The 59,982-nt window shown below is 41.1% G+C and overlaps 6 protein-coding genes across 6 annotated transcripts; 1 reads left to right on the forward strand and 5 right to left on the reverse strand.

Moving 5' to 3' along the window:
• Window positions 1–3,635: 3,635 nt before the first annotated feature.
• Window positions 3,636–16,519, reverse strand: rragca (Ras-related GTP binding Ca). Its single transcript, XM_079343847.1, has 7 exons — window positions 16,076–16,519; window positions 13,160–13,363; window positions 12,078–12,277; window positions 8,287–8,401; window positions 6,627–6,769; window positions 6,085–6,233; window positions 3,636–5,461 (listed from the first exon to the last, which is right to left on the reverse strand). Exons 1-7 carry the CDS (start codon window positions 16,256–16,258, stop codon window positions 5,307–5,309), a joined length of 1,149 nt encoding a protein of 382 aa, XP_079199973.1. The 5' UTR covers window positions 16,259–16,519; the 3' UTR covers window positions 3,636–5,306.
• A 1,200-nt stretch (window positions 16,520–17,719) lies between these two features.
• On the forward strand, window positions 17,720–20,023 carry LOC306824656 (c-Myc-binding protein-like). Its single transcript, XM_079344862.1, has 5 exons — window positions 17,720–17,911; window positions 18,296–18,368; window positions 18,922–18,970; window positions 19,140–19,269; window positions 19,640–20,023. Exons 1-5 carry the CDS (start codon window positions 17,897–17,899, stop codon window positions 19,685–19,687), a joined length of 315 nt encoding a protein of 104 aa, XP_079200988.1. The 5' UTR covers window positions 17,720–17,896; the 3' UTR covers window positions 19,688–20,023.
• Window positions 20,024–21,432: 1,409 nt separating this feature from the next.
• gja9a (gap junction protein alpha 9a) lies at window positions 21,433–23,638 on the reverse strand. The gene is made up of 2 exons (XM_079343943.1): window positions 23,555–23,638; window positions 21,433–23,120 (listed from the first exon to the last, which is right to left on the reverse strand). Exons 1-2 carry the CDS (start codon window positions 23,605–23,607, stop codon window positions 21,599–21,601), a joined length of 1,575 nt encoding a protein of 524 aa, XP_079200069.1. The 5' UTR covers window positions 23,608–23,638; the 3' UTR covers window positions 21,433–21,598.
• A 3,830-nt stretch (window positions 23,639–27,468) lies between these two features.
• On the reverse strand, window positions 27,469–35,147 carry rhbdl2 (rhomboid, veinlet-like 2). The gene is made up of 8 exons (XM_079342998.1): window positions 35,035–35,147; window positions 33,363–33,606; window positions 31,456–31,604; window positions 29,866–29,978; window positions 29,563–29,663; window positions 28,796–28,856; window positions 28,650–28,711; window positions 27,469–28,111 (listed from the first exon to the last, which is right to left on the reverse strand). The coding sequence occupies exons 2-8, from the start codon at window positions 33,591–33,593 to the stop codon at window positions 27,932–27,934; spliced, it is 897 nt and encodes a 298-aa protein (XP_079199124.1). The 5' UTR covers window positions 33,594–33,606; window positions 35,035–35,147; the 3' UTR covers window positions 27,469–27,931.
• Window positions 35,148–36,954: 1,807 nt separating this feature from the next.
• akirin1 (akirin 1) lies at window positions 36,955–47,464 on the reverse strand. The gene is made up of 5 exons (XM_079344860.1): window positions 47,094–47,464; window positions 40,787–40,933; window positions 39,194–39,322; window positions 37,592–37,663; window positions 36,955–37,442 (listed from the first exon to the last, which is right to left on the reverse strand). Exons 1-5 carry the CDS (start codon window positions 47,296–47,298, stop codon window positions 37,432–37,434), a joined length of 564 nt encoding a protein of 187 aa, XP_079200986.1. The 5' UTR covers window positions 47,299–47,464; the 3' UTR covers window positions 36,955–37,431.
• Window positions 47,465–48,906: 1,442 nt separating this feature from the next.
• cnr2 (cannabinoid receptor 2) lies at window positions 48,907–50,818 on the reverse strand. Its single transcript, XM_079344848.1, has 2 exons — window positions 50,312–50,818; window positions 48,907–50,185 (listed from the first exon to the last, which is right to left on the reverse strand). The coding sequence occupies exons 1-2, from the start codon at window positions 50,439–50,441 to the stop codon at window positions 49,104–49,106; spliced, it is 1,212 nt and encodes a 403-aa protein (XP_079200974.1). The 5' UTR covers window positions 50,442–50,818; the 3' UTR covers window positions 48,907–49,103.
• Window positions 50,819–59,982: the final 9,164 nt, after the last annotated feature.

A 59,982-nucleotide genomic window follows, 5' to 3' on the forward strand; every position in this document is an offset into this window, starting at 1 on the left:
ATGATGTTAGTTTACACAAATTGTCCTAAAATATTTGGTTCACTTGTGTAAAGTGTAGAAAATATGACAGCAGCAGATGTTCAATCTTTTTACAATCATGCTTTCCACAGTGTTTTGCACCTTGTCACTTCGTGAACAACCTGAAACATTAGGTGATTTGAACAGAAGCAAAGCAGCACCTTCTAATCAACTAGCTTTTAAGAGGTTTTCTCAATCAGACGATCTCCAAAGCGTCCATCTCAGCACCAATGTCCCTTGTCTGTTCTGTGTAATTACACTCATCGGAGCTACATTTCTTTACAGTTTAACAAATGAGGTCTGTATTACATCTGTCACCCATCTGAGACGTCTCACTTAGCCACATCATTTTGCCCTCGTCCCTCATAAGCACGGCTAATAAAACGTAAAGATGGGAGATAACGCGGCTCTGACAGAGTTTTTATTAACAACCTGGTGGCAATATCATTGTTGTAATGATACTAAGACGTCTGAGATGAAAGGCGGGCTGGCGTACGGAAGTGAGCGTGACATCACAGGGGAAAGTATGTTCAGCATGCTTTATTTCATTATTGGTTAAGCTTCCTTATTAGAGACAGGGGGCAGACGCAGCATTGCCTTTGATAAAGCAAGCCAATTTCAGCAGCTGCTACGTTCCTAAATTACAGCTGTACATCACGCGGCTCCCTCTCGTTCTCTCTTCCTCTAATGTTTCCTAAACTTCTGCTCAGTCTTCTCGTTGCTCTAGCTCAGTCTATCTGCAGGGATTCTGAGTGTGTGATGTTGATCTTCATGTTGCACTGTGGAGCAGAAACAGCAGAAGGGGAGTGAGGGAGCAAAGCAAAAAGTGCAGACAACAGCCCCATCTACAGGTCAGATCAGGCCACTGTAATGCTGAGTGGAGATCAGTGCAATTATAGAAATAATTGCACTACTTTCTTGATCAGAATCAGAATTGTTTTTTCTAATGACTTTGTGATCAAAGATATTCCATGTGTCAATGATTTTCTGTCAAATATTGTAATTAATTAGTTAACTTAATGATCAACAAAATGTCAGAAATGTTCCACTAAAGGATCTCAAAGTCGAAGGTTAAATCTGTAAATATCTTATTTCATCATTCCAAATCCTAAATACAGTGTGTTTAATAGCTTATATAACATTTAGAAACAGAAGATCTCCACATTTCAGGATGTTCTCTTATTTTCCCAGTAAATAATAACTGTAACAAAAAATTAAACTATCATATAATAGTTTTTTCTAATTGATTTTTCTGTGGGCTCGTTAACCAATTAATACAAATGGAAACCTAAGCCTGTTTTTTTTTTATTTTGAAGGATTGTAATTTAATCATGCCTACCAATATATAACATGTTATTGTGTTTTTGTGTATAGTGTCCTCCGATAGGCCCTTTGTAAGACATAGTTGTGTACTCCTGTAAGTAAATCACATTTAATCACAGCACTGTTTTCTCCTTTAAGTCAAGACATTTTTCTCCGTCTGTGATTTACTTACCTTAACAAAGACCTTTTTAAACTCAAATGAAGCAGGTTTAAAGATCGGCTTCTATAATTACACTGAGAAGTTGATTTGTACGGTTTTAACTAGCATTGTTCTGATTGTTGTGTTGTTGTTTTTAAAGTTTGGACATGTGCGTATTTCCTTTGTGAGTGTTTGTTTAAGACTGTCTCCTTCATGTTTCTGTATTAAAGTGTTTTATATTTATATTTAGAAAGAAAAAAACACCAGACAACATGTACTGTAAAAAAGTAGCTTGACACAGGGAAAGGAAAGGTGTTGCAAATTTACATTGGTTTGCAGCATTAATTCACATGTAATATATTTGTCCCCTTACAAATGAATTGGGCTATTTGATTAAGCTTAACTTCTGCTGCTGTGGCACTTTCATTTTTGTCTTTCTTTATTATAGATTATCAAGTTGAAGGGACAATAAAATAACAGTTGAATATGTTTGGAGTCACGCGATGAAAGGTCCAGTGATAAAAGGCTTTGTCCATCCATCCAAATGACCTTCAAAACGAAGTAAACACGACCTCTCCCCTTCTCTGAATATGAAGTGACTTGTGCATCAACAAACCATCAGGCTGACAGGCCTAACCTATCTGCCATTAGTCCGAGGAGATATCACACTTTGCTTTAATTCACCATCTTCCAGGGTGTCACACTTTATATTCTTTGGCATGGGTTGGCTACATGCGGATGCATAATTTATCTCAAATTAGCGCCTATTTGAGTGGGCATCAAAGCAAGGCGGCTAAGGTTGGAGGAGAGCTTAAGGAACCGCGGGGAAACCATGGCCAGGATTAATGCGGGAGATTTTTATAAGAAATTACTGGCTTAATGAAGTGGATAAAAAAGCTGTCAGTGTTTTATTGCGTCTAAATTGTGTGGAAGTGGTGTTTAGCTGTCTCGCCTTCTACACACATAATGGCCTGTGACAGTAGCTGTGAGGCTTATTTAACTTAACTGGTGAATAACTTGCATGGCACAGCTTTCCTGCCAGTTGTTTTTGTGTTCTTTGAACAAGTAAGGGGATGGGTTTTTTTTCACCCACCCACTCATATTAATGCCTGAAGGACAAAAACCAACTCAAATCTGACAGACAACAGTGGATCTATTTTCAAATCAGAGAACCACTGATGATATGTGGAGCAATTTGGCAAAGGTTGAAAAAAAAAATCCAGTTGTGAATAATCCATTATGTTCTTTAGTTCCTCTCATTCTGCAGGACAAATAGATACAACAGGGTTTTCTCCACACTAGTAACTGTCGTCATGGAAACTGCTCTTGTCATAGTGTCACTCACCATATACGTTTAGTTCTGATGATGTATGCTCACTGTAAATGTAGAAAGTAAAGAAAACAGTTATCAGGCTTTGAGTAGCATCCTAAAAGAGAAACAATACTCAGTAGACTAGAGGAATACTAGAACGATCTTAGAGCGCCATCTTGTGTTTGTTTGCAGATTTGCACTGGATTGAAAGTAGGCTAAAGGGCCGTTAACAAAACAATTCCTTATGCCTCTTAACTCACAATTCGAAGCAATGTTTTGTATACCTTCTGTATTTTTCATAGTTATGTTTGAAATACACAAACATGCTGGGCAGAGTTACACCTCAGCAATCTCCTGGGATCCAACACAACAGTGAATAATACTCACGTTTGGTTGTGTTGTTCTGAAATCGATTTAATGCTTAAGTGTTGGTAATTTGTTCCCCTTTTTTTGGGGGGGGGGCACTTTCTTTTTCGCCTCAAAGATAGGACAGTGGATACAGTCATAAATCTGGGTGAGAGAAAAAACATGAGTGAAAGGAGCCATGGGTGAAATCAGCCGTCTCTCAACCAGCTCCTGCAGGAACATGTTCGATGTGTCGTACGGCAAGAAATGCCCCACAAAATTACTCCCGCTGCTACCTCAGTGGCGTATTCGTGTCAAGGCTATGAATGGATTAATGACTTGATGGTGACTATAGCAGCCTCTGCTATCAGTGGGTGAATGTGTTGCTGTGACCCGCGGTGTAAAACGGCTTACAGTCAGAATACTAGAAAAGCTCAATACAAGCTGAAGTCTATTTTAAAAATGACGTCTGAATCAATTATTGCACTGACAAAAACAAAATGTAAATTTTCTTTTATTTCACATGAGATAGCATCACATTACACAACTCAATCATCCATTTCCTTTTTAATGTGCACGTGTTTATTTTAAGTGACTGGTTATGATGACCGAGTCGAGAAGAACCTGGGCCTGTTTCACGAGTTTCATGAATAACTTTACGAAAGCAAAAACAAATCAAAATCTGAAGTTCAGACTCTTTACTCAGCAAAGTTAAGAAGCAAACTTGTTTATCATGCTTCACGATTCAGGTCCCTGGACTGCAGACACACACAGAGGTCCATCCCTCATCCCTGATATGAACAGAACATGCAGGCATGAACGTCTCAGGTGTCACCGTTATGAAAAAAAGTGATTTAATTTGGTCTTCGTCTCCCTCTTGATCAGTTTAATTGTCTTGGTTTTTTTTCCACCTCTGAACACAGTAAGCGGTGTTATGAGAACAGCACAAGTTGACAACACATTGATGTATGCATGCTTGGAATGGTTACATTTAGATTTTTGTGAATCCTGCTGAAAAGACCCAAACAACAAAATTGGATCATTAGAATTTGGGCAGGACTGACACTATTGGTGGACAAACATGCAAGTTTTACGAAGTTCACGTCATCGTGACTTAACCTTCCGTCAGTCCTGCCACTCAAACCAGATCGGAAGGCTTTCTTTCTGTAACAAATGAGATTTAGCTCAGTTATTTTACCATTTCTGACTCAATCATCTTGGCAGTGCTTTTGCAAAAACTATATTGCCAAATTTCCATCCAAGCTTAGTCCTTTCACCTATTATGCAGCTGATCACATGTGGTTTTCAGTGGAGCACACACAGAAAAGTCAATTTCACTGATTGAGAAGAGTTGAATTATGCTAAGCTGTTGTTAATTAAGAATCTTTCTGTAAATGTCATTCAAAACCTTCATTTTCACACACGCTCATACATACTATACATGTGTGCACGCGCACACACGCACACATATACAAAGACGGACAGCATGATCCCTTTTCAGTCTGTTTTCCCTTCACAAGTGAAACCAAAAAGCGAGTTTCGGGCAGCATCCAGGTAGGGTGAGGTGAGTGGTGGTGAGAGAAAGCTTGCACTGCGGACAAGCTTCATCTACATAAGGCCATCTCTGAACATGTGGGGGTTAGGACCAGCAGCTCACGTCCGCCATCTTTTCATCAGCACAGAAGTGGTCGGGGTGGGTTTCATCACTAGACAGGTTCCTGAAGACTGACATCACAGTTTGTCCGTAGCGAGAGGTCACAACACAGGGGTGTGTGTGTGTGTTTGTTTTTTTTTTCCTCCTCACATTGTTTATTCAGAGGGACCAGCAGCCAATCATCACAGCCTTTGACCGCTTTGGGAAATCCAAAGAAAGGTCCTGAACCTTTCCCTGTCCGGGTGCAGTTTCACTCTTTAGACGTCCTCGCAGCTTACACAGTGCTTTGCGTTTCCCTGAAACGATTCTTGAATTTCCCTTCCATCCCCCCCCCTCCCCCCGCCCGTGTGCTCCAGTGCCGTCCGTCTCTGAGTCCTTTAGGTGCTGGGAGCAGGGGGTTGTAGTTGGCCAGCCGGTGAGCTCCGGTTTAGTTGTCTCTCCTCTACAGGCTCCCCCGGCTCTTTCTTTCTTCTTCCCTCTTTTTATTTTATTTTTTTTTTAATTTGCATCAGTGTCTAGACGGTGTTGCGCGGCGTGCCGTTCAGTGCAACTGCCTTGTTGCAGGGTGAGCCCACCGCCAGGGTGCCCACTGGACGCTGGGTGGACACACCCACCTCGAATACTTCATGAATGGCCTTCCGGAAACAGTGGAAGTTGTAGTCTATCAATCCTGAGGAGGAAACAGGGATACAGAAAGATTAGTTTGGACATATTCGTGTGCTTGAATTTACGATACAGCTGCGTTCAAACAGCAACGATCTACCAAGGCTGACTTCTTTTTTTAACGATCTGGTTTTTTTTTTTTCTTTGTTTCTTTCATTTGGCGGTTCACTTTTTTTTTAAAGGTGAAGTCAGTGCTGGTGGTTCATTTCTACCTATTGAGTTTCAGATTGTCTAACGCAGACGTTTAGAAAAAGAGGGGAGGAACACATGGTGATCTGAAATCGTCTCATCGAGTCTGAAAGAAAGGCTCAAACTAAATGTTTCGCTGATTTTGAAGAAATGAAGGATCCAGTAGGTTTTATTAACTCGGCCCTTACTCGGGACAAGAATTGGCGGGATGTCTCGGCTTCTGCTGCGTCAGTTTGATCCCCTTCAGGATTTCATTTACTTCAGGATCAGTACGCTCTGAAAGATGGTGAACACACAGGACAGTAAAGCTGTGTCTTCACTGCACTGACCCGTGGAGGAATAAACGGAAACACTCGGACGAAAGGCCACGCCACCTTTAGCCACTTGGAGCCAAGCGCGCCGCGGGGGGGGGGGAAATCGCTGGCTCGCTGACAGTTTTACCTTTGCGCTCGAAGCTCTCTTCTCGCAGGATGCAGACGAGGGCCAGGAACTTGGTGACCTCTTTCAGGTACAGCACGGTGGTGTTGTTGAGCTTGATGATGGCCATGGACTCCTTGTCGTAGGCGCTGCCGCTGCCGTCCTCCCTCAGACTGTTGAGGCACAGCAAAGCGCCAATATGTTCAGAGAGAGCGAGCAAGAGAGAGAGAGAGAGAGAGAGAGAGAGAGGGAAAAAAAAGCCTAGCATGAGGAGGGTGGATTAATTAAGCAAAGAACTGATTAATGAGGTTACGCTTCAATGAAAGCCTCCTCACACAACACATGAGCAAACTCTTCATCTGGCAGCATTTAGAAAATACAGAAAGTTCAAGTGAGAATGGTTGTTTTCCCCTTTAATGAATGTTAATTTATACAGAAAATTCATTCAAAATGTACTCGGTAAAGAGTCTTCCTCATGCTTGTCATGTATTCAACACAAGAACTCAAAAGGGAGAAGAAAAAAAACATCTCTACTTCTTCAGAAGTGGAGAGCTGAAGGCGCTCACCCGTAGATGCAGGAGACGTCGATGACCACGTCGATCATGTCACAGCACAGCTCGTACGACTGCATGTCCACAGGAGAGCTGTCCGTGGCGATGTAGATCTTACTGACCACGTCGAACAGGAAGGCCTTCTCGATGCCTGAATTCTGCCGGTGACAAACGCGCGACGAAAGGCGACGGAGAGGAGTGGGTGTTATTGCACGTTAAAGACACACAGGGAGTACCATCAGTGACAGAACAGATTGGAGCACGAGTGGGCGATATGATGACAGACTCAGTGAGATGAGACTTTTTTTTTTGCCAACCGTCAGCGATTTCCCCCTCAGGCAACGACTAATGTTTTCTTTCATTATTAACTACTGTGACATGTTTTTTTTCTTGCCTAATTGTTCGCTCTATTAAAATGTCAGACAACAGAGAAGCCTCATTTTCTTGAAGTGAAGTCGACACATAGAAAGAACGTCATCTTATCCAACCGACAGTCCAAAACTAAAATCGATTCATTTTCCAATCACAACGAGAAGCGACCGGAGCGAACGCTTCAGCTGGTGCATGCTCACAAAACCTCCTCCTGTATCAGTGTAACAGTACACTATGAATTGATTTTCTTAAAGCTTGGGTGATATCATCCCAACTCCTGTCTAATTCAGGAGCACAGAGTATCGCTTCACGCTCAGCTAGCTCGAGTTCAGTCTGCCTCGGAGGGTTACGAACATAAAGAAGAAGAAGAAGAAGATGTACTTTATTAAACCCTCGAGGGGATTCAAATTTCAAATCGTCCACTCTGTTATCGAGTCATGCTGCACAATTAGTCGTCGAATTATCTAATCCATAATGGAGAATGATAATAGATTCCACAACCACACTGCTGAGATTCATACGACAGGAAGAAATGCAAAAAGGAAACAAAACTAAATCTTTTCACAAAGTATGGAAGCCCGTTTCCACCAGTTGAAAAAATAAAAAGTATGTCGTAATTATTAGAAAGAAATGGAGAAAAAAAAAAGTTTGTAATTTTTTTTTATTATTTTTTTTCTTCAACTGGAACGGGCTTCCATAATAAAGCCTCCACAAACCTGCAGTGTTTCTTTAAAAAGCTGGATCAATCGTCCAGCTGTGTGCAGACACTCTTTTAAAGCCCACTATGAAGTGACAAACCATGACATGAGCTCAACAAGTCCAAAGTCAGAGTCACATTTTAAACAGCTCTTTAAAGTCCTTTTAGTGACATTCATCATCTCGTACATTTACTTTGAAGCCTTCGGAGCACCTTGAAAATGACTCGTGTGATCTCTGGCAGGTCTGAAGCTGCAGAGTCAAAAGACAGAGTGGAGCTTTGATCTCTGCCCAACATTTATGGACGTTTCTTCACCATTAAAAAGGAAGAAGAACCCCTTCAAATACTCAAACCAGTTTGGAAATATCTTGGAATAAATTGCTCGAAAGCAGTCTTTGAGGTGCTTTAGAGCAATTTAATCCAAATGTATCACCAGGAGTGTGTGAGTGTTACAAATTCTCTTTAACTCCGCGCAGACTGGTGATGAACTCAAGGACTGTCGTGTGATTGGAGGAAGCGCTGACCGTTACAGTGACATCAGGGTTGGCAAGTGACTGGCTGTCACGGCTAACTCAAACTTAGCGTCGTTGGTCGCTCTTTACTCACAGAGATGAAGATGTTCAGGAGGTTTTCCAGAGTGGGGAGCTGAGGGATCAGCTTCTGTACCACTTTGCTGAAGGCCTCGAAGATGGAGTGGTCGTAAATACTCGTCAAGTAGAAGCTGAATGGCGGGAAGAAGAATATGTAAAAAAAAAAAAAGAGGAAGTGAGTAAACTGTTAGGAATAGGAAACACTTCTCACTTCCTGAAAATGGATATGAGAGCAGGTAAAAATACAGAAAGTCACAAGACCTCATGACAGATTGGCACTGAACTGGAGAGACGATCATTACAGCGATACGGCCTGACTGACATAAAAACCAAGTGTAAGCAAAAAAAAATAAAAAAAACTTTTCTCCACATGACTGCAGTAAACCTCTACACACACGTGACTTAATTTATAAAAAATAAAAAAAAAAGGTCAGACTGGGGAGGAAGTCTGTGGCGGCTGAGCCAAACAACCGTCTACAAAACACTTGGCAGGAGCTCAACTTGACAACGCATCGCAGTGAAGACGGAGAGAGAGAGAGAGAAAAGAGCCGTCTCAGCGCCTCTAAATATCCCGAGCTGCTCCGCCTGTCTGACAGGAATAAACAACAATCTCACCTCACATAAAACACGGAGCCGTGTGTGCCAACAGACGAGGACAGTGACGCTGCTGTGGAGCCGCTTCACGTCGGACACAAGTCGTTCACTGTTCCTGGGGATTCTTTCAGTGCAGAGGCTGCGATTCAGGATTACTTTTTCTTCTATTCACGGCCTGTTTGTCATCGATACGATTTAGTGTTGTTGTTGTTCTACTCTCCAACATGTCAAATTCAATTCTTCCGACATAAATACTTCACTTGATGTTGCTTCGATCATAAACAGTCGTTTGGTTTTAGTCGTTTTGAAATAAAAGTGAAGTGTGAATTTTCCCCGTCGTACGTTCCTTCTGTTAGGCACGAGATTGATCATCAGATTTAAGAGGCCGAGTCACTGTGTGTTATCTTACTTTTTTACTCATCTGTTCATATTTAAGGCAGCTTAATGTTGTATTCATTTATTGGGGACTTAATAAGAGGTGTAAAAAAAGAAAAAAAGAAAGACCATTAAGTTTCCAAAACGCTCGACTTCCCACGAATCATGGCAAACATGAAAGATACTGAATAACACAGTGCAACACTTTCTTGTCGTCCGGGGGGAAGTTGGAGGTCTTAGCCTTGCACAGTGGGTACACGGGTAGAAACTCATAACACAGGAAGGAGCACGCAAACAGGAGAGCTGTAATCAAAGCAGCGGTCACAGAGGAAGCGTATGAAGAGCTTCAGTGGAGGGAACAAAGCTCTTTTTTAAAAAACGTGTCCTTAAGCAGCTCAGAGACTCAGCTCAGCAAATTCTCACATTAAAGGCTTAACACGTACAATTTTATGGAAGTGTTTACGTTTACAAAATTGACTAAAGCGATGTTATTTTATATCTGCCAGAGAATTCCTTAATGTTTATAGGTGTAACGGGACGCGTCTTGTCGCTGCAAAACACCGGCTGCTACATCAAAGGCTGCTGCATAAGGAAGCGGGAGCTGCCATTCTGTTGCTGTATGTGCTGCTGTGATAAAAAACACATCATGTTAAATATGCTCAGACACATTGTCAGTTTCGGCCGTTCATCTTGATGATAGGAGTACGTTTTCACCATGGGGTGAGGGAGAGGAATCACTCCCATGATTCCCCGTCAGCCTCCACATCTTTTTTTGGGCTAACCAGTCCGAAAGCCGATCGGTCAGACGACTGGAGTAGATCCTGAAGTACGGACTCATTCAAAAACAGACTTTGAATCCAGAAGGGTTTTGAATCTAAAAACGTAATCGTTACTCTGAGGATGGAAATCGAATCAAGTCGTGACACGGCCAAAGATTCCCAGCACTAACCGACACTCGCGTGATCTTTCGTCTAAACCTCGAGTCCTAACATCTGTGCTATCTGAAGCATGCGGGTCGTTGTTTCTTCATTAAGACGTCCAAGAGGAATCTCACACTCCAATGTTTGTTCAAAACTCCCGATACACACAGAACTAAACACGCACGCCAGTCTTTACTAACAGCCACCGAGCCCGTCTAATAGACGGGTTTTCTATGCCGTCATGTTTGTTTCTCATCTTACTGTTGATGCACAACAAGCGGTAACAATGAACCTGACATGGAACAAACCTCTGTTTCACGTCATGTTCGAGCCATCCTGACAGAACGACTACTCAGGGATTCAATCACAGGACATGTTGTTGTTGTGCACGTACAGACTTTCTACTGAGCGGCGGAACAGGCTGCAATGAATGCTGACACGTTCACACAAACAAAAAAAGAGTTTCTATAGCAAAAACCACAAGTTCCACAACAGAGAGGGAAATACAGTTGTCTTTATGTCGGCAACTACAGTTAACAACATCATGAATACTTTGTTGTTTGCGGATCATTTATTTTATAGAAATAGTAAGAGCATCTATATTATTGATTGACTTACATGACATGTTTAACTACTGCCTTATCATGGTCATAAAACACAGGCTACACACACACACACACACACACACACACACACACACACACACACACACACACACACACACACACACACACACACACACACACACACACACACACACACACACACACACACACACACACACACACACACACACACACACACACACACACACACACACACACACACACACACACACACACACACACACACGCATCTTCTTAGATTTATTCTTGAGCTCTCAAAAACTAATGTATGTAAAAAGTCATAATTTAAAGTTACACGACTCCTTTCAAACTGTCCTGAGCTGTCAAACTAGAACATTTCAAATCGATTGCATTTAAGTCGACAACAGTTGAGTCCGTGTGGGCGAGATTTTGAAACGTTTATAGAAAGAGTTTTTTTTAACATGAGCCTTTAGAGAACAGAATATTTGATTTGTACATCAATCGTTCTTCTGACTCGTTTATTGAAATAACTAATCACAGATTTGGATTTTGGGGTGGCACCTCAGATTTTAAGGGGGGGGGGGGGTCGAATGCATATATACTGTATATATTGATTTATCAGAGTTTATGGCGCCATGTTAAACGGACCGTTTTTATGAGGATCCTTTTTAAAAGTGTCGCTCATGATGTGCCCACATTTAACCGATTAAAGACTCATCCTATGTCCACCAAGCAGGACTGGTGGTCTTTTGTGGTTCTTCTTTTTTTATTTTGAATTGAGAAAAAGTGGCTCCTCTTTTTAATTCTGATTCTGGATAACGAGTCGGGTCATTTAGTGGCATGCGTGCTCTGCTCGCCCATGTTTTGGCATCACCTCTGTCAGACTGAGAGGAAGCTTAAAGCCCCGTCCTGGTGGTTGTTTTTCCACAGTGCTCTTTACACGTTAAAGGGAATCAATCAAAGTCTAAGAATAAAAGTTCATTAACAGGGAAACGGTCTGAGCCGGAGTATCGACAAAGACACATCTAAAGAGCTATTAGACTTCTGTTTTTAAGTTTTGATGGGGTAAGAGAACAAACAGACTGAGAGTGGAGATTCTTTACAAAGGGGTCGAAGTGTTTCTGATTGGCCGTTTTGCCAAGCTGTCAAATCTCCCTTCTTAGCAGCGGCTGAATTTACGATTAACTCTGTATAAATCTGCATCCATCGTGCTGTCAGAGTGACTGTGAGCTCTTCGCAGCTGTACGAGTAATGTGTTGTTCTTTGATGTAGGTTGTTGGCGTCAGTAAGTGTCAGTCAGCGTTCTAAGTGGACTCCTGAGAAAAGCGTACCTGAGGTGCAGCTTCTCTAAGCTGGCGTCTGCCAGGTCGTCGTTGGCTCTCTGATGGATGTCCCTCTGGGTCTCGATCTTGTGATCGTCCGAGAGGCCGTCCACTTTGTGTATGAACACCTCGAAGTTGATCTCGGGGTTGACTCTGTAGGCCCGCGACACGGTGAGGTGAAGCCTGCCCAGGGCCTCCACGTAATCGTCCTGAAAGTGAGCAAATCAAAGTCAAAATCATGACCTCCTTTACGTCCTCACTGCTGCCACAACAGGTCAGGATACAGTATCAGACTGAAGCTGCTGCTTGGTGAAACCTTTTGAGATCGGACAGAAAAGAAAAAAAATATTTCTTGAAACAGTGAAAGACCGACTGTAAAGAGAACAGGAACATCTTTAAATGCTGCCAATGAAAGGCGTTATAGCCTCAGCAGGTATGAGGAAACGCGCCGTTACATTGTCTTCTGAAACCTCCGACGTCGCTGTGGGACGAGCCGCTGAAGCTAATTGAATCTGACGCGCCTCCCGGAGCACAAAACACACAGTGCGATCGGATCAGCTGTGGATAACGTCATCACTGAGATAAGTTCAAGAAAGCACTTAAGATCATGTGGGGAGTGCTGACATTTGAGCCAAGGCGAGGAGTGATCCTTTATCATGGCCCGCTCGTCACTGAAATCCTCCTGTAATGTGCCGACTGTACGGAGCTGGTGCGTCACCGCTCGTAGGACGTTTAGTGAATTTGACTAAATGTTACCTGCTGCTTTCGTCACACATCAGTAACTATTTACAACTTTCACGATTCTCGAGCAGGCTGGCAGGAGGGAGTCTCAAGTTCTCAGGGGGATTTTCGTGAAAGCGTTAAAGCGCTCCTTTCATTTCTGTCCTACGTCTGCAGTTTCAGCTGGATGAAGCAGTAAACATGAAACTGAGTCTGAACGTGTCCAATTATTTTTTAACCGTATACCGAAGTGTCCAATCAGTACCCACAAAGGACGTCAACATATTAGTAACACTTCATCCTTTCTGTCTGCAGCAGGCGAAAGGTCACACTCGTTAGAATCACGTCACACGCTCCTCCTTGTTCTTCACCTGGGCGTCGATGACAAATATCAAAGCCCCCGTTCCTCTGAAGATCATCTCGTAGTCGAACGTGGGGTCGAGGAAGTCGACCTGACCCGGGAAGTCCCAAATCTGGAAGTTGACGAAGGAGCTGCTGGAGATGTCGTCCTTGTAGATCTTGTTGGTGCTCTCCAGGAACAAGGTCTCATTCGGGGACATTTTGTGGAAGACCACCTGAAATCACAAGCGAGTCCATGTTTAGGTGTCCATCCAAACAAACGAGATATTTGCAATCATTCAACGAATACTTTGTTCTGAAGTGGATTTTCGACGTCTGCTTTATGAACGTCAGGTGGAGATTGAGCTCTGTTAGGAACACAGTTGGTTTTAATCGGATCTTTGCTCTTCCTCTGCGGTGCTATTATTCAGAGTACAGATGACATTTCTTTAAAGTACAAACGCTGTGACCAGGCGAGACATCAAAATGCTACATCACAGAGGAAACGTCTGCAGAAACAAGAGTCACACGAGTACGGGACAGAACTTTTTGTCCTTCGATTCGTTTTCTGTTAAATCATTTTCTGATCTGTTCTTTTATCGTCTCTGAACAAACAGGGTTTTATTTGACTTGATTTCACGAGACCTTAGGATGAAACTCATTGTAATGTCTTTTTTTTTTTAACGCTGACTGCACATTCAGCCTGTAGTAAAGCCATATTCTTCTTCTGAAGTTGTGTAATATGACAGATGATTGGAGCACACAGACATCATTCAGACATCACATGGACAGAAAGAGGGAAAAGGGCAAACATCGTCTGATGTAACTTCTGTCACTGGCTGCCTGCTGCATGCTCGTGAGCAGCAAACACAAAGACTGATACGCTGTATTTTATCAAAGTCCTGCTCAGATGAATACAGGAAGAGGAGAAGTCACAGCACCTGATGCTGGAGGACCTGGGAGGGTTTTCCCCCCCCCCCCCAATCTCTCCTCTTTGTGTCTTTTGAACCAGTTTGCTGGGCCACTTGAGGTCACAGACCAATGAACCAATGCGAAGCAAGATCTCCTATTTTTTAAGGCCACCCAGGAGGCTTCCAAGCGAGTTAAAGACAAGTTCTTCAGGCTCTATCTGTGGGACACACTCACGGCGAATCACGCTATAGCCAGCCTAATCCCCCCCCCCCCCCCGCATCTAACATCAATAATAAACTGTTATAGAAAGCACAACTTCATCTCATCTATAATTCAAACAGAGCCGGTCTTAAAGTGGAAGATGTGAAGAATGTGATCACGCAAATGTAGAGGCCTTTAAATCCAAGAGGGAAGACCACCGGCCCCTCGGCCTAAAAGGCTCTAAGGCCACCAAAGAGTTCGACTAAGTAATGTCAACGACGACTGTTAGAGGTCTCTTCTGTATTTCAGGAGATTTGAATGTTATTCTATTAAATTTGCCTCAAATGAATCATATTCTTAAATAAATTAAAGTTTACTAAACAAGTCAAACAATTGCACTCAGTCCGCTCTTGACTCCAGCTTAGCGCTGCGTAACACTTTTAAAAACTGACATTTAAAGACGATTAATGATAAACTGCCCTCAGATTAAATGGCGCAACATTTTTGGTGATAAAAAAAAAACTTTGTTTAAGTTGAAACAAGTCGTAAAAATGTCAATTACAGGGGCTAAACAATAAAACAGTGAATCACAGCTTAAATTCACTACGAGGTATGTATTGATTTATCCCACTTCATATCGTTTTTCGCAAAAAAATGTCATTGTGGACCGTATATTTTTCTCGTAACGTTCAGGGCTACCTGTCACCTGGATCAACTACAGATAAAGCCAAATTTGAAAAAAACAAACAGTCATGTCAACTCATGCTGGTTGGAAACATGCAGTTTTAAACTACAACCTCTGTTGATGCTGTACTAGTTTAAAGGTGTTCAATGTTGTGCTGAATGTCTTTTTACATATTATAATGGGGGTGGCAGTAGTTCAGTCTGTAGTGACTTGGGTTGGGAACCGGAGGGTCGCTGGCTCAAGTCCTGATGCGGAACAAACTATGGAAGTTGGTCTGGTAGCTGGAGAGGTGCCAGACCACCTCTCTAAGCACTGCCAAGGAGCCAGTGAGCAAGGCACCGAACCCCCACCAGCTCAGGGGACACTTAGAGTGGGTGCAGCCGCCACACTGACATCTCTCCATGAATGCATGTCCACAGGTCCTGCTTGTGTGTGATTCAGGCCTGTGTGTGTGTGTGTGTGTGTGTGTGTGTGTGTGTGTGTGTGTGTGTGTGTGTGAGAGAGAGAGAAACATGTCTCTACAATAGGGTATTAATAAAGTATATAAAACTGAAAAATATAATTATAACAATTAAATAGCACTCACATTTTTAGCTATGAGGCCCCCTACAAATGTCTTTCACGACAGGGGCCCCTCCACTGATCAATCATGTTCCTGCAGGACGCGTTCATGTGCAGACCGTCTCGTGCACTGATTTCACTCAAGGTGTTGTGACTTGCACTAATAAAAAGGTGTGGTCGCTTCCCTGTCATCAGACCCTACCCTGCTCCTCCTTCCTCACAGCTGGGTGTGACAGAGACATATTTGACATATTGTTATAACCACATAGTCACGTGCTGCTGCATGTCCACACACACACACACACACACACACACACACACACACACACACACACACACACACACACACACACACACACACACACACACACAGAGAGAGAGATGCACCTGCACCTGGTTGATAATTAACTACTAGACCTACTCTAACGTCACCTCACACTTTAGGCCGGCTGTGCGAGGGCTTTTAAATGCATTTATGTGAAAGTGAGATACAACCTTTTTCACAGCTATTATCACTCAAGACATGCTAAAGGTACCTCGCTAGCCGTGTTGGCTAACGTCCTCAACATGCTAACACTTCCCTCCTTACCTTCTGTATCGAGGATTTGCCACTTCTTCTCAAACCCATCAGCAGGATCCTCGGTTTGCTATCGGACGGTGACGGGCTGTCCTCGATGTCGGCCTCCTCCTCTCCATACCCGAAATCTTTGGGGAACGAGTCCGCCACCCCGTAGCTGTCAGCCAGCTGTTCCACCTCGTACTGAATCGACATTTTGACCCTAAACTACGCTCTTTTTTTCTCCCCCCTCCCCTCCTTTTTACTTCTCTTTCACCACACCCGTGTTTGTATCGTAAGATCGGTATGTTCCAAAATCAATGAAGAAGAGTTAGTCAATAAAGCCTGAGGTCTTTGGAAACACAGAGGAGCGTGATCCCACACATTTCCTTAGGATTTCCTCTCTGTTGAAAAAAAAAATATATCACCCTCCCCCCTCCAATCCACCTCTCGCTTCTGATTGGTTGTCTAGATTAAACACGGAATGTAATAGGTCGGACCGCCTGTCACTCTAATGAGGTCCGCCGTTGTCACCTGACTAGTCCTCAGACTTGTTTTGTGACCCATAACCCGAATAAGAACCAAACGCACCCTGTAAACAAAACTTTGTTGCAGTAGTACAGCTTTTATATTTGTGAATTTGCTGTTTTTAAGTGAGTATTAAATGAAGTTTGTCAAAAAATATCGAACAAAATTAAATAAGTTGTCGTCGATGTTGTTTTTAATGAACCAGCAGGTGGCAGCATAGATCAACTACAGACAATATGATGCATTCAATGACTGTCTAAAATGTCGGAATTAAACTAGAATAAAATATATATTTTGCAGTATGGTAAAGATAGACACAGGGGGTCTTACATGTATTATCATACATTGTAAGTTTATCTATAAATGTTTGCTGAAAATCTAACTACATATTTATGTGTTTTGATCCCATGTCCAGTCTGTTTTGGGTTTATGACCTTTACACTGTAACCAGTCAGAGCGCAGGGGGCGCTCTAACTCTTTGTCTTTCTTCACTCCCAGGCAGCTGTCTCTCCATCCATCTTAATGCACCTAACACACACGCACGCACGCACACACACACACACGCACACACACGCACACACACACACACAACAAGTGTGTGCGAAGCAGGACTTAAATCTGCTTCAAGTCGCTCAATATTCTTAAAACGAGCTTTCTTTCTTTCTTTCTTGAGATTTATATTTGTTTATTTATATTTACAACATGTGTCCTTTGTATCTTTAGTTTCACGTGCTCTCAATATCAACAAAAGTAGTAGACCACTTGGTTAGTACACCGACAGCAGGTGGCCGGAAATTGAATCCAACCTGTGGCGCCCTTCCCATGTCATTCCCCATTCTTTCTCTTTAAACTGTCCTCTCTCTAAATAAAAAAGGAATAAAAGCCCCCCAAATAAAAACCTTAAAAACCTGAAAATAATGACCTTGAAATGACATGTCAGTTTTGTTTTACCATTATAATATTTTTATTTGTATTATATCATTATGTGTGTTGTTATGTTGTTTGGAGCTCTGTTTTCCTGGATCAACTGATGCATCTGAGATGTATATTCTTGTACATTTTCTATTTAAAAAACAATTTTAAAGTTAGTTTTGTTTCCCCTCGGCCTTTGTTGCGGTTCAGAACACATGTCCCGCCCCTTCTTGATCCTGATTGGTCAGTGACGGAGACGTGACATTGACGAGCGGCTTTTCACAGCGGTAGTTCTAAAACGAAACTTATTTTTTCGGCCTCTTCAGTTTCTCATCTCTTCAAAAGAGGGCGTTTGTTACGAAAGACTATTTTAATAAGAAGAAAGTCAACTTTTTTGTCTTGGATTATTTCGCCATGGCACATTACAGAGTAAGTGTGCTCGTTGCTACTTAACGTTTCTCCTTAGATACGGCTCATTTTATCAGCTAGGTAAACTGATAGAAGCAGACTGAGTTGTTCATCAGTGAATATTTTACACACCTGTGACTGTCGAAGAGGTTCAAAATTGTAAACGTAAACGAGAATGTTTATAAATCGACTATATATAACTGTTCGACAACATTTTAGTGCATTATTGATAATTTACTAACTTTATGTCAAGTGGCAGTTTATTTAAGCGTTGTAAATAACGACTTCATTCACTTTGAATCATGTTGATTTAAAATTTTTAAAAACAACTTCATATACTCTACTTACACACAACAGAAAGGTTGAGAGGTTTATAAATAATTAGTTCATGTTTTCCTCCCACAGGGTCCAGACCCCAAAAGGGAACAGTTTCGGAGATACCTGGAGAAAGCTGGGGTCGTCGACAGTCTCACCAGTGGTTTGTCTCTTTTCTTTCCACTTTACTTTTGCATTATTTGAAAGCTCAACGTTGCTGTTGAACAGCAAATAAAGCAACACAGGAGAGGTTTTTATAGATGTTCAGCTCAAACTTTCCTCAGACAGGAATGAACCGGTTAGGCTTATATCAAAAGATACAAATAAATAATAATGATCAAATCCTGATCTAATGACGTCAATGGAACCAAATTAACTCTTACAGTAAGACTGGATTTGTTCACATAATTTAAAACAAACGACACAAGAATAATAATAAAATGTTATATTAAACTGTTTTTGTGACTACATTATGTATGCCTAACTTCTTTAAAGTGCCCGCAATTCATCAGTAGAATAATATAGCTGATTTTACATGAATATTTAGAATTTTTAAGTCAGGTTAGTACACTCAAACTAAAAGGGAACCCCAAAAAAAAACGTTTATCATATGTCCAAAATGTATATGTATATATGTTTAACTATGTTATACCAGCAGGTTTCCTTCAATTCTTGTGTCGATAACGTAACCCTCTTTTTTTCTTCATTGATTTCAGTTTTGGTGGCTTTGTATGAAACCCAAGAAAGGCCCAACAATGCTCTGGAGTATCCTTCCACAATATGTACAAACAACCAAACTCCTCAAACGATGAGGTGTTAGCAGACAGTATTTTAGTTTATCTGCCACTCCAAGGAAAAATAATTCAAAAGAGAAATTATCCACTGATTGGAGGAGGCTTTTTGCTTGTTGTAGTCTTTAACCGGCTCCTTCTAGATTTGTAAAGCAGCATCTTGGGGCTGCCAGAATGAACTCAGAAGACACGGAGGCTCTGCAGCAGGAAGTACTCGAGCTGAGGCAGAGGTGTACAAATCTGTCTGAGGAAAACAAAGACCTCAAAGCAAAGGTATGCTTTTTCCTGTTCATAAAATGTATCGTTAAATTTGAGACAGCACATCAGTTGTGCTCATGTTCTCTGTTTTATTTATAAATTAAAGTTATTATTCTGACATCGGTAATATTGTCTTGCACATCTTAATGTCTGAAGTTGTGAGATACAAATCCTGTTGAAGTTTAAATGTCTAGTTAACCCTATTAAAATCAAATCCCTGCACTTTGCTGCATGATTATCGATAGTTGTTACAAGGCTTTATTTTGTCTGACTCTATATTAAACATGCATGCTGATGTCTCTTTAGTTTTACTGTTCTGTTAAGTGTCCAGATGATTGTCAAAGACTAAAGAAAGGATTCTAAACTTGACTGTATTTCTCTCCAGCTGCAGCTGCATGAGCCTGTACCAGAAGATGGAGCCACAGCTGACTAAACCTCTGCACAGTGCTGTTCTCATTAGTGCACTTTTTTTGTTTTGTTTACACCTCTGTCACTTTAAATTTCAATTTAAAGACAAGACGGCACTGTTAAGTGAACGCAAACAATTTCTATGTAACTGTGCTGTTTTCTTGTGAACCTTAGTTTCTAATATGTTTCTTAGAATGTAACTTATTTTGTACATGTTTGTAAATATGTTTTTCCCTGTTCATTTAGTCATTAGTATAGTTTAAGAAAAAAGAAAGTGTCCTCCCTGTGACAGTACAGTTCGTCAAAATGGGAGATGTTTTGAATGCTCTAATGTTGGAATAAAGAGAATGAACATACTGCATCTAATGTTATTTTCCTGTCATTAAAAATGCCTTAGCAAGACCCTCACAGCAATGTAAGACAATACAGATTTTTATTTTGAAAGGTCTGGTAAAGTAAAGGTCCTGGTCAAATAAAGAATAGCCTTGTAGTAATGTTGTTTCACTAAACTAATTCCATAAAGACAATCCATGCTTTTTATGTTGATATTTCTGTGGTCCAAAACAGATATTTACAACAATATCACACTGAAGTCATAACTTTATACCTAAATAAAATGGACATAGTCCTCTGTAGAAACAAACCCGATGTAACATTAGTACAGAGACAAATGAATTCCTCGTATCTAGTTTACGCTCATATTCAAAAAGATTTGATGATAGTTTTCACAGGTCTCACGGAGGACAGTCAAGGGTTGCTCGTTGATATGTTCATTATTGTTTTGCACCAGAGACTTTATAGTGATGCTGAGAAAGAACACGGTCATTTTATGTGACCACACAGTCTGCAGTTTAACACACCAAACAAACAGAATAAACAACACCCCACGATCTAAAAAAAACCCAGATGAAATAAGACGGCAACATTCAACGACAAATCTTTTACTCCAAAAAATGTCTTGATGTGGTTTTGGTTTTTTTTGTCTTTGAACAGCAGACAATTACAAACGCCAATGAGACAGTCCGTTTGCAAAGGCTACGTGTTTTTAAAAAAGACATACAGTATCTCGATTGTGTGACTGTCAGTGCAACACAGGCTGTTTCAAAAGCCATTCTCTCATTCATAAGTCCTATACTCTGACTTCTATTTAGATAAATACTGTATGGTGAGTCAATACCCGAAAGAGAAAAATAACAGCTGTGGCACTGTAATTTTATATCTGTGGCCTAATTACATCAATGCTGTGTTTTTTCTTTCAGTACAATGCTGGTAATATGTGATGTTTAGTTTGTGACCAGTAGTTTGTACACATGTCACAATGCACTGTTGCATGCACACAGAAAGCGAGTCCACTACATGTGGTCTAATAATTGTCACTCCACATTTGAACAGCTTTCTAAAATAAGGATTTTCCCACCAGGGGACCGTGCTGTTAGGAATGAGAGATTTCAAACACAACCATGGTTATCAGAAGCCAGCCTGAGTGTTGAAATAGAGTGGTCAGGAGCTACCAAAATGTCTCTTTTTAGTAATATGTTGGATTTTAAATTGTATGAGTCAGTCTACATTTGTACTCATTTTTTTTAGCTACACAGAGAATAACAGTAGAGAGAAAAGGTACAGCCCAAAAATAGTTCGAAAATTATAGAAAACATTCTTTATGAAATACTGAGTTGTTAGGTGCTGGTACAATTCACAAGTTGTTATGAATAAGAAATGTATTTATTGAATTGCAATGTATTTCAAAATGGCATAGTGCGTAGAATGCCGTTCAGATGTTGGTTAGGAGAACACAAAGCAAAGAAAAATATGAACCAAGTGTCACTATTTCAATCCAGAGCTGTTGAATCCATTACTAAAATTGAGAAAATACTCCTGGAGCCTGGATTTCTCAGCTCTGATACTGAAAATAAGGAAACAGTTTTGGATTTGAAGTTTAGATTTGTAGGTCTGTCGCTCGCCTGCTGCTCGTGTTACTTGCCATCGATGTTTTGCAGTTGGACGAAGGTGGCCGGGAGTTATTCCTCGATTCTGAGCTGGAATCGTCCACAGACTCTGGAGTGGAAGGCCGACTTTGACGTTTGCCATCTGACTTTGACGACTGCACTGGAGCAGAGGGAGTTCCATTGCTGGCTTTTGCTCCTCCTCCATACGAGTCTGTGTCAGAGCTTTTTCCCTCCAACACTGTGGAGCATTTTAAAGACCCCTGAGCCCTGAACGGCTTTCTCGCTGTGCTTACTGGCATCATGGGGAAGGAGGAAGAGTGAGTGGCTTTCTGTTGGTATTTAGGAGAGTCTGGGCTTCCTCTTCTGCTGCTCTCCTCCTTCTCCTGTGTGTTTGGAGGACAATGCAAGAAGTCCTCAGCCTCCTGCTTTGGATTAATCAGGGAGTCGCAGCACGGCGAGCAGAGCTCGTTGGCAGTTAGGTTGCAGTTACAATCCTGAGGGCTTTGAGCTGAACATCTAGAATCCTCCAAATCGTGCTGATTGGCCTGCTCGCCCTGCAGAGGTAGAAAAGTTGAAGGCTTGATAAGGCTTGGGTACATAATGTTCCCCTGCATCCTCTCCATCAGGAAGTTGTAATCACTGGGTGCCGACGCAATCGTTGCCTTTCTGGCTTCACAAATTTGCACGACAGATTCTTTTTTATACTTGTTGACGTAGTACTCTTCAGGTTCATCTCTCTCATCTCTCAAGTGACGGTAGAAGTCCAGGATGCCCTTTTTAATTTTCTTATAACCCAGGTGCGTGATCTCCAAAATGTTTAGAAAGAGGGAAATCCCAGCAATGGACTGCATGAAAACCATGAAGACGCTTTTCTCCGTCGGTCTAGAAACGTAGCAGTCGACAGCATTAGGACAAGGGTCCCGCTGACACTTGAAGAGTGGGTGGAGGTGGAAGCCATAAAGGAGATACTGGCCTGTCATGAAGGCCACTTCAACGACCGAGCGGGTGACAACGTGAGCCACGTATGTTCGTAGCAGAGAGCCCCTCAGAGGGGCTTTGTTGAGCTTCCCCTGATCGAGCTGCTTCATTTCACGTTCTATCCTCTTCCTGGCTTCTGCCAACTCCACGTCCACCAGCTCCAGCTCCTTCCTCAGCAGAGCCTTCTTCTTCTGCCGAGCTTTCTCCAGCGCCCGCAGCCTGTACAAAGCGTGGCCCATGTAAACTAGCGAGGGAGAGGACACGAAAATGACCTGCAGCACCCAGTATCTGATGAGGGAGATTGGAAACGCAAGATCATAGCAGACGTTTCTGCACCCGGGCTGCTCGGTGTTGCATATGAAGTCGGCCTGCTCATCGTTCCACACGTCCTCGGCTGCTACACCGAGGACCAGCATGCGGAAAATGAACAGTATGGTGAGCCAGATCTTGCCGACCATAGTGGAGTGAATATGCACCTCCTCCAAAATCCCCCCGAGGAAGTTCCAGTCCCCCATCTTCACTCTGCCATTATGACTGGTAGAAAATCAGAAGCAGAAAAAAATGAAATAATCAGGAAGAATGTCTGAAAATATCGATAAAGGTAGAAGTTTGAGTAAAGTAATAAGTACAGAACAGTAAAAGCATGCTGAAAATAAAAGCAGCATTTCAAACTAAATCAGTTTAAGAGAACAATTTTTAAACTTTAGAAAATTAAAGAAAATGATTATATTCCCCCAATTAAATTAGTTTGACCTGTTAATTAAAAGAAGTGTAACATAAACAAGTAGGAAAATTGTAAATAAATCATATTTTGAAAATTATTGAAAGCAGTCGGAAAAGTCGTACATCCAAGAATATAATCCATCAGCGTGCTAGCTATCCACTTTAGTCTCCTCACAACCGCTCTCCTCATCTGTGACATTATAAAAGCACGCCACAGATCCTGTGCACTCGCTGTCTCCATTTACCTTGCAGCAGCATGGATGGACTGCCGGTGGTGACTTAAATCTCCTCGGGTCATACGGCCCGACGCGGTCACCCAAAAAGTTTTTAAAAATCGTTGGCGCCCTCCACATGAGTCCCTGCACATCAGCCAAACCTCCGTGACCCGCTTCTGCTCCTGTGTCCGTCAGAGAACGACTGAGCTGCTGAGGGACGGCTGCCAACTGTGACTAAAGAAAGTCAATACCAACAGCTTCAGCAATGCATTTAGATCACTGACTCATAGTGATAGGTTGTAACACGGAAATTGACCTTAATTGTTTCAGGTCAATACTGTTGTTTTATCATATTTATGTGGATTGAACAAGATTTAGAATGATTTTTACCTTTGTAAAGTGTAACAAGCGTACAGCTGCATGTGTTATTACCCTGTGAAAGTATTTCTTGCTCTTTTGGGTGTGTGCTACAGCTGTGAGTGTAAATAACCATGCTGTTCCCAAATATATGCTTTGTAGTCCAGACTGCATGCCAAAGGATTTGTCAGCTCTAAAATATCCCAGTCTATTTTCTCTTCATATGTACAAAGAAGGAATCAGTCCAGCACTGAAAACCCTATTCAATACCAATCAGTTATCCACACAGGCCTTGTGCAATCAATAGTTTTCTACTATAGTGCAGCAAAAGTCAACATGTCACCATGTCCCATTTCAAACCCTGCTGGTCATCGCTGGCTGTGTGTGATGTAATGGTGCTAAAAGAGGTGAGTTTTTGGCCCATTCAGTGGAGCAGCCTCTGTCAGAAACAGTGACACGTAAGACTACACTTTGAGTGTTTCTTAGCCAATTAGAGACAGAATAGGGAGAATAAACTGCAGCACACTACTGAATATTGTCAATCAAGAAGTGGGTATACTCAAGGCTGAAAAATAAGTATACCCCTGCACTACATCACTGCTGGTTGTGATTAAGTTCTTCTGATTTCATAAGAAATGATTCTATCCCAGTAAATCCATCACAGTGGATTAGTGGGCTCACCATGCCCTGTTTCCAACTTCAAACGGTACATTTTAAAATACTTTTAATCACCTTTGTGTGGTGAAAAGGCCTTTTATTAGAGGTCAGCCATGCCTAAAAAAACCCCTTAAGAATAGCTTATCATTGCTCTTTAGTTAAACAGTGTATAACAAGCATCAACTAAAGGACGATTATTTGTTAGCATAACAAAAGTAGCTAACTTCATCCCAGAAGTGTGATGTGCGTAAACTCGATTCAACCCCAGTCCACCAGCAAAGTTTGTTATTTACTCCACTGTTTTTATTTTGGTCCCATTCGGCCCACAACAGCATTGATTCAAACCAGTCTGGTTACAAAAGACATAATGGGTAAAGGGTCACAAAGAGGTAACATATTGGGAAAATCCTAGTGCTATTTCCTCTTGTGTTTTCTTCTAGTCCTGAAATCAATTTTCACTTAGAATTTAGCCCCAGGACATCCCAACGATTACTGTCTCTGTTTCTAGTTTCAAAATGAGAATTATCTTTGGTGGAATTTCCATGTCTGTGGTCTGAAACCACTCTTTAATGTATTTAACCATAGAGACAAAATAAACCAAATAAATCACATGCACAATAGATACCTAATATACAACATTTTAGCTGATCTGTGTTAACTACATAAACCACATTGGTGAGTTTGAAGTATACACCTACAAGCATGAATTTATGACATAAGCTCATCATGGTTCAGTGTGTAACTTAGCTACTTACAGACTCGACTGTGATGGAGAGAAGTCTTAAATCAAGATGTTAGACTCATTAAACGTAATACATTTGTTTATTGAATTCATAGATTTAACCTGTCCCCCAAAGTAGTAATCGAGTTGAACCATTTGTAAGTAGTTCAGAAATTGCGTCTGAAAACTTTATTTGTAAAAACATCACTGGAGAGGATCTTTAGAATTACCTTCAGCTCTTTCTTTCAGGTAGGTTAATGTACGTAATTAAAGGTCTAAAAACAATTTGACAAAAGTATGTAAAAAATATAATTTTGACAGAGCCACGACCAATATGGGATCTTAGGGTGACAGATATCGGCCAACATATCGGTATCACATTTTTCTCACCATAATATCCAATCAGTATTGGACTGTTTGTTCTGTAAAAATAGTTAACCATAGACATTTTTTGTGTTGATCCCTCAAACGCAGATCCTACGCTTGTTTAAAAGATACAGTATATAACATCTACGTGCATCACCACTTGACACTTAGGCGGGTGATAAAGCCAAATCCATTTAGCACACTGCTGGTGAAAGAGAATTGCTAGTACAGTACAATACCATGAAACTCTAATGAAATGGTTTTTGTCTGACGAATGAATCGAGTAATATCAGTGCATATCCGGGACAATATTAGCCGATACTGTTAGTGACTCGATACACTAATATCAGCTGATATTATCGGTCAGGCTCTGATTTTGACTCTACTGTATAGGTAGATAGTCTTCACAGTTCATGCTGCTGTCAGCTTTTTTTTTTTTAATACTGAAACCTGAGCAAACCAAACTAAGAAGTCAGTGTTAATTTCAGTATTTAAAAAGATCCTTAAACTCTTTTACAGCAAAATACCTAAAAATCAGTGCAAAAAACAAAACCTCAGCAATACATTTTCATGATGTGAAATTATTTAGTGTTAAATCCTATTCCCATCAGGCTTTATGGCTCTTGAACCACGAGGCAACATACCATCTACTAATGGGTACAGGCAAACAGGTTCATTGTAATTGAATATTGATTCTCTAAGTCATATTGATGAGCCCAGTTTGGAAACTATGGAACTTTCCACATATAGCAGAAGCAGTGGTAACCACATGGGTACATGTTACCGTGATCCTGCCGCATCAGAGTGCAGAGCGCCGTACATGCACCATCTGTTCTCCTACGTATTTGGAATAACATGGAGTATTATGTGTAATTTCAATTAGACAATAATCAATACTTTATTTTAAACGTGACATTTTATTGAAAAACTTTGTATTCAGTTATGAATTCAGCACCGAGTGTTCTTTGGGCACACTACTTGTAACTGAGAACATAAATGTACATTTTCTTAACTACAGGTATGTTTCTTTACAGGTATGCTGTGTAATTTGATTGACATGTCACACTTGACACATCAAGTTTTACAAAAGTCGGATATTTTGTTTATTTGTATTTTGTAAAAATGATTTGTTTAGAGCCAGAAGTTGTGAAAGGAAACAATAAGGTACGACCAGGAATTAAATCAGAATTTAAACATTTTAACATGTAATAAGCTGCTTCCTGTCAACAGGATGTAAAACAATGAAGTGGCTCTAAGCCAAGGCCTGATGATAAACCTTACACATTAACCCTTCCTGATGACTTCTTTGTAAAATCGGTGTTCTAGTTAGTACTGTCACAAAGCCAAACACGATGATGTGTTCTGTTATTACTGAATTCAGAGATTTTTGCATGTTTGAGGCACGTTTTAGTTTATTTACTTTTTGTTCATGTTTCATAAGTTTTTACAACAAAATCAGTAATTTTTTTAAATCAGAGGCATCAGTGACCAAGTACTTAGAGCGCGCCCCCATGTGCAGAGACTAATCCTGGAAGCAAGTGGACCAGCTTCAAATCCGACCCACGACTGACTCCCACATATCATTCCCATACACTCTATATTTTAATGGACGGGGCCTGAGTGATGTCACTTCTCATTAAAGGCGGGGGGCTCCTGATGCTGATCAGCAGTAGCTACCACGCTGGAGAAATCCTGTCTCAGCCTAACGACAAGCCAGAAGCCGGAGCTGAGGACTAAAACTCTGGATAACACTGATAGTTCATCAAAACAGAACAGTTTAACTCCATCCACTGTCCTTTCCATACAATGAGGCATAAAAAGCCCACAAATGTAGCTTTACATGTTACTTTTTCCAATCAGTCTGTTTTATTGTCCTTATAAAAAAAATTAATGTGAAATTCAAACACTGACCATTTGTTTCCATACAACCCTAAAAAGTAGAAAAGGCTAACGTTGCAATAAAAGCCCTCAAGCAAAAGAAAGACTTAATCTGAAATTAAGAGAAATATAAATTACTCACTGTACATAACATTCAAAACAGGTCCAAATTATTTAATCTATAAAAGCACATTCAAATCAGTGTCTTCTTCTGTATAAGATAAAGTTCCTGCAATGCTTCAAATTAAAAGCAGGGGGCACTGTTCCACTTGGACTCAAACTCAGCTCTTGAGCTGAGAGAAAAAGACAGGCACTCCCTGATAAGCAACTCTGCTCTAAAACATATCTGTAAAAGAATATCTTTAGCTTTTATCCTGAGTGTGATTTTAAGGCTGTCAGTGTTGACTGGAGAGTGCAGCTCAATGACCCTATGAGGCTGGAGTCAGGAAGATGTTGAAGAGGATAGCGAAGAGTAAAAACACTAGAAATCCCACGATACACATCCAGAAGCGAGGGTCTTTGAGGAGCTTCTTGTTGTAATCGCTGAAGAAGACGTAGCCGATGGTCATCCCGGCCACAATCCCTCCAAAATGAGCCACAAAGGACACCTGCGAGGACCGAGAAGGGAGTTAAAGTTAGCCTATTGAGACTATTTTCCTTAATTTAATTAAAAAAAAACAAAAAACTACTGAGGTCTGACTTTGCTGAAATGTTGCAGAACTGGTTTACCAGCCAAAACAAATGAAAGGGGTGAAACACAGAGTGAGGAGAAAAGGTGGGGGAGGGATACAGATTTAAGGTTTATAGATACTTCAGTTACTTTATGCTTCAAAACTGAAACTACTGAGTGATAGTACATGGGTCAGGATTCTAAATATGGATTACTGATAAGAAAGAGAAGCGGTTGGTTTATAATGTGTGTTGGTTGGAGTCTTAACAGAGTGATACAAATCTGCATGAAGCATCAAGTCCTGGCATGAGCTGCTGATCCTGTCTGTAGGCAAATTAAGTCCATCGCTGTCAGCTGGGGGAGGGTAGCCAGCCCGGGCCCTCTTTAGTCGATTTATTCATGAGATTTAACAAAGTTTAACAAAACGCTTGTTTTAAACTCAAGTCCTCTGCCGTACAACAGAGATGAAATCCTACCTTCAAACCAGCCTCGTCATTGACAAATCTTCTGTAGAAGGCAAATCCAAAATCTACGCCAACTGGAAAAAGAAAACACAACATGAAACAGTTTTGTCTGAGCAGCGACAAACATTAGAAGGCTTAAAGCGTAAGGGAGAACATACCAAATATGACGATGGCGAGGATACGAAAGACTCCGAGGAGAGGAATCATCTGTCGGAAGTTCTGCAAATTAGAAAGTCATTGATACATAAATTACATTCATAAAGCGCCGAATCACAACCAAAAGTACGATGGGACACTTTACAAAAAGAGCCGTTCTTGACAATGCTTTTTTATTTTATAATAGAAACTCAACACAAGTCCAGCATGAGCAAGAAACAAACATCAAGTTCAACCTTGGAGGTGATTAAAACTAAATAAGACAGCGAACAAAGACGTGCTTCAAAAAGCAGGAAGTAAACTGAAACAGGGTAAACGTGTGCTTCATAATTCAAAGATATGAGTGAAATGTCATTCAAATAAATCTAAATGAGATTTATTTTAGACGATGCTGAACGCACAATACGTCAGATATGATACGCTTTACTGTCCTCTGGGAGAGTGCATGGAGCTGCCTCCACAGGATCTTCATGCATGTAAACGATAAAAACCTATCTGCATGTTGATAGAGAAACACATAACGTGGAAAACCAGAAAAAAATGTTTTACCATGAAGGTCAAAGTTAAGCTCACCAACATCTACATTTCTCAGGATGTCATTTAAAAACAAAAACTTCTCAAAATTAACCTATGGAAGAGTTACAATAACTTTTACTCTAATTTAAGTACATTAAGTTCAACAATACAGAGTGTACCAACCAAACTCTGTTTTCAGATACAAACACGGATGTACATACCATAGATACGTGAAAACTGGATGTAAACGTACCACTACTGCGTTCATGAAATATCCTCCTATCAGGGCATACACGCCTCCAGAAGCCCCCACCAGAGCGCTGAGAGGATCAAAGATGGAGCTGGACAAAGAGCCTGAGGGGAAAATATATCAGTTTCACAGTCAGTCACAGGCGGGACTCGCTCGCCAACACAAACAGGAAACACGACTTAAAGATGCAGAATGGGTGCATACTGTTTCTTAAAGCTAGCATTGGATTGAGAAAGCTGCTTCTGTTAGGAAGGAGCCTGCATGATGTATCAGGGGAGGGGGGGGAAAACAACAAGTGATGCTGACCTGCCACGACCCCTGCCATGTAAACCATCCCCACTTCAAAGCCTTTGTGAACCAGCTCCAGTGGGATTCCCAGGAGCAGCTGCATCACCAGGTTCCCTATGATGTGCTCCACACTGAGGACAGACAGAAAATACTGAACCACAGCATATAAAAGCGTAAGTGTGGATTCAATTTGAAGACTAATAAAAACAAAAAACTTTTGAAAAGGAGAGGGATGTTTGTTTTAACATTTTTGCCATGCTGAAAAACTACAATTCCCAGCTGTATTAGGGAAGAGCGTTGTTTTTAGTAGTAAAATAACGTGTTTGGGATTACTTTCTAAAGCTCTTCAGCACAGAAAAAGCGGCTAAGCTTGTCCATGTGTAGAGAATAGTCTGATGCGTTAGCGGATGTGGACTTTTCATTTGATTGTTTCCGGATTGTCTTTCTTTGGGACTATTTTCAGCTTTAAATGAAGACACATTTGGTGCTTAAATGAGGATTTCTATCTGCAGGACTTATCATAAAATAAGCTGCTGCGTGTTGCTGTGTTCATTGTAAGAGAGGAACATGCCACGCTGTTCGACCATCGTTCACGTGTTGTTTTTTTCAAGGAACATCTGGCTACACAGGATAAAAACACCACTGTCGTTTTTAGTCCTTTCTCAGTGGTCGTCCACAGTAAAGAAAATACGGAGCATCATCAGCCTTATCCTTTAAGCAAACATCCTTTGACGTCTCTTCCAGCGTCTGTAACCAATGTTCCTCTTTGCTAAATCGAGTTTTCCTCTGTGCTTCTGTTTAGTCATGATTTTTGGTTTTCCTGTGTTGCTGTGGCTCACACACTCATGATTCCTCGGACTGTTAGCTGATCACGTCTTATGACCCTGCAGTGTTTGGACAGATGTGCGTGTACTTTCTGGGCCTCCGTGTTCCTCTTTTAAAACCTTCATTTTAAAGCACATAATACTCAGCGTCATATACCTCCCCTTCATTACTGTAATAATGGTGTGTAAGATAAACACATAAATACAGTAAATGAAACCATGTGGCAAAGTGGGACGTTGAAAATCAAGGTAATAACTAAGAGAAAATGTACAGTGTGTTTACAAAACTGACTTTTTTTCATATATATGACAAGTGAAATCTGGTGTGTATCATTTTGAATAGATACAGACAAGATGATTTGTGACAGCTTGACAGACTTGTTCATTTAGATTTATTTTTTGAGATGGACTTCCTGTTTACACTTATTTTCACCCTTTTGGATCCCACATTACAAACTAAATCAGGAAATAAACTTAAACTATTCAACTGAATTCAACCTTTATTTTAACTCGAAAGACACTATGCCTTTTTAAATATAGAATTCAATGATCTCAAACCGGTCTTCAAACGTGTTCAGTATGGTACCCTTGGTCACAATTATGACAAAATACACACTGTCTTATGGATGTCAACAGAGATGAATCAACGTGTCTGACATCATCCATCCAAGATTAGGAGCTTCACCAAACTGATACTCACAGCAGACTGTGGGAATGTGTCCACCGCCCACGACTGTGTGACCCCAGGCTTCATTGTGTAATTAAGCCCTGCCAATGCTCTTACCCGGCGTGGACCAACATGTAGGAGATGAAGCGCCACGCTTGCTCTCTGCGCTCGGGCTTGTATGTGAGCGGGCTGTTCCAGATGCCTTCATCCAGCGTCACCCACTGCTTCTGAGGCTTCCACACGGCGTAGTAGATAAACACTGCCAACTGGGGAAGAACAAGACGTGGACAGTAATGATTGACTTTGAAGGAACTTTGGGAACAAAAAAACAACTGTCAAGCAGCAGCTATATGGAGGGTTTAAAAGACAAAGATGGGAAGAATGAATGATAAACAGAGATGCAGCAGAAAGTCTCCCAGTACGTTTGTACATCACAGCTTGCATCTGTATGAAATTAAAGCCAACGACATGCTGAGAACGAGAACTTCAGCTCAGTGGATCTTCTCTGGTTGGATCTGGTGAAGTGCCCCCTCCCCCCAAATTAAGAAAGTATTCACTGGCATTCAAATGCAGCAACACAGCACGTCTGTGAGCCACACAGAGAGAGCTGTTCATCAACAAGTATGAATAGAGGGCATGCAAAATAAAAAGTCAACGATAAGGAAGAGAGTGTCGAGGCAGACGTTACTGCAAGATTTAAAGAACTGTTAACAGTTATACGTGTAAACAAACTGCAGTTGTTGACACAGTAGTTAATCATCCAACATGTTGAGGGACTGCTCGAGGTTCAATACATACGATGGGTTTGCCTCATTGTCCATTTTGCCTGATTAAGTCTCTTGACATAATCTATGGCTGCAAATGAATCAGAAGCAGATCACATGCCCACCCGAAAAAAAGGAACATACAGTATGTGTGTGCATTCATCAGTCTATACATTAAATCAAATGTTCAGCACTGTAGCATGTGACTGCTTGAAGGAAGGCATGCGTGAGTTCATCTGTAACGGCCCAATACTCGTGCACATAACAGGAAAAGGGGAACAATAGGGCGGATCAATTTAACACTGTGTTTACATCTATTTGGCATAACATGTTGTGCGTCAGCAGCAGCAGTGCATCGCAGTCAACATCCCTTAAAGCAAAATGGTGGAGGGCTTACCCGACCCACATGGAGGGAGCTTCATTGGCAGCTGTTTGGAGATATTTTACTCTGCAAAGTTCCAACGTTTTCTCTTTCAAGGTTGGAAGAGCAGTTTAGAAAGCCTATTATCAAACACTGGGAAAGGATTATTATTTGTTATCAGCTGACAGCCAAAGCGCAGGTATCTGCATCAGAGCGGGTTGCATATCTACAAATATATATCCAATGTCTTCTGGTGAAACTACACTTCTTTGCATTTGTTTTGTATATGGGCCATTTCAAACTAATTTCCTGTTAGCAGTAACCTTAAGACTTGGGTCTACCTCCTCTCTAAGCCTTGGGGGGGAAAAAACACTCAGCTGCAGCATCTCTCCTCTGCTCTTCCATAAAATCTCCTTCTGAGCGTCCGCATTCCACATTCGTGTTTATTCAACCGAATCTAAAAGTCAAACGTCGCTCTGGCTTTCCTGTTTACTCCCTCCGGAGAAGCCTCTCTGAATCCCCCAGCAGTGAGGATCAACTGCACCAGTGCCAACTTAAACAGCAAACTCGTGAGGATAACTGATTTTACTGTTGCCATGCCGACTGCACTTAATGAATCAGGTAATTCAGAAGAGGAAACACAGACGATACAAGATAATAGAGACTGTGAAAGCCTACATTTTGTCGCTGTAAATTGTTTACCAGATGATTTAAAGATGGCACACCTCGGCTTTCATGACTGCAGCTTCTGCTCTAACAAGTACAGCTGTAGCTAATCTATAGTCATGAACCGCATGGTAGCACATGAAGGCTGCATGTGCAACTAGATCACAGGATCCATACTGACCATGTCGGCTTCATATTGTATTTATGTTGTGTACAGTCAAGGGAGGTGCTACCTCTACAATGCTGATGAGGATGATGAAGATGGGGGGCGGGCAGCAGTTGGCTCGCTCCAGGTACGTGCTGCGGGAGTCTTCTGGAAGCATCCATCTGGAGACGCTTTCCTGGAACTTGTCAAGACATCCAGTCTTCCTGCCTTCATCGGGCTGGTCCGCTCCGGTCCTGGCCTTTCTGTCATCTCGTTCCACAGGGAGCCGCTCCTGCTGCTCCAGGTCGATGTCCCCCATCACTCCTCAGCTCCTGCACCCAAAATCACACATTTGGACTTGAACTCTAACGGTTTGTGGAGTTTATTATGTGGTGGCACTTAAAAATCTCTGGTTGTATTTGATGATTGCAGCAGTTAGGGCTGCACAATTAATCACAGATCGTTATCGCTTTATGAGCATCTGCAATAATCACAAAAGTCTGAATTAATCTCGATAACATTATTTATTTCATGGGAAAAAGAGACACTTTCTCACTCAGCATGCATTCATTTAACCTGCTGGATGGAGCCTGTCCGGTAATGACCACGCTCTCACACCAATAAAGCAGCCAGCTAGCAGCCAGCTAGCAGCCTGCTAGCAGCTACCCTCAGATTAACTGCTGCCAGTTTGGATTCAGGAAACACAAATATGAAGTTTACCATTAAGAACAGCAGAGAGAGAAAGAGACATATTCTACTAAATGTCAGTTCAGTTTTCTCATTCTATATCATTATCATCACTTATAATAATGTTATCACATAATGTTTCTCACATCTTGCATGTCTAATTGAAGTTGATGTTGCAATATGGGATCATTATCTGATAAAATATTAAGGTTTGAAGTTCAAATTTGTTGCACTTGCCACAAAAAAACTTCACTTTCTTTTTTGGTGTTAAATTCCTAAAAAAAAAAGTGATAGTTTTCTTATTTTTGTCGACTCCACTTTATTTATACACAGATCCTCCCCATCTGACAAAATAAATATGATGGTTTAAAGTCCTCAGAAGAGGTGAAAATGGTAAGTACCATAAATTCATACAATATGTTGACAGGCAGACCCTTAATGTGCGTCATTCCAAAGAAATGAAGAGAACTGAAACTTTGGGCTGCAATGGACCATTTTTGTGTCTCGATCATTAGTTTCATTTATTTTGAGAGCAAACATTTTCTGTTACATGTACTGTACGTTTTAAGCAGCTGGGTTCAGTTTTTATGATGTCGAATGAAAAGCTTTGAAGGCTCGGAATGAGGCACATTCAGTGTTTTGTCTTTGACGTGTCACGGTCACATTCATTGTATGTGCTGAATAAAACTAATTCGTATTCAAAAAACTGCACTGGATTCAATCTCAAAAATGTAAAAATGACTCATTAACATTTGTCTTCCTTTATTATGGTTGCATGATGTATGACTCATATTGTCCCTCTGGTGTACATTCATACTTGTGAAGGACCTACTGACAGCACGGATCAGATGGAGACGACACAAAGCTTTTTACATGTTATAAACTACAGCAGCCTGTTCGTGAGCGCTTCCTGTTTACTGGGCGTTGCTGATGACAATACTCTGATTTTAAGAGCTCAAAAACTTTCCCCAACAACTTCACATGAACTTCAAATTAAGACCCCAGCTTTATTGTCAACGCTTCCTATGTAGGCTATCTAAATGAAAATGAATTTATAACTTCGGTCTACTCACCTAAACCGTCAGCAGGAGAAGAGCAGATGTCTCCGACCGGCCCCGAGTGCATAAATATTGATTCAGCTAAACTAATGAAGTCCGCTCAATACACGGAGTAAACTGTGTGCACGATGTAGGCTACTGGAGCTTTTAAAATACTATGACTCCTTTAAAATAATTCCTCCATGTTTGAAGACGAGCCGTGCAGTCCTTTCTTCAAAGCGACACGTCCCTGAGAGACCGAAACAAACAACAAACTAAAAAGGCCCGGGAGGTAATTATAGACCATTCATTGCTTTTTTTTCCTGCATCAAACTTCCTTCCTTCCTTCCCAGAATAAACAGTCTGCTCATTCCCCTTCTCTTCCACAGAAAATGTCCAGTCTCGTCGTGTCACAAAAGGTAACTGATATCTGCAGCCCGCGCGAAACAACAGCAACAGCAGCCTACCTGGCTGTTTCCCCCTCGTGCCACACCTGGGATCAGTGACGTCACGACGTAGCAGTAAATCTTTAATATCTCCAAAGAGCTGTTTTTTCCCACATACACACTCTCTCTGCCCACATCTCCCCGTGTATGAAAAAGCATTAAAAAGCGCCATTCATTGATTCGCGGTGTCGTATATCCAAAAGGATAAAACAGCGTCTAATTCGTCTAAGTGCACAGAGGCTGGAAAACTAATATAAACGTGGCAATACCTTTTATGGGCCACAAGGAGGCAATAGAGTCCACAATTAAGGACAATAGAAAGGTGCAAGTGGAGAGGAAACGTATATCCCATTTCAACCTTTCAGCTGTTGACGATTTACATTTCTGGAATTGCTTAAAATTTAAACCATTATTTATATTAATGGTGACTGCATCGGCAAATCAGCTTCAAGTTGCCAGCACACAACATTTCCTGTTTGGTGAGTGCCAAAGTAATACTGTATAGCATCAGCCTCTCCCTCCATCCTACCCTCAAATCACCAGCAGTGGTGACCTTTGACCCCGAAAACCCGGCTGCAGTTAATTAACCCACAACATTAATACACACATATTCAACACATAGCTTCGAGCCTTCTTAGTTCTCTCTCAAGTCCACCTCGCAAATACACCAGCTCCACCCTTCTCTCCTGGTTTATCTCTTCGTTTTCTTCCTGTATTATTAATGTATTTTATTCAACCATTTAGGCATTATCTGACAAAACACAGAAACAGCTTCTCTGATGACCTTCTGGTGTGATTAAGGGTGCAACTTTTCTGTTATTTATATATAAATTACTTTAATTTTCTCGACTTAGTTTATTTATTTATTTTTTTAAATGGTACAGATGTTAGCGCTGTCGCCTCTCATCAAGGACGTTCCTGGTTCAAATCCCTCCAGAGGGACTGAAGCCTCTCACATGTTGTCCACTTCGATGCACGGCTTCTCCGACTTCCTCCCAAAGTCCAAAGACATGCTGGTTAGGTTAATCCTCAACTCTAACACTGCCCATAGGTGTGAATGTGTGAAGCTGGTTGCCTCTCTATAAGTCGTGTGATTGACTAGCAAACAGTCCAGCGTACCCGCCTCTCGCCCAATGGCAGCTGTGATCGGCTGCAGCCCCCCACATGGGAAGATAATGGATGGATGGATTTAAGAAACATGTTCCAAGCGTTGACTTCAAATTTATCGTCATGGGAAAAGAGAATACATTTTAAAATAATTCAAAGTACATCAGTAATGAGATGCAAGGTGTGCTGCTAAGAAGCCAATTTAAAAGACCAAGAGTGAACTTTCAGTTCCTTTTTTTTTATTTTTTTTTAATAAATCAACTCAAATAATTACTTCCTTCTTAGTTTAGTTTCTTCAGAATAAGGAATTTTACAAACAATCCCAAAATAAAGACGACAACTCCAGCTGCTGCCTACCACATTGAGCTTACACACGTGAAGAAAACACTTCCAAGACAACACATTTTAAACACTGAACTTTATTTTTTTCAAAAGGAAGAAAAATCCACATTCTCAGGTAAAGAGTGAGGAGGGAGGGAGAGAGAGGATGGGGAAGGAAAGCGGGACGACGTGAGAAGCGGGAGCCTGTAAATACAGCTGCTGGAAGGTTATACAGAAAGATCACTCGAGCCAATAAGCTTTTTTTTTCTACAGCGTCAGCAAGAGATTTGACACAGATCTGCTTTTTGTCAGGATTTCCAGAAAGAGTATATCAACAAGGGAAACGTTTTGAGCTTTTATCTTTCAGATTCTTCTAGCTTTTGGCCAGCAGCTATAGCTTCAAAGTAAGAAATTAACATTTGGATTAAAAAGAGGGATAAACCATGGCACCCAACAGTTTGAGACGGAGCTTGGTAAATAAAATAAAAATCAAGTGGAAGGGGGCCGAAGAAGAGCAGCCATCCTGTGAGACGAAGCTGGAAGTGTCCTCGGTGTGAGCTCAGGAGACGTCTGAAATGAAACGATTGAGACGGGAGATGAGTGTCACGGATGGACAGTAACAATGACATCGCCATTCAAACTCTTTCAACTTTATTCATTTACACACTTGGACAAAAAGTGTGTGTGGTTGTGATTTGCTGGTGGTTCAAGGTACTCACAACTAGCAGGCCTGGCTCCGTATCTTCGCATGATCTGGTCTTGCGTGAATTTCACAAAAGATTCATATTGTTCTGGAGGGAAAGAAAACAAAACAAAAAGAAAAGACGCTGATGAGGATACAGTTCCAAGTTTTGTTTGAGAAGAAGTTACTGCAGCCCTTTCAGACTCGAGTCCGAGTCTTGAGTCTGGAGCCCGAACTTTCAGGACTCGTGAGCGGACCGAGTGGTGCACTGATGAGCTGACAGGTCCGTTCAGAGTCGAAAGTTTGAAGCGCGTTTCTGACATCTCAGTCAGTGGAGGTTTGCGCAGTGAAACTCGACTCACTCCAACCAGGCAGAGTGTGAAGGTGTTTCTTAAATATTTCTGTCCTCACTGTAACGCCTGAACAACAACAACGAGGAACCTGATGAATCACTTCTTCAGTGTAATCTTGTTGACAAGTTTGATTAACGTGACTATTACACAACTAATGTGACCTGAGAAAACCCCTTTCAGTGTGACGCTGCTCCCTCACTTTCACTTTTAATGAAACTGAACAAACACGGTTTCTACATTTAAAACTAGTGGAACAGGCACTGTGAATACAGCAGAGTGACAGCTGTACCAGACTGACGTTTACAGGACGTGGATGGAGGACAGAACAGATGTGTTTGACTCTGAACTTTAAGACATGGGCAGTGATTTGTACGTGTGCACTCTGCAACAGTGTGTGATCGGACTGAGAGCTGTCTGCACTGAAATAGTTCCCTCCTCTCGAGATCATGTTTCGGAGTCTGTTTCCACCTTATTATTTGGACACCGAATGCTCACCTGCCATCACTTTATTTCTGCACCTTCAACGACAAAATCACTTTAATCTGCAGTTTTAATATCTGCATCGACTGTTTCCTGTCTGTATTCACACCTTTTGCACTTCCCCCACCTCGAACACCACCGTACATGCATTAACAACACACACACCTTCTGAAGGTCAACACAGGCACTAATGCCATACAACTGTTCTGAGCTTACTCAACTGTTTAGAGGTCTCTTTGAAATCACACATAGATTTTCTTTCCTGCACAGGTTATGTACATTTATTTATTCAAGTATGAGTCTATTTTTAATTGCACAGGTTTATAATAATTTGTTTATTCTGAGTCATACAGGGGGCCTTCAAATTCGTGTTTCGGGTTGTTATATATATGGAAGGGAGTGGGGACAGCGGTCGTTTATTGTAACTAATGTCTCGTGTCCTGCATGTCTTGTATACTGCTACTGCATGCCTTGAATCTATCCATCCCTCTATATAGAACATACTTTATGTTGACATAATGAAGTGTTGCCATGCCTCAGCTTCACACCATCTTCCCTACTCTTGTTCTCTGCTCGTTTAAAGGCTTGGCCCCTATTCAACATTCACTCCGTTTGAAGATCTATGGATGCCAGCCCTGCTGCATGGACGTGATCACTTATTACATAAAAAGACTGTCAGAAGATTCTTTGGCTGAATGTTTCTCATCACACAGAGACACTTCTAATTTGCCAGAAAGCAAGAGCCTGCTGTCCACATGAGCAGTGAACGCTTAGATCGGCTTGTTCTCTGAAGGGACGGTTATTACCTGCGAGTTTTGTGTTTAGGATCTGTTCGTACTCCTCCCGGATCTTCTCCTCGTGGTCTTTCAGGAGCCTCTCACACAGGTAGCTCACCTGCTTCAGTGTAAACGAGGGCTGGTCCTTCCTTGAGGCGCCTGAGGAACACAAGAATCTGATGAGTTATGTGAATGACTCAGACTTCTGGTGCACTCGCAGGACAGACACAGGGTGCTCAACACGATGCACCTCGGCCAGCTAGCAGGGTCACGCAGCACTAATGCGAGCTCTTCCCACGCGTCTCCGTGTCAGCGCCGCAGGAGCCTCCTTCAGCTCACTGAGCCAACTTTGAGCTCCGCTATAAACCGTTTGGGACTGAAACGACGGTAAATCAGAGGCGAGGACGGAGGAGCGAGGATGAAGGTTTAATGGCCGACTCGGAGCTAGGAAGAGGCCGGGTCAGTGAGAGCACAGTCACTTTGATCTATGAGAGGATGGTGAAGACGGGGAGACGAGACACTGGGGACTGTGGGCACATCGACACCGTCAACATGTCGCCTTCTGACGCAGGACAAATGCGTTGATGCAAAAGGACGAGTAAACGTTTGTCAGTTTGAATTAAACATGGTCGTAGTTTTTGTGGGCACATACAAGTAAACGAGACATTTCTGAAACACCACACGCTTTGCACATATCAGAGACCAGTACTGTTATCCATCTCTGAGCCACGCCTGGGTTAAAGTAAACTTAATAAAGAAATGATCTCTTTACTGCCACTGTGAAAACGCGAACAAACGAATACACTTTCAAGATGTCTTATCCAACCATCACAAATTCCATTACAATTTTTTTTTTCTGGGTTGAATGAATGTGGTTCGTATTCCATCTTTAGGACATGTGCATTTATTTACTCGTTTACAGTGAACAGATAGCATCTTCTCTTCATTTGGGAGATCAGCATACTATCTATCTGAAACTCATCAATTACTCTAAACAGCATCATGATGACTAAACAATAATATAGTCACGTCAAGAGAACAGGCTGAACTCATGTTATGGATACGTCATCTTAACAGGGGAAGGGGCGAGAATTCCAGCACGCCGAGCCAAATGGCGTTTGGTCAGACTCTGCATAATGAACCTTTTCTATCCTGTCGAGGTTGGGAGACTGCGAAGAATGAACATCTGGAATAGAAAAGATACGACTGTGTTTTATTGTGGTTTTGATGTCTGAGGTAGTGGAACATTCAACGTTTGTGACCGATGAAGAGACTTTATTTGATCCCACGTGGAGGCAGAAGTTTCTGTCTGAAGAAGTAAACAATGATTCCACATAAAAAAAAAAAAAAAACCCAAACTGATCTAAACCTGCTTTGTTCTCCGGCTTCAAATAAAAAAATGATGTCTCCAACTGTCAGGCCTGGATAAATGAACCTTGTCCTTACAGAGAGCCATCATGTAAAGCATGTGGTTTATGTTGGGGTAAACATGCATAACCTAACTCCAATACTGCCATGCTGTTCCCATTAAGTCCGTGCACGACCAGAGGACCGGGCCTCGGGGGGCAAAACAAAGTGTAAGCAGCCGCTGTTGCGTGTTTGGCCAGCAGTGAATAGTTGTACCTGGTGGGGAGCTGGGGGCGTTGAGGGAAGAACTGGGGCTGGGGGCATCACTGGAGCTACAGGCCTCGCTCTGGTTAAAGGCCCCCTCCAGCTGTCGCCGCCTCTGGATCCGGCTGTACTCCTGACGCAGGTTCTGGAAGATTTGCTCTGCAGGGAGGGGAACGGACACAGGAAGAAATAAGTGTTAAAAACCAGGGCAAAACCAACGACAACAAAACATCGCAAAACAAGAAAGTGAAAACAGATTTGAAGTTTTTATTTCAAATCATCTTAGGCGTCGTCAATGTACCCAGGATTAGTTTCCCAAGAATATTAGATAATATCCGTGGTCACTATTTGATGTGTATAACAGTGATTGATGACTGAAGGGAAACAACCAGTATTCTCATTAGTTTTGTCTTCAGTGGGCGTTATTATTAAAAACACTACAGCCACCACAATCACCCTCACACATTGTTGAACATTACTCCATCACAGCCAGGAACCAGAGGAGGAATCATCATCATCATCAAGACATAAACAGCTGTGTCCATATCCTGTGTTGTCTCTCATGACTTTGTTTCAAAAAACACACACTTATAGGAGGGAGGTGAAGGTGGTAAAGACTGAAAGCAGCCATGACCACACACACACACAGCTGACATGTTCACCACTTCCTGTCTTGTTGATTTATAAACTACACTTCCCTTTCAAACATTTCCTGTTTCAGTCTGCGTCTTATCAAACGACAGCTGCTGACGTAGCTTCATCAGCTGCGAAATAAACCTTTTGGTTTTTTTTGTGTTTTTGTTTCACTGGATTGTTGCAAGAAGTCTCGAATTCTCCAAAGACGTGCGACGTGCGGGACTGAAGCGTGGCGTTTTATTGGCTTTGCTTCGTAAACGGGTCTGTGTGTCACAACGCTGCCACGCAGACTTCTTAAACGGGACTTTTATATTCTGCAGCTTTCAGTGGGACTCGAGGCGTCACTAGTGGGAGTGAGGTAGAGCTACAGGAAGCTGACAAAGTGATGTACAGCCCTGATTGATCCTGATCAGCCAACTGAAGTTCTGCTGACAGATAAAGGAGCAGATTAGGACGATTAGACTCTCTACTCTTACAGAAGACGACGACGTAAGAAAGATGAATTTATGATGTATCATGGGTGTATTCTGGGACATGACTGGATCGTTTCCGTTTTCCTGCATTCTAAGAACTTCTCTAGCAAATGAATGAACTACAAAACCCACGTTCTCAACACCAGATCATGGTGTCAGTGTTGGGCGTTTATATAGAGGGGGAACATTTACCTTGTTTTGTTTTTAAACGTTCCTGACATTGTAACACAACAGCTTTTTATTTCCCCATAGCTTTTCATCTGAGTCAACACTGACTTCTAATAAGCCGTCAAAGTCCTCGGGGTGTTCATCGTTTTCTTCTACGAACACACAGTTAAAAAATAGCAGAGCCCGAGCTTCAGTTTGGAACAAGTATGAATTTCAATGAAATAAAAAAAGCTGATGGAGGCAAACTAGGAGCGCGTGAATAAGGTCCTTCAAAATGCGTTACTGCACAGTGGTATCCCCCTCGAGATCGTCAGACACTCCTTGTTAGGAAGAACCCTCTGCTGCCCTGCGGTGCAGTGTCGACACAGCTCAAACACGGCTAACGGCCAACACGCATACATCCAATTAGAAGGTCAAAGTTCAAAGAGTCCCGAGAAAAACATCGCGGCCTCAACCAGAGCAGATAACCTAACGCAGGAGAAGGGACTTTATCTTCCTCTTCTCATTCGGCACAGAGACCTTCTCTATCTGGGGAGCCGTTCCTATTTATCTTGGGTGGGGAGGGAGCGAGAGGCCATGTCGAAGTCACTTCAGCCTGCTTGTTTGGAGAGAGAATCCTGCTTTCCTCATCATCCACGGCCATTTTAAGAAGGCCGTGTTACATGTGGCCTAAAGCTTGGAAATCTATCATTTTAACAAATGGATTAAAAAAAAACGCACAGTTCGGTTTGTAAAATGAAAAATCAATTTTCACGACGTCTGCTTTCAACTCCTAAAGTTGTTGGTTAGAGGAGAGCATTCAGCTAAAACAACGGTAGAATGTCCTCGTCATAAAACTGGACGGGTGTCTGGACGTGGATGAGTTTCGACCTGGAGCAGAGAACCGTCTTCATCAGCTTTGTATACTGAGCAGCGTCTAAAAACAGAGGCAGGAGGCGGACTGAGAAATATTCAGCAGCACAAAGAGCGAGGCAGAACAAACTCCAACCACAGAAGTCTGACGCGTCACATGTACCAAGATCTTAAATCCTATATGATGTAAAAAACAATAATAAATAAAATAGGTACAGTAAGTCCTCATCCAAACATGTCTGAGCATGTTAGAAGCCATGCTGGTACGTGTGATAGCGTCCATGTTAACAACAGCAGGGGCCTCACATGACGGGCTCCGTTCAGCCACCACTGTTCACTCATGATAAAGAAACGTCACTGCAGAAACAGCAGCTTCAATCCACACAAAGACACTGAAACTCCACCCTGGAGCTTTACTCTTCGCCTTTTCTTTCGGTGATTTACTTGAAATGGATTTTGTATTTTTAATAGATACGTTATTGATGCCGAGGGAAATTCAGGAAGGCCATATAAATGTCCAACACGCAATGAGAAAATGTCTACTTCCCTTTCTCGGAATCTTTAATGGCCATTTTTCACTTCGTTCTTTACACTACACAACAAGTGACAATATTTAGCAGAGCAAACACAGTACAGTTTTTAACCCCAACTCCGCACCAAAAGTTAACTTTTGTTGAGAAGATGTTCATAGTAAATCAAGAAACCAGCTCCGTTTCTTGTGTTTGTCTGTCTGAACCACGGTCGTCAATAAGCGAATCATCAGGGCAGCGTTTGGACAAAGCTCTAACACTCTGAGGTACATTTGATGTCTGATGATCCCAAGAATTCATCTGTATGAGCTCAACGAGAAGGACACCGGGTCGAAGTTCATTTTGATGAGCATCCCCCCCCCCAACAGGACCGAGGACGTGACAGCAGCATTCATGCGTTTGAGGAGACGGTTTGAACAAAGAGCAGCACAGTGTCAGGGTCCCGTCTCACTAAACCCATGCGAGTGTCACCCAGCGAGACTGGGACAAGGACCCAGGACAGAGGCTGACTGACCACACAGCAGATGAAACACTTTTCAATTAGGCTAGATCCAATCAGACAGAAGTCCTTCAGTGTCCCCTTGATGATTAGCCCAGTCTTAGAGTTTTCCATATTATGCGCGTGTGCGCGTGTGTGTGTGTGCAGGAGACCCAGTGTCTGTCTTCACCACCATTTTGTGTTCTTTGTTATTTTCTTTGGAGGGCTGGGGTGGGGTGGCAGCTCTACAGACCTCAGTTACCAATTTCCTGGGGGAAACCCTGTAGTAGACACAGGAAGTCAACATGATGGTTGTTTACAGACAGAGCAAGATACTGAAAGAAAAAACTAACTTCACCTGCTGCTACAACAACTACTTTGTATCATGTAGCGTTTCTGTAAAGACGTATAGTTGTGAATGTGTCAGAGAAGTGTTAGGACCTATTGAAGCCAAACAAAAGTTTCATTCTAAAATCAAGGTAGTGAGAGAAGAAGGAAAAAAAAACGTTGACATTTATGTTGGACAGTAAATGAGTGAAAACCCTCTCCTGGTGCCCATCACTTCCAACGCTGCCAACTACAAGTGCCTCAACTGTGGGTGTTGCTTGGCAACAATGACCCCTGCCACAAATAGGCCAAGCAATCAATCACAGAGACTTCCGGGAGCCAGGGGGGGAAACAGTGGAGAAAGCCTGGGCTGAAAGGCTTAAGCCCAGGCAGAATAGTGAATACGAGAGGGAGATCGGCTGGAGAGATTGGACATGGTGGTGCAGAGAAAACAACGCTGACTCATTTCATTTTACCCTCCACTGACTGGGGTGGGGGGGGGTTGGTGGGTTTCTCATGTTTAAACGGCCAAGAAGTCGTCAGTGATTTATTATGGGAAGGTAAGTTCAACTTTTTCATTACGTGCTGGCTTAAGACTGGACATTACAGACAGAAACCACTTGTGGACAGCTGAGGAGTCTTGAAGCCTGTGGAATCAGTGCTAATGAAAAGCTAACTTATTACTAATATAAAGGTGACAATTGATCGATCCTAAAGTCCTATTAATGGATAATACATTTCATGTCCTCATCACATCATATTCATCATATTATGCATGATGTGAAGCTGCACTGCAATATTTTATTTATCTTCAAAATAATTAAATTCTTTGAGCATCAAACCGGAAAATATTCACATTTTAAATATCACAAAAGAGCACTTTACTGGCAGAAACAGGTTGGTCTTCTACGTCTCAAAAGTGTTATGCGACTCCACTTTTCACATGCTAAATTCATTACTCCTGTCAACACGAGCTTCCCGACGAGGCAGCAGATTTTAAATCAGTTCACCTGACAAAAAGCCTCAGTCAACCAGGAGAACATTATCGAAACGCAAACAGCCTGCGCTGGAGAACAGAGTGAGTGAGCCTATTAATATTATAAAATGACCCCAAATAGGCCCAGGCAGTGGACGCTATCCCATCCCTGTGTCTCGCCTGCACATACAAACTTGCTCACCGTTAGCAAACCTGACTAGCTGGAAAGCCTGTGTGTGTAGAGGTGGGTGGGAGGGATGACAGCTGACCTTTCGCTAAATACAAAACTGCTTTCACTTGGCAAACCACAGAAGAAGGGCAGGCCTGCAGCACCAGTCCCATGAGGGGCCTCTTTCTGGCTGAAGGTGAGTATAATACCTGGTATCTGGGCCTCATGTCTGCAGCAGACAAATGTGCGTTACTTGCGGATTTACTTGCAGCTGTTGTGTGCTGTAATTCAATGAGACAGGCAGACTCCTGAAGAAATTAAATGTAAAGGAGGCCTTTAGAAAACATTAAGTTAGAGGTAAACCTGAATAGATGACCCAGAAAAAGTCCAATTGATACATGTTCTGTACCAACATGTAGCTGTACTATAAACACCATTCTTTAAGGGATACATATTAAACAGTCTCGATGAGTGGCCAAAAAAGGGACAATTACGTCTTTACTTTTGAGGAATATGCACATCACTGTTAAACGTTGGCTTTGAGTGGAACATACACCTCACACGCTGTTCATCAGAGGCAGACATAAAGACATTTCACAGGACGCCCGCTATGATGCCATCTCCATCAACACGTACATCTGTGTGTGTTTGAATGCTTTTCCCGTCCCTCTATAGGAGTCATTAAATACTTTTTCTTCTTGCTTTGCAAAAAAACATGAACAGCAGAAATCTTGAGTTGCAGTCGGACTGTATTAATGAAGCATAGTGCATATACAGAGTATGTGTTTAAAGGGGCTGCAATTCTCCGGTCAAGCACAGTGACTGGCACATACATTAAGCTTTACAGGATCACAGCTGAAGCATCTATAGTTAATTATCAAAAGGTCCACTAATGCACCCAACACCCGTCCATCGCTCACAGAGCCGTTGTCCAAGTCAAAAGGGAGAGAAACAGAATACAGACATAAAGGAAATGAACAATGCCCTGCAGGCCTGAGGAGGAAAGAGACATGCTTAAATGGTAAACCCCCCACCTCAGCTCCATGCAAGACAATCGTGGCACTAAAGCCAAGGAACATTGCCCAGGCAACTCCTAATGAACAGCCTTCAGCTCTGAAGCCATTTGTCCTCACAGTCGGAACCAGAAGGTTTTTGATTTGTCACCCAGGTTTGTTAAAGTAAGAGCACGTCCTTTCCTTGTGTGATCACAAATAGTGTTTCTTTGAGCACATTAGCACGCCACGCAGTAATAATTCACACAAACGCTGCACAGTCTGATGCAAAGCTGACGATGAAGTTAATTAAAATGCTTTATCACAGCTCTACTATGCTAGATTTAGTCTGTCATTTTACTTGAATAATTAACTGTGAATATGAGATGTTGATGGAAAGAAATAGTAACTGTGAGATTACTAAACCAAACCAATGAGCTAGCAGAACACCACTCACAAATATCCTTTCAGAAACTTGTTTTTTAAACCAGTTTATTTGTTATGATTTGTAAAGAAGGTTACCGGTAACTTAGCGACGACAGTCTTCTTCGTGGAGTTAGCTTAGCCATGCTAGCATCACCGTTTAGCCTCCAACCCCCCATTCTGATTCTCCCAACTAGCTAGCTATCCATTCCGCTCCACCCAAACCCCCCTCCCCCCCATGACACCCACCCTGAAACGCAGGAGAAAAAAACTCAATTATAGTTTAATTTCATACCTGGTGTGAGCCTGTGTTCGCCTCCTATCGCCGGGGGAGACATCGAATGCGTCGGGCTGTCCATCGGGGGACGGAGGTTGCATCTCTGCGGGGACGGAGTGCTGGGAGTCCCCGGTAGTGGATTGCACCTTCTCCGCTTGGGAGACTGGGGACTGAGGAGGGCCTCAAACTCCATCGACCGCTTTAACGTAGCTCCACAAGCCATGTTGGCAAAAAAAAACAAAAGGGGGAGAAAAAGAAAACAAGATTGAGGAAAAACGACCCACAAGAAAAACCGAGGGGAAAGCTCCGGTGGTAGGATTTCTTCAGCCTTTCTTCGTCTCCACAACAACGGATCTTCTTCTCTGAGTAGTAAGCCAACTGCCGAGCCTGCCTGCTGAATTTTTAAAACGTCACAATGGACGATTCCACTATTCGACCTCAGAGGGGGGTCTCGAATACTTAATACGTCTTACTTTGTATATTTCAGAGTTTAAATCAAACATTTTAACCAAAATTTACTGTAATATATATATACTATAATTATTCAAAGAATATAGTTGGACAAGTGTAGATACCTAGCCTTTTTTTTGTTGTTGCAACTTCCGGTTTCGTCACCCTACACTTTTTTGTTGATTGCATTCTGTTGAACTCAAATTGAAGGTTCACGAGACGTCTGGCAGTGATGGTTAGGTTAAAAAAAATAGATTAAAATCAAGAGTCACAAATCTCCTTTTTTAGTGGGAATCATATAACTGATGTTTATGGGAACAGCAAAACAGGTTGCCATTTTATTTTACATTGAATTGGAAGATTCAACATTAAGTTTATGGGGCTCCCATGTTTGCTTACAGTAAATGACAGATGAGTAAGATTCACTTTGGAATTTTCTCCTAAATAATTACATAAAAAGTAAACACAAAAAATGGTCAAGTATTGTCTTTAATCTGTTGACACAGTGATTGAAGCATGTTCCTATCCAATGATCTAACATCACTAAGCATTAAAGGACTTGTGTGATTTTCTATTTTGATACCGTATATGCTTATATGACTCTAAGTCCTTTTTTAGTCTGTGCTTTATACTGCAGCTGCTTGCTGTCACAATTTCAAAGAATGTTCCAGGGCCTGTGTTCGCTCTCCTCCTTGCATCATTTGTCCCATCTACTTCTGCACACACTGCTTGGATTCATGTGGTGAACACATAGGGGGAACATTGTGTGACGCTTCCCCGTGCATGGAGCTTTTGTGGAGTCCTGGCATTCATGTGCAGATAGAATAGGCATCTCACAGTGTCCTCTGTGTTCATGCACACGCTGAGACAAAAATACTTTGAACACGAACAAGTAGGAAAAAACAATAAATCTACCTTTCTACTATGACATGACGCACAAAAGTTATGTCAGCAGTTCAGTTCACAGGACAGGGTTTGTCATAGGAGAGAGAGAGAGCTAAAGGGCTTTCATGGGGGCAGAGAGGTCAAAGGTTAGGGGTTGGCTGGTCACTTGACATTATGTCACTTTAAAAAGAGGATCCCACTGGACCTTTTTTTCATGGCCTAGACAAATACCTACGAGCAGCTGTATCTCAGTATCAGTAAATTGAAAACACACTATAATAATTTTACTTAATTTTTGACAGATAAAGAATTGTGTCATTGAGACAAAAATGTTTCTTGGATAAACGGATGTTCTAATACCATTAATTGTTTCTCAATACCAATTCTGACACAAAGTCTATTCCTAGTGGGATTTAAAAAAAATCTACATAGGTCACTAGAAAAAAATGATATTGCCGACATATCGCTGTAGCTTTGACTAACTTTACACTTTTTTTTTTTTTTTTTGCTTCCCTCGTTAGTTTGTTGTTAAAGTTGAACATTTTTTATCCCAGTAGCTTCAACTACAAATCAAAAGGCAAGAAAGTATTTTCCAGCTCTAAAACTTTGATAGGAATGAATCCTGTTCATTTTTTTATTTTAGATCTGAAGTCTGTCGTGTGACCTCACACACCTATTTATCTGTACAGGAAGTCATTTTCTGATGTCTAGTTGCTGATTGTTTACGATCTCTGAGATTGAGTTAAGTCGCGTGGATCTGTTCCTTGCTGTCTCATCCTCACTAAAGTTGTTGTCTTCTGTGGAGGCTAGTCTAGGGCTTAGGTTCTCTGATGACTTTTTACACCTTCCGGTCTCATACAGCCTCTGCAGCAAATGCAGCAAAGCATCTCTTAGCTCTCGACAGCGCAGTGCATACAGCAATGGGTTGACTGCAGAGTTGACCAGGCAGAGGGTGCTGCAGAAAGCAAAGGCCCGCAGTTGGTTGCGGTTGAGGCGAATGGATACATCAGCTAACATAAAGGAGAGCGCAGGAAGCCAGCAGCCCACCAGTATGAGGAGAATTAGGCCAAAGGTCCTAGCTAGCCGAATATCCATCCTCATGCGGGCGTGGCCTGTCCCTGCTGCTCCCTGGATGTTGGTCATGGAGGACTCGTGGCGGTGTGCAGTCCACAGGATGAGTGCGTAAGCTCCCAAGATGAGAGCCAGGAGTACCAGGATGAAGCTGGTCCAGCAGGCCAGATAGCCCGGGTCGACGTAGGGAAAGAGGTGAGAGCATCGTGGAGAAAGCCCTGTGGGACACCTCCATCCCATCAGAGGCAGGAAGGACATGAAGATTGTGACACTCCAGAGGATCAACAGGCTAAGCACAGCTCGCCGACGGGTCACCAGCACCTTATAGCTAGACGGCTGGTGGATACAGAGGTATCGGTCCAGAGCAGTCAGAAGAAGACTTCCCACAGAACTGCTGAAGGCCATAGTGACTCCGCCTAGTTTAAAGAGGTAGGCGGTGGCGTCATCACTGTGGCGGAAGAGATGGAAGTCCAGGAAGCTGGTGGTGAAGAAGCAGCTGGCGAAGACGTCTGCCAGAGCGAGGCTGCCGATGAAAAGAAATGAAGGCCGCCGTCGCAGGGTGGCTGTGCCTGCGATCACAACCAACACCAGAGCGTTTTCCAAAAAGGTGATAGGTCCTGCCAGGAAACAGATGGAGCCAATGGCTGTTTTCTCCGCGTCCTCGAGGACCATGTAGCACTCCAGTTTCTCACAAGATGTGTTATCTAAGAGAAAAAACAGGCATTTATATTCCAGTACAGGTTTGGGTAGGCAATGAAACTTAAGCCCCAACCTAAGTAAAATAAATACAAACATTCTGTAAGGCACTGCATATATTTCAGGCTGCATACCTGATAGTGTTGAGGTGTTTCCTTTGGCGTCTGTGGGTCCTAAAGTTGCGTGAACATCCCATTTATCCATTATAGCTGCGACTGTTTGGGGCAAATGCCACTGTAGATTGAATTTAGAATATAAAGGCATTCATATAAATGCTAGAAAATTCCTTTTGGAGTAAAACCAATGATTACTGTTTATTTAGGAAATAACCTAGCATTTAATTCAATTGAATCATATTCGGTATCCTGCATTTTACCTGCATAACCTTGAGTTACTGGCACATAGTTGTCACAGAAACTGTTCTTAAAAAAAGCTATTTGCAGTGCAAAGAAAACAACAACAAATAAAACACGTTAGACTTAAGGTCAACTTTAAGTGATCGTGGATGAACAATGTAATCAAAATTAAGTTCTGTGTTTAAATAATGGATGGCCGTTTTTAGTCGTTTTAATATTCGAGAGTTGTTTCTTTGTCAACGAATAGCTGCACTTTTAGTGAACTGTTACTTGAATAATGACGTCAACAAGTACCCTAGTCCTCGAATAATCTGTCCATCCCTAGCTTCTTTGGACCTATAATCTACTGGTTATGTAATGCATGAAGGTAACTTAAAGTGTGAATGTACTGTATCTTTAAATGTCTTCAGCTTGCATTGATTTATGGCAACAACAAAAAAAAGTCCACTTACAAAACACGCAAATATATACATGTTATAGAATGAACAATTGTTTGAAATGAAGGTTCATAGACTATATGTAATAAGTTGTTTGATGACAAAGCTTCACCTTGAGGTTTTTTCTATCATTAAGTGGAGGACACAGCCAACTTCCTGTGGAGAAACACATAAAAAACAAACAGGTGATCTCTCTTTGTCAATATTGAACCTGGAGCTTAAAGTGGACATTAACATTCATTAAGAGGTCACAGCAAACAGACAATGATCATTACAGTATCTGTTGATGATGCTCATAATGAAGTGCAGTTACAAGGCACTCGCAGACAGAAAACGATAAACCAATCCGTACTCCAGGAACTAGGACCCAATGTTTTGTCCTGTAGTGCTCTTTATGTTCTTCTCAAGAAATAATAGTTATACATGTATTACAGTTAGTATTATTCCTATATGATCCTATTACATTTTCATTAACATTACTCTGTAATCCATTAGCTGTAGTTTTAACTGAAACAATAACTGTTGGAACACATATTTTTAAACATAGATGGTGGGTTTTTTAAGTCGGAAACTGGCGTGTTACATGTTAAGATAAAATGGTTATGAGTCAATAGACTGCATTAACCAGCAGTATCGTAATAGATGTGATGTGGTTGATTAACAGGGGACCCCGGCGAGAGGCATTTTAACTGAAGTGTAAGAATGTGATAGATAGATAGATAGATAGATAGATAGATAGATAGATAGATAGATAGATAGATAGATAGATGATACTTTATTGATCCCGAGGGAAATTCAAGATCTTTTTAGCAGACAGAAGGAGCTGGTCCATCTCATCTCATCATGTGGACGCTTTACAGTTCAGTCTGAACATCTTAAAAAACAAGATGAGCTGAGAATGTTTGAAGTGCCCAACAATCTTTCAGTTCGATAACCAATACGTATATTATGTAAATATCGAATAAGAAACATTTTACATAAGATCCACAGTTAGACTTCATCATGTAAATCAGGCTGTTGTAAATTCAGAAGATTTGATTCTTCAGATCGGCTCAGTCACATCTCTATGATTTACAATAGGTTCATTTTGGTCTTCTTGATTTGCACTTTACTTTGTTACTGTGCGGTCATTTAGTCTATTTTTGGTCTTTTTCTGTTTTGTCTTTGACTTTTAAAAATTTGCGTGGATTATATGTTGTCTTTATACCATCTGCTTTTCTCCCATGCAGTGAAACTCGTGCTATTCTTTACAAGACTCCTTATTTGCTTTCATTGACTTTGAATACGTTTTTAATGCACATTTCCTCACTGTCATTGTACCTTGTGTGCATGCTGTTGCCTGTTGCCCTATCATCATCATTAATCAGAATTGAGACTGCCCCCTACTGGGACTATAGATGACTGCACAGTCAAGGTCAGCACAGTGATAAATAATCTATTTTAAACAATCTCTGCTGAGTGCATCACCTGTAAGCAATCAATAGATTGAACTCTGTGTGATGAGAAAGGATTTGATTGACGTAAATAACGCTGAGATGAAGGGGAGTGGCCACTTATAATAACTGCTTAAATACAAACAAATACTACAGAATGCATGACATATGTATATAACGGTGCATTTGAAGGATCTTTACGAACCATGTGTTAATCAGTTCAAACAGTAAAACTTCATCAAGGAATGTAGTTGGCCTATATAGGACAGTGTGAGTGATTACAATTCTCATGAGTGCACTTAAGGGAATATTTTCACCCTATCAGCTCACTTTGCCCTTCCCTCGCTTTATTCTCTTTCCACTTTTTGCTTTTCCGTCTTTTCCATCACAAATATGATACTACCTTATGAAATATAAAACATATAGGCTACTGTATATATGAGCAAAAGTAAATTGCTTTCCATCTCTTGACTCGAGGGACAATATTTCTCAATTTGACTGTGAGCCATATGGACACATGCAGGGTGGATATTTCCGCACCTCAGGCTTCTTCTCCCTTGTGGTTAAAAAAAAAAAAGAAAAAGAAATTTGATTGACAGAGCAGAAAGCTGTGTTTTGACTCTAAGGAGACATTCATCCTCATAAAAAAGGACTTCCTTTTCAACATCAGGAGGAATCACCAACATAAGCTATACATATGTAGACTATGAGGATGTCCGTTATAGTCAGATCTTTGCTGATTTGCACGCTGTGACAAATATGATGTGGCAATAGTCCCTTGAGTCACTATTGCACTATCGCGTTCTTGTTGCAAAATTATCTTTCACCAGACAGAAGAACAAGAAAAGACCACGTAAAGCTTCTTCAAACAATACCAATCAATGAACTAAAAAGATGCCATTATACAGTACATATAAATAATAACTGACTTTGTGCCATTGTATTTTAAATCTGTCATGAAATCACTTTTAAAGGCTTACCTTTTCCCCCTTTGAGCTTGTTTTTCTTGTTTTGTTTTTCCCTGTCTCTCAGAAGCAGAAACGACCACAGAAAGACAGACCACAAGACTGAACAGACCTTTATAGAAATGACTGGTGGTAAAGTGCACGGGAGAGAGAGAGAGAGAGAGAGAGAGAGAGAGAGAGAGAGAGAGAGAGAGAGAGCGAGAGAGAGAGAGAGAGCGAGAGAGAGAGAGAGAGAGAGAGAGCGAGCGAGAGAGAGAGAGAGAGAGAGAGAGAGAGAGAGAGAGCGAGAGAGAGAGAGCGAGAGAGAGAGGATGAATGAGCATGAATGATGTTATTTTAATTACAGCTGGAGTCTGTGATGAAACTAAGACTAAAGTCATAGCAGAAGAGTTCATTTGATCAAATGATGATATACAATTGAGGTTTCATTAATTGAGAAATTGTGACAGAGTAACAGAGAGAGTAGGGATCGTGCACTCTTGGGTCCACCCTAAGTGATGCTTTTCAGTGTCAATGTGGACTCAGAGGAGCAGAGCACTTAAGATGGGTGTTAAAGGCGAAGTGTGAAAAATCATGTCAACAAAAAAAAGGGATTAAAAATACTCCAAATACCCTTCAAGTGAAAACGAAAGTCACCTTGCACTTCCTGGTTAAGTTATCTTAAGTGATCTATTTCTCCATAGTTGTTGGAGTCTCTTTAATGCATTAGGACTCTTGAAGGTGTACCTCATTGCCGTGATCATTTAAGTAACACTGAGCTAAAAATAATACTGTATTGTACCAGATAGCCTAGCGGTCATGACATGTGCCTTATGTGCAGAGATCCTCATTGTAGTGACTGTGGGTTTGAATCCAGCCTTGCCTCCTTGCTGGGTTTCATCCCCAACTCTTTCCTTTCAATGTTTCCTGTCCCTCTTCAGATATCCTATCATATATTGGAAACGTATAATTAAACTATATTATATATGTAAGTATATTTTAATGCTGGGATAATGAACCTCCTCTGATGTGTTTTTCTCATGCTGAAACCACCCCGCCATTCATTTGTATTATTTTTCTATTTGTGCAGCAACTGTGTTTCCTTCCACCTCTTTTGCTAATTATTCTCCACTCATCTTCATTTGACAGAGCATTAGACAAACACAAAGGACTTCCTCATAGAATGTTATAATTTATGCTATTTCAAGAACTAATTAATCACGATTGCACAACATACTGAAACTGCCTCATGCTGAGAGAACACTATACTTTCTACTTCTCTAATTTAAGGGTTATAGTGTCCATTGTAAAATAAGACTATTGAATGAAATAGTTTCATTTGTGTTGTTATGAAGAGTTCATCGTATATATGGCTTTCCTTTTATCAGTTTTCTATGATCATGCACTGTCAGTTTGTCGTGCTTATTCCCTTTAAATGTTAGAATTTAAATAAGAGGCATTTCACACATCATCCACAGTAAGTCTTTTAATGTGTAAATCAGCCTCTTGCAAAGTCAGAAGATTTGATTCTTCAGTACTTCTGTCAGCTGACCACAGAAGAAACAGATAATGATGGGGCGGATATGGGTGTAATTTGGCTTGCAGGACAACAGGGGGCAGTGCAAAGCAACCATGCCCTAATGTGCTGTAAATATCATAATGATGTTGAGAATAAACTATTGTTAATTCTTCATCTTAAATCATTATTTTCCTCTAATACAAAAGCTCACTCGAAAATCAGTTCCATTGTCAAATAAGGCCGTTGATTTTGGCTCACACCCCTCTGGTGAAAATGAAAAGTACATTATTAGTTTAATGACATATTAATCAGGTCATAAAATGACATACCTGCGGCATTCTGAAATGAACTGGCAACCTATTTATGCCTGTCACTTTACAGGAAAGTATGCTAAATAAAACAGAAACTGGGACTAATTGACTTAACCTATCAAACGAAAAGACAACACCGTCAGTGTTCAGAAAAAAGGATTTCTTGTGTAAGTTGTACGTAAATTGATCAGGATTTGGAGTGAAACTAAATGAAAGCAGAATAATTAAATATGAGAGTGACACGGTGCAGTGGTTGTGTCGTCTCCTGTTGTGACCTGCTGCACTCAGCAGGCCAGAAGGCAGGAAATGTGATTACAGCAGGCAGAACAGCTCCAATAAGATTTATTTTCAGTCACTGCCTGACCAGGTGCATCACATCAGAACAGACAACAGTACAGAATAGAGCCGGAAATGTTCAATTATTAGTTGGATTACGTCATCCTGTTACACAACCCCCACCCCCATCCCCAATAAAAAAAAAAAATCAGCCAGGACAGAAACATGATATGGTTCGCTGTGCGGTTTCAGATGGATTCAGGCTGAATCCATTAATCAGATTTCCTCCTCTCATTTCCAGATCAGCAGACCTTCAGAGAGCAATATCAGATCAGCCTTGTGAAAAGACCAAAAACAAATTAACAGTAGAAATCCAATTAGTCCATGTTAAATGTTTTAATAATGCTTAATTATTTCCCCTCTTTAGTTCTTATAAGTAAGTTTAATTCAATTGTGAATTAATAAGTATTCATTAGAAAAATAAATATTAAATTGAAAACTTTTAAGTTAATTCATAAAACACTTGTTAAAGCCAATGTCACAAAGTAAGTAGAGTATAGAAATCCCAACATTAAAATACAGACCAATAAAATCTAAACCATGAAAATTAAAACAACAATGTAGCAATTAAACAATAAAACCGAAACAACTAATACAGTTGACAGTAAATAAATAAATCATGGATAGGGAGAGTCATAGCAGTTCTGTGCCTCATGTGACTTCAGTCCTCGTCTCAGCAGCATGTTTGAATCCTGCCTCTTTTCAGATGTCCTAATGAAACCAAAAAAAGAACTTAAAAAATAGAACAACAAAACCATCATGGATATACAGATTACAAGAAGGCCTTTCAATAAAAAAACAGTCTTTAAAATTGATCTGAGACCCTCAGCCAGGTCGTTCCACAGCCGAGGAGCCCAAGCAGCAAATGCTTGGTCTCCTTTAGTTTTGAAGTTTGAGGTGTGAACAGGGAAGAGGGTCCTGCCTCAGGATCTTAGCTAGTAAGGGGACAGTAGGGCTAAACTGTGAAGTGCTTTAGAAGTAAAACTGTAACATTTTCTATTTCCAATATTTTATTTGAAACATTTGTAATGCACTGTATTTTAGGAGAGTCTCGTCTAATGTTGACACATGAAATAATCATCATTTCTGTTTCAAAAATGTTAAGGACTTTTTTGACTTAAAAAATTAAGGAAAATATGAGGTCAATTTTAGATGAGGAGCAATTAAAGCCCAATGAGAAGTTGGTATCTAGTAACACAACAGCCTAAAATCTGTCCTGAAGACTTGATGGGGGGAGGGGGGAATGAACAGAAAGTTACTAAAACTGACCTTTTTTTCCATAAGAAGGATGACACTTTGTGCAAGAAAATGTATAGCACAAAGTCAGCAGTTGATTGTCCAGTTTTGTCCATAGGGGGCGCCATATCACCATAAACAAAGTTCCTCAGATGCACTTTTAAAGTCAAGCCTTTCTATAATGTGTTTTTGTTTGTAAAGTAAGTTAGCTTAAAATGACTTATTTAGAGCACTGTTAACACTCAGCAAGATCATGAACCAGAAATGCCCTTAGAAATGATAAGAAAATGACAGACCGATGTCGTTGAGTCAGATAAAGTTGACCTACAAATAAATGTCTTTGTCTTTTTTATGCAATATCCTTAATTGTCAAATTACAAAATATTGTAAAGACACAAGACAATGCTTTAAGTTTTTTTCAATAAATCAATAGGAACGTAATCTGAGAGTACAGAACTGTGTATGTTTGTAAGATGTGTCCGATTGAAGCAGTCGAAAGGACTGAAAGTGTCTCTTGTTGATAACATTTCAGGGCATGTCGGGTTTTTCCATGAAGTCATTTAGGATAAGAGTGTCAGATAAAGACCAGGCATCCTGGCTCCTGAAAACAAAATGTTGACTGCATGATTAAATAACACATAAAGTGTGCTGTCAGCCTGTAAAAGGGTCTGTTTGTGCCCACTAACTGTCTGTTATGTAAAAGGATCAATATGTAAGATATCTACTGAATTAAATAATACAAATAACTTATGTATTATCAGACATTAAGGTAACATGCTATGCTGGCATCTCTGACAACAATGCAGCAGCCAGTATATCTTTCTCCTGAGTTTCGATTCTTGTCCCAAATGGTCAAATTTTTTTGTTTTGACCAAAGACGATCAGAAGTTTTAAGGCTCCCCAACATGGAAGTTTTTGAAAACCCTTGGTAGTGACATCAACAGGTGTTACATGGAAATGTGCAAGAAATCTGATTCAGATATAACTCATTCCTAATTCAGCTGATGATTTTGTTGTGTATGATGATGTATTTACTTTACTTTCTTTTTTTTTACTTTGCTTTGCATCTGTGCACTGCCTGTGTCTGGTCATACTTAAATTTGTTTGTTTGCACTTATTGACATTGTTTACTCTCATATCTATCATTGGTTGTGTTGGACTTACTCTCTGATATTCGTTTCTTGAATTTGAGTCTGGAGAACTACGTGTCAGAGTTCTCCTTTCAAGCTTCTTCCTTAATTTTGTCATCATTGACAAATCTTGGCACCAGTTTTGTAAATGAATGTGTAAAATGAAAGCTGAAACTGTTAACAGAAGAGTCTGACTTGAATAAAGACATTTGCTATTGATACTTACAAACCATCCCTTCTTCCCCAACTTGTGTTAACTTTGTTAACTGTTGATTAGCTCTGTTGTCATTGTTGTCATCAAAGAATAATTATATATATATATATATATTCAGATAACTGAGTACAAGTGGAGCATATTGAGACAGTACCTTGTATGGACTTGGTCTATTCAGTCCTTAGTGTAAATGCTTTGGTTGAGTTCATTCAGGTTCCTTTGTGTTATATCACTGTGCTCCTATTATACAAGATAGGGTATAAAACTTGGCAGCAAAACAGATTTCTTTTGAACGTGTTATAAAAGGTCTTTGATATGGACCCAACTTTTTGTTGATTGTTGTGAAACTGTTTCTAACTCTGTTCCTCTTTCCCAAACACATTCAGATTCAAATTTATGAGAAACTCCATCCCTTATTTCCACTGTTAACAGGAACCACACTCTATGCCATATGAGAGAGACACTATCTATCCTTTGAGAGAATAGATAAACTTGGCAGCGTTCCCCTTACTGTTTCAAGGATATTTTCCATTTCACTTTCCAAAATAGCCTACTGTTTATTTACTGTAGCTCAGACATATTTATGTAAGCCTCCACATCCAGTCAAACATGGAGATTTGTTCACCTCTTATCTTTGTGTACAACCTATAGAAACTTCTGGGTGACCTACTTTCCAAACATGACTGACACACCCCCTTTCAAAGGTCGCTTTGCTTTGGGGAGTGTCCAAGGCCTTCAGCTGTGAGCGCTGACACAGAAAGTTGCGTAACTATTTTAAAGTTCAGATACTTTGACCAAGTAAGAGGGGGAAACAACGCTTACCATGGACGTATCACTGTAGTTGTTTGGCTTAGAAACTGAACATGTGGACGCTGATGACAAGTTACAACGAGTTGCAACCTAACCTTAAATACAAGGAGGAGAGTGTGTCTTTAAAGAGCAATTACATAAGACTAACATGCAAATGTAGAGATTAAAGACAAAGTTACTCCCAAAAGTAACATGGCAAAAATAATGAATGAATTAATTAATTAAATATGTTGTGCAATCAAATCCAACCACCTAATTCCAGTTCAGGAGTTAGGTCAGAAAATGCTCAAAATAGCCTCAACTTTAATAGCGTTAAAAGGCCATACCAGGCCTCACCCGGTGATATCCTAACATAGCGTACTACATGTCACCCTCCTGATCTTAAATTAGAAACCAAACAAACATCTGCGCCATGGCGTTGGCGGCCATTGTTAACCATTTGGCTCTTGGTTAATTAAAAAGAAAGCATTGGGGGTAGGAAAGTTCTTACCTAATGACCCCAAAAGGCTTGTCCAAATGTTGCTGGAGATTTATGGCTGTGTGACTTTTATTGTCAGGCTGCTCACTTGGTCGTATTAAGGGTGCACTGTGAAGATTTGGTAGTGAAAGTTGAAGAGGTGAAACAGTTCTAGACAAACTTTATTCAAAGGAGTCTCTCAAATGCTGTTTGGGGCTAAAAAAAAAAGCTACCAGGAGATTTTCCAATTTTTCCTCTGACATGTGTTTAGTTATGAACAAACCATTTACACCTGCTTTCACATTTCTCTGCCAAAACTCCATAGTGCACCTTTGACCTATGCCATATCAAAATCAAAGCTCTTCTGAAATTATGGCACAAAGACTGACTAACTGGCTGACACTAAAAGCTGTGTACAGTGGAAATAACTTTTAACTGTAAGCTTTCAACTCAACCAGGTCCGAAAACTGTAAGACAGAAAAATGATCGGTTTATATAAGAGTTTTCCGTTTCATTTTGTTATCGCAAAATGACAGACGAAGATGGGGGATGGGCAGCGCAAAGAACAGCAGTTGTTTATCATCACAGCCTGTTGCAGCTGTTTTACACTCTTACAACAGGT

The sequence above is a fragment of the Symphodus melops genome (assembly GCF_947650265.1).
Source record: "Symphodus melops genome assembly, chromosome: 5".
In the NCBI taxonomy this organism is placed as follows: domain Eukaryota; kingdom Metazoa; phylum Chordata; class Actinopteri; order Labriformes; family Labridae; genus Symphodus; species Symphodus melops.

What these genes read in the sequence shown, in the direction of transcription:
- akirin1 (XM_079344860.1), bottom strand. Translation starts at nt 47,298, where the DNA reads ATGGCTTGTGGAGCTACGTTAAAGCGGTCGATGGAGTTTGAGGCCCTC. An exon ending in CGAACACAGGCTCACACCAG is followed by an intron (nt 40,934 to 47,093) that starts GTATGAAATTAA and finishes CCCTCCCTGCAG; the next exon opens with AGCAAATCTTCCAGAACCTG. An exon ending in CGCCCCCAGCTCCCCACCAG is followed by an intron (nt 39,323 to 40,786) that starts GTACAACTATTC and finishes TGTGTTCCTCAG; the next exon opens with GCGCCTCAAGGAAGGACCAG.
- rhbdl2 (XM_079342998.1), bottom strand. Translation starts at nt 33,593, where the DNA reads ATGGGGGACATCGACCTGGAGCAGCAGGAGCGGCTCCCTGTGGAACGA. An exon ending in TACATGTTGGTCCACGCCGG is followed by an intron (nt 29,979 to 31,455) that starts GTAAGAGCATTG and finishes GTCTGTCCTCAG; the next exon opens with TGTGGAGCACATCATAGGGA. An exon ending in CCTCGCCATCGTCATATTTG is followed by an intron (nt 28,712 to 28,795) that starts GTATGTTCTCCC and finishes TTCTTTTTCCAG; the next exon opens with TTGGCGTAGATTTTGGATTT.
- rragca (XM_079343847.1), bottom strand. Translation starts at nt 16,258, where the DNA reads ATGTCGATTCAGTACGAGGTGGAACAGCTGGCTGACAGCTACGGGGTG. An exon ending in GCAAATCCTCGATACAGAAG is followed by an intron (nt 13,364 to 16,075) that starts GTAAGGAGGGAA and finishes TTGTGATTTCAG; the next exon opens with GTGGTCTTCCACAAAATGTC. An exon ending in AGAGAGCTTCGAGCGCAAAG is followed by an intron (nt 5,462 to 6,084) that starts GTAAAACTGTCA and finishes TTTCCTCCTCAG; the next exon opens with GATTGATAGACTACAACTTC.
- gja9a (XM_079343943.1), bottom strand. Translation starts at nt 23,607, where the DNA reads ATGACCCGAGGAGATTTAAGTCACCACCGGCAGTCCATCCATGCTGCT. An exon ending in TCCATCCATGCTGCTGCAAG is followed by an intron (nt 23,121 to 23,554) that starts GTAAATGGAGAC and finishes ATTTTCTACCAG; the next exon opens with TCATAATGGCAGAGTGAAGA.
- LOC306824656 (XM_079344862.1), top strand. An exon ending in CGTCGACAGTCTCACCAGTG is followed by an intron (nt 18,369 to 18,921) that starts GTTTGTCTCTTT and finishes CATTGATTTCAG; the next exon opens with TTTTGGTGGCTTTGTATGAA. An exon ending in AGGCCCAACAATGCTCTGGA is followed by an intron (nt 18,971 to 19,139) that starts GTATCCTTCCAC and finishes GGCTCCTTCTAG; the next exon opens with ATTTGTAAAGCAGCATCTTG.
- cnr2 (XM_079344848.1), bottom strand. Translation starts at nt 50,441, where the DNA reads ATGCCTTTATATTCTAAATTCAATCTACAGTGGCATTTGCCCCAAACA. An exon ending in AAACACCTCAACACTATCAG is followed by an intron (nt 50,186 to 50,311) that starts GTATGCAGCCTG and finishes TTTTTCTCTTAG; the next exon opens with ATAACACATCTTGTGAGAAA.